Source organism: Capra hircus, unplaced genomic scaffold (assembly GCF_001704415.2).
Source record: "Capra hircus breed San Clemente unplaced genomic scaffold, ASM170441v1, whole genome shotgun sequence".
Classification (NCBI taxonomy): Eukaryota; Metazoa; Chordata; class Mammalia; order Artiodactyla; family Bovidae; genus Capra; species Capra hircus.
In genome coordinates this window covers 439,109-511,197 of record NW_017190158.1, presented here as the reverse complement: position 1 = coordinate 511,197, position 72,089 = coordinate 439,109, and positions in this window count along the sequence as shown.

Sequence of the window (72,089 nt, the reverse complement as noted above, 5' to 3'; positions counted from 1 at the left end):
TTAATTTATTTATTTTTATGTGCACTTTGTCTTCCTTGTTGTGCATGAGCTTTTCTCTAGTCACAGTATGAGGAGTTCTCATCGTGGTGGCTTCTCATATTGCAGAGAAAAGGCTATAGGGGATGCAGGTTTCATTTTGGGCTCAATAGCTGTGGTGCATGCACTGAGTTGTGCCTTGGCATATGAAGTCTTCACAGATCAGGGATCAAACCCTTGTCTACTGCATTGGCAGTGGGATTCTGAGCCACTGGACCACCAGAGGTGTCCTTATCCATTTTTAAAATTTCTTTATTTTATTTTATTTTTTTAATATTGAGCTACATGAGCTGTTTCTCTATTTTGAAGATTAATCTTTGTTACTTTGTTTGCAAATAATTTCTCTCATTCTGAGGGTTTTATTTTTTTTTAATTTTGTCTATCCGTTCAGTTCAGTTCAGTCACTCACTCATGTCTGACTCTTTGTGCCCCATAAACCAGAGCATGCCAGGCTTTTCTGTCCATCACGAACTTCTGGAGTCCACCCAAATCCATGTCCATTGAGTCAGTGATGCCATCCAACCATCTCATCCTCTGTCATCCCCTTCTCCTCCTGCCCTCAATCTTTCCCAGCATTAGGGTCTTTTCAAGTGAGTCAGCTCTTTGCATCAGGTGGCCAAAGGTTGCTTATTTATTTTTTTGCAAAACTTTGAAGTTTAATTATGTCCCATTTGTTTGTTTTTATATTCATTCCTCTATTAGACAGCTCTAAAAAGATCTGTGACTTATGTCAGAATATTTTTCCTGTTTTCCTCTAAGAGATTTATAGTGTCTGGTCTTACGTTAGATCTTTGATCCACTCTGAGTTTATTTTTGTGTATGATGTCAGGTAGTTTTCTAATTTCATTCTTTGGCATGCAGCTGTCCAGTTTTCCTGGCACCATTTATTGCATAGACACTTTTTTCTCTATTGTATATTCTATCTTCCTTTGTTATAGATTAGATGACCATAGGTGTATAGATTTTATATTTGGGCTTTTCTTGTATCTTTTATCTATATTTATGGTTTCATGCCAATATCATTCTGTGTTGATTACTGTAGCTTTTTAGTGTAGTCTGACATCATAGAGCCTGATTCCTTCAGCTCTGTTTTTATTTCTCAGAATCGCTTTGACTAATTGGTGTCTTTTAGGTTTCTATACAAATTGTTAAAAAAAAAAAAGAAGAAGAAGAAGAAGAAGTTCTATCTCTGTGAAAAATTCTATTGGTAGTTTTACAAGAATTGCATTGAATCTATGGACTGCTTTGGATAGTAATTTTCACAATATTGATTCTTCCCATCCAACAACATAGTATATCTCTTCATCTGTTTGGGTCATTGTGCTATTTCATTATTGTTTTCTAGTACAAGATTTTGCCTTCTTAGGTGGGTTTATTCTTTAGTTCAACGCAGTTCAGTTGCTCAGTCATCTACTATTTTTTGCGACCCCATGGAACGCAACATACCAGGCCTACCTGTCCATCACCAACTCCCAGAGTTTACCCAAACTCGTGTCCATTGAGATGGTGATACCATCCTACCATCTCATCCTCTGTCCTCCTCTTCTTCTGCCTTTAATAATTCTTGGCATCAAGGTCTTTTCAAACCAGTCAGTGCCTCACATTAGGTGGTCAAAGTACTGGACTTTCAGCCTCAACATCAGTCCTTCCAATGAACACTCTGGACTGATCTCCTTTAGGATGGACTTGTTGGATCTCTTTGAAGTCTGAGGGACTCTCAAGTGTTCCAACACCACAGTTGAAAAGCATCAGTTATTTGGTGCTCAGCTTTCTTTAGAGTGCAACTCTCATAGCCATACATGACTACTGGGAAAACCATAGCCTTGACTAGGCAGACCATTGTTGGCAAACTACTGTCTCTGCTTTTTAATCTGCTATCTCGATTGGTCATAATTTTCAGTCCATGGAGTAAGCATCTTTAATTTCATGGCTGCACTCATCATCTGCAGTGATTTTGGAGCCTCATAAAATAAAGTCTGTCACAGTTTCCCCATTTATTTGCCATGATGTGACAGAACAGGATGTTATCTTAGTTTTTTTAATGCTGAGTTTTGAGTCAACATTTACACTCTCCTCTTTCACTTTCATCAGGAGGCTTTTTAGTTCTTCTTTACTTTCTGCCATAAGGGTGGTGTCATCTGCATATCTGAGGTAATTGATATTTCTCTTGGCAAACTTGATTTCAGCCTATGCTGAAATCCAGCCCAGCATTTCTCATGATGTACTTTGCATATAATTAAAATAAGCAGGGTGACAATCTACAGCCCTGACCTACTCTTTTTCCTACTTGGAACCAGTCTATTGCTCCATGTTCAGTTCTAACTGATGCTTCCTGGGCTGCATACAGGTTTCTCAAGGCAGGTCAGGTTTTCTGGTATTCCTATCTTTTTCAGATTTTTCCCAGTTTATTGTGATCCACACAGTCAAAAGCTTTGGCATAGTTAATAACGGAGAAATACATGTTTTTCCAGAAATGTTTTTCTGGAACTCTCTTGTTTTTTCGATGATCCAGCAGATGTTGACAATTGATCTGTTGCTCCTCTGCCTTTTCTAAATTCAGCTTTAATATCTTGAAGTTGATGGTTCCATACTGTTGAAGCCTGGCTTGGAGAATTTTAAGAAGTACTTTAATAGTGTGTGAGATGAGTACAATTGTGCGATAGTTTGAGCATCCTTTGGCATTGGCTTTCCTTAGGATTTAAATGAAAACCGACCTATTCCAGTCATGTGGCAACTGCTAAGTTTTCCAAATTTGCTGGCATGTTGAGTGCAGCACTTTCACTTTCAGTCAAAGTGCTGAACTTTTCACATCATTTTTAGGATTTGATACAGCTCACCTGAAAATACATCACCTCCAATAGATTTTTTTCACAGTGATGCTTCCTAAGGCCCAGTTGACTTCATAATTCAGGATGTCTGGCTATAGGTGAGTAGTCACACCATCATGCTTATCTGGGTCATGAAGATCATTTTTTTGTACAATTCTTCTGGGTGTTCTTGCCAACTCTTTTTCATATCTTCTGCTTTTCTTAGATCCATACAATGTCTGTCCTTTACTGAGCCCATCTTTGCATGAACTATTACTTTGCTGTCTCTCATTTTCTTGAAGAGGTCTCCACTCATTCCCATTTTATTGTTTTCCTCTATTTCTCTGCTCTGATCACCTAGGAAGGCTGCAGTCCATGGTATCTCTAAGAATCGGACACAACTGAGTGACTTCACTTTGAATTTTCACTTTCATGCATTGAAGAAGGAAATGACACCCCACTCCAATGTTCTTGCCTGGAGAATCCCAGGGACGGGGTAGCCTGGTGGGCTGCCATCTATGTGGTTACACAGAGTCGCAAACGACTGAAGCAGCTTAGCACCAGCAGCATGTTCCCTGTGTCCCCACTTTCTAGAAAATTACAATCATAAACAGGTATTGAATTTAGTCAAAATTTTTTCTGCATCTATTGAGGTGACCAGATCGTTTTTATTTATGAATTTGTTAAAACTATGTGTCACATTGATAAATTTGGAAGTACTGAAGAATCCTTGCATCCCTTTGACTAACCCCACTTTATCATGGTGTATGATATTTTTAATGTATTGTTGGATTATGTTTACTCGTATTTTTTTGAGGATTTTTATGTCTTATGTTCATCAGCAGGAGTGATCTGTAACTTTCTTTTTTTGTGATATTTGTCTCGTTTTGGTATCAGGGTGATGGTGGCCTCCTCAAATGAGTTTGGGAGTATTCCTCTCTTTGCAGCTTCTTGGAAGAGTTTGAGAAGGATATATGTTAACTGTTCTCTAAATGTTTGATAGACATATCTGTGAAGCCATCTGGTCATGGACGTTTTTTGTTGAAGAATTTTTGAAATTATATTTGTTTTTGACTGTGCTGTGTCTTTTTGCTGCTTGAGCTTAACCTTTGTTGGGTTAGTGGTGGCCACTCCTGACTTCTGATGACATGACTTTTCTTGTTCCATAATGTAGGCTCTAGACACATAGACTTCAGTAGTTGCAGCTATCAGGCTCTATAGCAAGGGTTCTCTGTCATTATAGGCTATTCTAAGATCTTGAATATAATTCAATTCTGTGATATAGAGAAAATATTTGTTGTTTCTACTATATACGGTAGTGAGTGTCTATTAATCCCACAGTCTCGATTTATGTCTCCCTCACCTTCCTCTTGGTACTAATGTTTGTTTTCTACATCAGTGACTATTTCTGTTTTATAAATAAAAATAGTTGTATTTTTTTTTAGTTTATGTTTTATTTCTACTATTTTTATTGTACATATAAATGATACACGATACTCAGCTTTCTCTGTTTCACTTAATATAATCATCTCTGCTACTGCTAAGGCACTTCAGTCGTATCTGACTCTGTGCGACCCCATAGACGGCAGCCCATCAGGCTCCCCCGTTCCTGGGATTCTTCAGGCAAGAACACTGGAGTGGGTTACCATTTCCTTCTCCAATGCATAAAAGTGAAAAGTGAAAGTGAAGTTGCTCAGTCGTGTCTGATGATTAGCAACCCCATAGACCGCAGGATCCCAGACTCCTCCGTCCATGGGATTTTCCAGGCAAGAGTACTGGTGTGGGGTGCAGGTCCATTCATACTGAAAAAAAATAGCATTATTTCATTATTTTTTTATAGCTAATATCCCATTGTATGTATAACACATCTTTCTTTATCCATTCACCTATCTTTGGACAATTATGGATTTTCGCATGTCTTTGCTACTATACATTGTGCTAGTATAAACTCTGTTGTGCTTATCTCTTTTCTAATGGGAGTTTTCATCCTGCTTGGATATATGCCCAGTAGTGGGATTGCTGGATCATATGGTAACTGTATTTTTAGGGCTTTTTGTTTCATTTGTTTGTTTGTTTGTTTGTTTGTTTTCCAAAAACTGCATACTGGGAAGGGAAATGAAACGAAGGTTCAAAACTCAGGGGATATGTGTATACCTATGGCTGATTCATGTTAAGTTTTGACAGAAAACAAGAAAATTCTGTAAACCAATTATCCCTCAATAAAAAATAAATAAATTAAAAAAGAACTGTATACTGTTTTCAATAGTGGCTCCATCAGTTTCTTGACATTCATGTCTACGATGTTGTTAATCTTCCTGCAGTGCATAGTTTTTCAAAATCTGTTCTTTTCTGAAATACTCTTAGGAGTGGAACTGCCACATCATATGGTCAGTCTCTCATCATAACAAGGGCCTTTTGTAGTGTTGTTTATAATGGCTCCTACCAAATATAATCCGCTAGTACCGTAAAAGAATCCTGTTTAAAAATGTTACTATACCATGTCTTCTCTGTACAATATTTCACAGATTTTCACTGCTGCTGCTATTGCTGCTAAGTTGTTTCAGTCGTGTCCGACTCTGTGCGACCCCACAGACGGCAGTCCACCAGGCTCCCCCATCCCTGGAATTCTCCAGGCAAGAACATTGGAGTGGGTTCCCATTTGCGTCTCCAATGCATGAAAGTGAAAAGTGAAAGTGAAGTCACTCTGTCATGTCCGACTCTTTGGGAATCCATGGACTACAGCCTACCAGGCTCCTCCGTCCATGGGATTTTCCAAGCAAGAGTACTGGAGTGGGTTGCCATTGCCTTCTCATTAGCATAGTTTTTGTATCTCTAATAATACACTTGGCTTACCAGGTGCCACAGTGATAAAGAATGCATCTCCAAAGGCAGGAGTCAAAGGAGATGAAAGCTGGGAAGATCCCCTTGAGGAACAAATGGAAACTCACTCCAGAATTCTTGCCTGAAAAATTCCATTGACAGGGGAGCTTGATGGGATACAGTCTCTGAGATTACAAAGAGTTGAACACAAAAAAGTTCAGAGTAACTCACTATAATGAGCATATTTCAAATGCTTTTAAAGAAATACTGTTAACTGTATTTACCTGTTGATATCTTCTTCCAAATATGGTGCATTATTTGATATTTTTCATTCATAAGAGATGGCTAGCAATTTTTGAAGGCTAGGTATCTCTTAAAGCCCAGCAACCTTGGGAATATTCAGTACTTCTGGTTAGATTTTTATAGCACTATGAGCTGTATTTAACTGTCTATATTTTCTTCCTGCGAGTGTCTTGGCTTTTCTTTTTTTGGATGAATGGCCCCAGAAATGTTCAAGGGTAGGTGTCATTACAAGTCCAGTGGCCTTGTGAATATTACACGTCCAATAGCGGTAGTTTTCAGTCTGAAGTTGCAGGGCTTCCCCCCACCTCCCCCCCCCCTCATTTTAAGTTGGTGGCAGCCACCTGAGAGCTTTCCTCAGGCATGGTTGTACACTGGGGTAGAACAAGCCAGGGGATGCTACCAAACCTGGTGTCTCCTCACTGTTGGATTTTTTAAGTAAATGTTCCTGTTCTCTCTAAGTTGAAGACAAGGATGAGCTGGTTTTATGTGCACAGATTCTGGTTTTATGGCACTGAGAGTACTGTGCTTGGTCTCAGCTACACATCATTAGAATGTGTTTCGTCTACCCCTCTTGCTGAAGTAGGTGTAAGTGATCTGTATCCCTTCCATTCACCAGAGTCCTCTTCTACCCATAAATTTCTTACCAGGTTGGATGTCCACATCACCTTTGTGCGGGTGCTCACTGCTGTGGGTTTTTGAATCCCACCTCTCCTTTACATCCCATGATGTTTCTTGAACTGACCCTTCTTCACTCGGTCTGATGACCTGTACATTTGTCTTTATCTCTGAAGATGACCTACATTCATACATCAATCTCTTATTTACAATTAACTGTAGACCTCTATCACATTTCTTTATCCATTCCTCTGTCCATGTTCACTATCTTCACTTTCATTTCTTTAATACTGTGAATGGTGCCATGGGACCTAGTTTGAGGTGTGTGGTGTTCGGAATCTGTTCATTTCTGAAATATTCCAGGAAATGATCTGATTTTTCATACTGTCTTTACATTTTTATTTAATTTTTTCTCATGGGAGTGCACTTTTTAATCATGCATATAGTGCCTCTTACCACGTCCATTCACCAGTACCCTAAAGCATCCACTGTACTCATGTTACTGTAGCACTGATGCCATGTCCAACTTTTGACAGTGGCCTTTTCCCATGCTCAGGCAGAAGGGATAATGTCCTCACAGCTTAAATGTTTGTACGTCTTAGAATTCACCTAATGGGCAAATTGTCATGTTCTCTTTTAAAGAAACATGGAATTTTGCTAACCTGTTCATATTCTCTTCCTGTTAGTTTTCCCTGTGTTTAATTTAGTTTTTTTGCCCCTCTGTGAGCCCTGGAAATATGTTAAGTGTAGGCATAGGTTAGAGCTCAGCAACCTTGTTAACAGTGTGTCTATCAGCAAGCATTTTCAGGTTGCTGTTAGAAAAACATGACCACAAGGAGGCAGCGTTTCTTCGTTCCCTCCTCTTGTTGCTATGGTAACAGCAGCCTGGAAGGTTTTCCTAGGCCTGGTTGTAAATAAGAGTTTAAGGACATATAGGAAGTAAGCAAAACTTTTGTCTCTTTGGTCTTTGAGGTTTTTCATTAAGTGAGACGTTGTTTCCTATAAACACTACTTTCATTTCTGTTGTTGCAGGGAGTTTCTTCCTCCCTTGCACAGTTACCTGGAGGTATGCACCTGTGCTTACTGTCACAGCTATGTTTTCAGAATCTGTTGAGCACATATCTATTGATACAGTAGGTTCTTGTGGGATATGAAGTATACTTAAACTGTTATTAAAGTATGATTTTTAAGGCATATTAAATAACAAGCTCAAATAATGGGGACTACCCTCACTACCATTGTGAAGGCTATGGAAGTGATGGCTCTGAGGCATATAAGTGTTTCTTCATTGATGGGCATGGTTAGAGAACTGGCTACTGAAGTGCAATTCTAGACTCTGGGAGTCATACAGCTAGGACCAGTGTGTGCTGAGCCAGTGTCACCATGTGGATTTTCAGTGGTCAATATCTTGCTGATACATAAACCTCAAGACAACTAGACAAGTTTTGAAAAAGGTTTTACTAAGTTACACAGTGTATCATAGCTGGAAAGAAGGAAGGAACTTCAGCAAAACGTCATTCAAAATGTGTGTTAGCTCCTGAGACAGTATTTCTGCAGCAAGATTCTTCCCTTTCAAACAGTAATATTTCTGCTAGTCATGTTTCTTGAAAGAGAAATGACTTTAGAGATTATTTGATTTTATAAACTTTCAATGTGGAAACCATCACTCACAGGTGTTTAATAAAATAATTTTAAGCGGGATCTACCTACACTTATTAATATTCTAGGTATTTTGGACAACAAGGAGACCAAATCAGTCCATTCTAAAGGAAGTCAAATGTGAGTATTCAATGGGAGAACCAGGATTGAAGCTCCAATACTGTGGCCACCTGATATGAAAAGCCAACTCACTGGAAAATACCTTGATGATGGAAAATATTATAAGCAGGAGGGGAAGGTGATGACAGAGGATGAGATGCTTGGACAGCATTACCAGCTCAATGGACATGAGTTTGAGCAAGCTCAGGGAGATGGTTATGGACAGGGAACCTGACATGCCATAGTCCATGTGGTTGCAAAGAGTCAGACACAACTCAGTGACTGAACAATAAGGTAGGTTTTTAGCTAGTGATATTCACTTTAGTAATAAGTGAACCTGCCAGTGAAACAAGTAATCAATTTTTGGTAATTATTTTGAAACTGAGATCCATGAATAGATTTCAAGAACTCTGAACCTATTTTTGTGTGTGTACAGGAATTATTCTGAGGAGCATTTCCATTGGGTTAATAACCACTGGTTAAAAAAAGGTAAATAGATGTGGAGTAAATAAACTCTAATCTCAACATGAAACATTTGATAAGTGTAGTTTTTATTGCATTGATATATCGTTTGCTATTTACTGGTTCAAGAAACTAGACTTGTAGAATAACTTTGTAGAATTAATTAACTGAAGAGTTGATGTAAACATTATGTTGTGATTGTCTAGAGTTTCAGTGCTTTTTAAAAACTCTGAAAATAATGCTAACTTATGTGTATCAGAAGACTCATGCCCCTCTGGCTCCATGCCCAGGATGGCACTATTTGGTTATAAAAGCAACAATGAATGAAATTGAATACAACACTCTGAAAACATAGAAACTCGCAAGCTACTGTCAAACATTTATGGGATTATTAAGGACATTTGAACATTGACTAGGTATTTGGATGCATTAGAACATTATTGTTAACCACACTGCTATTATTGTAAAAGGGAAAGTTATCTTTAGAAAAAAGAGTCCTTATATTTTAAAAATATGTACTGAGGTATTTATGGATAAAATAATTCAAGGCTGAGGTAGGTGAGAGTCAGGAGAGAGAGGAAAGAGGCTTCAATCCCTCTGAAAATTTCCCTGATAGAAGCATGGGAATATTCCTGAGTTGATACACCAGAGCTGATACTGGAAAAAAAAAAGGGGGGGGGGTAAACGGAGATTGGGGAAACAGTTTAAGAACATCATTAAACATGAAAAGTGACATAGGGCATTCTCCCTTGTTGTCACTAGAAATCCTAAAATCAGAAGGGAGAAATGAAATTTTGACTTTTTCTGTAGGAGCTAAATTTTAGTGTAACCAAGTAGCCATGGTCCAGGAGGGAAATTAGCTTGCAAAAGCATCCCAGCTAATAAATATAGTAAAAATATTCATGCCAGAAACTCACCTCTTGCAATCTTTAGTACAATAATCGAGTGAAACACAGACCATCAGGAGAAGAAATGGTTAGATGGAAATGAGATGAAAAATAGAAAAGGGAGAACAATTTCCCCTAGTGATTGACCCATGAATCTTAGCATCTGAACAAGCAGCAGTTACTGTCAGCTGCCACTTTTAGAATATTCTCCCTCAAAATGCTGAAGCCACATCTCAGCCTTGGCAGGTCACACAATTCAAAAAAGATAATTGACTTATTTCAAGTCAAAATCATTCTCTTAAAGGGTAGAGGGCATCCACTTAGGGAGGGCTTTAGATTCATACCTAAGAGCAGTGTTGAGTGCCTTGTGTGTGGGGGGGGCGGGGGGGGGCGGAGGTATGGAATTATTTTTGAGACATTTAAAATTTCTAAGTATTTGATATTAAGGAATTCTCAATATTTTCTTACAAACATGGTTATCTGAGGAAACATCCATCTATTAGTCCTATTGGAGTAATATTGATGAGTATGAAACATCAGGAGGGATGAAAGGACTCGACGTTTGGGATTTGCTTTAAAATCTTTTGGAAAATGAAAAAAGAGATTGAAAGAGAGGAAAAAAAGAGAGAAAGTAGGGCAGAATCTTGGTAAGGTAAGTGTCGAGTCTGGGAGTGGGTCTTGGATTCCTTTTGCACTTCTACATGGAAACATCTTGGAGAATTTTATATGCTAGAGAGTTGTAATCACGATAACACAGCATATAACATTCGTTGTTTTTAACAGAAGTTTAGGAGGGGAGATTTGATAATCTCAGAGACTTCTTTCTATACATGACATTTCAAGTATTATTTATTTGACAATATTCGCATGAAGATCCAGTGAGACGATCTGGCAGGGTACGATTTTTCATGCAATTTATTCAATCAAGTAGTCAATGCATTAAATTCAGACCAAAGGTAAAAGCTACTTACTTCCCCAAACTACATTTGCCCTGGTCTTACACACTTGTACACTAACTGCCACTGTACAGAGTCCTTGCACATAGTTGTAAAAGCATCCTGGTCATACTCCTGCATAAACTCTTGGTAATGTGGGGTTTTGAAAGTCAATACAGTGAGGAATTATAGATTTCTGTATGTGTGTGATGGATTTGTGTCTTGAAGGTGGAATTGTCAGAAAAGGAAACCAACCCACCTAAAAACATCGTGCAGGCAGCGACAGATATACAAGGATGACACCACCGAGCGGCTGCACATCTGGCTTGGTGGACATATTAAAAGGTGGTGGGAAGGCAACTCCCTCTTCATGTATCACTGCATAGTAATTCCAGATGGCAGTGATAGTGACACAAATACTGGCTGCCATGTTGAGAATTCCTGAAATAATAAACAGATTGAAGGTGTTGTCCTTACATGGAAGTCTCTGGTACAAGTTCTGAAGCACAGAAGTAAAGGAGACTTTGCCCCAATACCATAGAAATCTGACAAGCAGGAGAAGGTTTTGCACAAAGCAGATATTAGAGCATGGTTAGAATCAAGGTAGCAGTAATGGTGACACTCCATAGCACTGTTGACTGAATTGGTTTATTGGAATACACAGACTCTCCACATTCCCACGGAGGCCAGGATCCAGGTGAAGAGCAAGGTGTCATTGATATTTTACACTCACCACTCCAGCAGGCCCATGGATATGGTGCTGAAGATCCAGTTGATGGTGATTGCAGTGAACCTGCCAGTTGTCATTTGGTGTCTTTAGGGATCAACAACAGGGTGACCTCGTTCTCACAGGAACTGCCAACGAATACAGGGCATCATGAGAGTATGACCCTCATACGTTGAACAGCCCCCCATTGTTATAGATGAAGGGAAGTAAGGGGGAAGTGTTGTACTTGAAAGAAGTGCTATCTTTGAGAATGGAGACACTGGCAGCTCCACTTGTGGGAGTTCTGATCCAGCACACTTTGCCAAGAGCCATCAGGTAGCATTTACTGAAAGCCTTCAAAGGCACAAATCTTCAAAAACATAGTTCCCACTGCTGGGCATTTGTTCAAGGATGTAACGAAACTAGATGGAAACCTTTCATCACCAAGATGGTTGATACAACCATGTTTGTAATATTGACAAATGGGAAATGAGAGAGCTCTCTCCAACAAGAGAGCTTGATTTAATAATGGATGTTAGCTTCATAAAAGGAAACCATGTGCCAGCATTCAGAATAGAACTGGACTGGTATTAGCTATGATATCTTGTGTGCTTGCCTCTGTTCACATTTTATCTATGTTGTAGATTGTGTGAGTACTGGGCAGCTTTGACTCCTAGAGCAGTATTCACTTGTAGGGGTGCACCATAGTTTGTTGACTCACTCTTCAGTGTTTGGACACGAGCATTGGGTCTGAGTTTAGACTATTATGAATTACACTGCTATAAACTCTTCTCTCCAAAACCTGGGGTGAGAGTATGTTCTCATTTACCTCACGTAGATAGCTAGGACTTGGATTTAGTGGGTCATACAGCAAATGCATGTTTCACTTCTTAGAAAGTCCTAAACTGTTTTCCCGAAGGGCTATACCATTTTACATCTGCAACAGCCATGTATAGAGGCTCCAGTTTCTATCTTGTCCAACACTTCGGTACATTAAGATATTTGGATTACATTCATTCTAGTTGCTCTTAAAAGAAAATGTGACCAACCTGAGAAGGAAGATACTCACAATATATTAAGCTCTAAGAAAATATTAGGAAACAGTATGTGTAATATAACCAGGGATGTGACTAGAACTAGAAGTCTAGATGCTCAGTGAGCAAGAGACATTTTGAACTGGGTTAGAGTGGCTACATAGTTTTGAAGGCTATCTGTATTGTGAAAAATCAGATACACATTAATAGGAAAGAGCACGTAACAATATAAGTGGAGAGCTCAATGATTTATCAAGCGGTCCATACCCACACTCAGTGAAGAAATACATACATTATCACCACTTTCTTATCTCTCTTTATATTTCCTCATTTCAGAATGCATCCCCCTGAACATTCTGTCTGATTTTCAAGGGAGAAATCATGCAATAGGCTACTTTAATTCACTATGTATATGACATCAGATAGTTTATTTTAATGACGTCTGGCTGTCCAACAGGGATGAACATAATTTGTTAAAAAAAAAAAACAATTAACATACCTGAAGTAATGGAGGATTAATTCTGGCAGAAAAATACACTTATATCCAGTGGGCAGTAAAGCGACTCATTCACTATAAGCCTCTGCAGCTGTGAAAGTGTAAGATTATTTAGCAGCAGGGAAAAAACATTCCACCCTAAGAAAATGTTTTGAGCAGTGGTCCCCAGCATTCGTGGCACCTGGGATGGTTTCATGAGGGCAATGATCCAAATGCATTACATTTACTGTTCAGTATTATTTCTACTACTATGACATCAGCTTCACCTCAGATCATCAGGAATTAGATTTCTTGAAGAATTTCCCGCAGTTTGGACAGATCCTGGTGTGCTGCAGTCCATGGAATGCAAGAGACTTGGACACAGCTGGGTGACTGAACTGAACTTAACACAGCTAAAGGCATTGGAGTAATCAGTAAAGCAGAAATAAATGTTTCTCTGGAATTCCCTTGCTTTTTCTATGATCCCACGGATGTTGGCAATTTGATCTTTGGTTCTTCTAGCATTTATAAATCCAGCCTGAATATCTGGAAGTTCTAGGTTCACATAGTGTTGAAGCCTCACTTGGAAAATTTTGAACGTTACTTTGCTACCGTATGAGATGAGTGCATTTGGGCAGTAGTTTGAGCATTCTTAAGAATTTCCCTTCTTTGGGATTAGAACAAAAACTTGCCACAGGACTGGAAAAGGTTAGTCTTCAATGGAATATTCAGTTCAGTTCAGTTCAGTCGTTCAGTCGTGTCCGACTCTTTGCCACCCCATTAATTGCAGCACACCAGCCCTCTCTGTCCATCACCAATTCCCGGAGCTCACTCAGACTCATGTCCATTGAGTCAGTGATACCATCCAACCATCTCATTCTCTGTGATCCCCTTCTCTTCCTGCCCCCAATCCCTACCAGCATCAGAGTCTTTTCCAGGGAGTCAACTCTTCACATGAGGTGGCCAAAGTACTGGAGTTTCAGCTTTAGCATCATTCCTTCCAAAGAAGTCCCAGGGCTGATCTCCTTCAGAATGGACTGGTTGGATCTCTGCAGTCCAAGGGACTCTCAAGAGTCTTCTACAACACTACAGTTCAAAAGCCTCAATTATTTGGTTCTCAGCCTTCTTCACAGTCCAACTCTTTACTCAGTCATAAAAAGAAACACATGTGATTCAGATCTGATGAGGTTGGTGAATCTAGAATCTATTACAGAGTGAAGTTAGCCAGAAAGCAAAAGATACATATTGTATGCTGCGGCTGCTAAGTCACTTCAGTCGTGTCCGACTCTGTGCGACCCCACAGATGGCAGCCCACCAGGCTCCCCCATCTCTGGGATTCTCCAGGTAATAACACTGGAGTGGGTTGCCATTTACTTCTCCAATGCATGAAAGTGAAAAGGGAAAGTGAAGTCGCTCAGTCGTGTCCGACTCTTAGTGACCCCGTGGACTGCAGCCTACCAAGCTCCTCCCGTGGGATTTTCTAGGCAAGAGTACTATACTAATGCATATATACATAATCTAGAGAGATGGTACCAAATAATTTATTTGCAGGGCTGTAAGTGAAAAACAGACATAGAGAACAGAATAACGGACATAGGGAAAGGGACGGAATGGATGAGATGTATGGAGAGAATAACAAGAAAACTTGCATTACCATATGTAAAATAGAGAACCAACAGTAATTTATGCTATGTCTAAGGAAACTCAAACAGGGTCTGTGTATCAACCTAAGGGGGTGGGATGGTCAAGAAGATGCGAGGGAGGTTCAAGAGGGAGTCCTGTTGATGTTTGACAGAAAATGAAAAAAATATGTAAAGTCATTACATTAAAATTATTTACATTTTATTTAAAAGCCATTAAATTTAAAATTTTAAAATTATTATTAAATTTAAAAAAAGACCAAAAAGAAATAAATTTAACAAAGAAAAAATAGTTGAAATGACTCAAATTTCCATCAGCTAGTGATCAAATAAACAAAGCATGCAATGCAATATTTTTTGGCCAGCAAATGAATGGAGTTCTACTACATGCTATAAAATGCTATAGCTGAGAAATAATTGTTAATTAAAAGAAACCAGGCACAAAAGTCTGTATGTTGCATTATTCCATTCATGTAAATGAATATGTCCCAGATTAGGCAATTCTCTAAAGACAGAAAATAGAGTAGTGGATGCCAGAGCCCAGACGAAAGGTGAAATGGAAAATATGTGGTAACTGAACAGTGTTTCCCATTGGAGTGATGAAAATATTCTAGAGTGAACCAGCAGTATGGTTATGCAACTTATAAAGAATTACAAAGAGATTCACTTTAATTGGTAAACTCATGGTGAATGAATGACATGTTAATAAATTAATTAAAAAATTTTATAAAACTACAAAACTTATCTTCTATGTCCAAGAAAATCATCCTTCAACTATAGAGGAGAAGTAGATATCCCCATATGAATAAAATATTGGGGAATTCATTCTCAGCAGATATCTGGTCTGTAAGAAATGTTAAAAGTTGTTTTTTACACAGAATAGGATGATATTAAAGATAAATTATGAGTTAAGAAAGAAAGTGTCATAAATATAAATAAAAGAAGGCAAAATAAAATAAAAGCTTTTTTTCTTCTTATTATTTGGTAAAATATAAATACTTGCTTGGGCTTCTCCATCTTTGCTTTTCACTGATTATGAATCTTAGTAATTAAAGTGGGTTTCTTGGGCATATGATACATTTTGGCTTAGCGTTAAAGCATCCACCTGCAATGCATGAGCCATAGCAGAAACGAGTTCCATTGATGGGTCAGGAAGATCCCCTGGAGGAGAGCTTGGTAACTCATTCCAGTATTCTTGCCTGGAGAATCCCCATTAACAGAGGAGCCTGAGGGGCCAATAGTCCATGGGATGGCAAAGAGTTGGACACGACTGAGCAACTAAACCACAAATGACACATATTCCTAACAGAACTCTTAAGATACCTGAAATAGATGAGAATATCCTCATTCTAAACAAAGTGAAACAAAAATGCCCAGATAGTCGAGGTGAATTTAATAAACCGAAACCATAGAGCTGAAATATAAAAAAATTTAGGCAATAAAAGTCTCCCGACAGTAGTGTAAACAGTGTGTTCAACACAGGGGAGAGGAGTAATTTCTCACAAATACTTAATAGAACAAATTTCTAGTTACATTCATAAATTAAAGGAAAAAATAAAGTCCAGAAAATAAACATACTATAAAATATATTCATCATTTATATCTAATTATGACTGTAAACTGTGGTGTTGGAGAAGACTCTTGAGAGTCCTTGGACTGCAAGGAGAAACAACCAGTCCATTCTAAAGGAGATCAGCCCTGGGTGTTCTTTGGAAGGAATGATGCTAAAGCTGAAACTCCAGTACTTTGGCCACCTCATGCAAATTGTTGACTCATAGGAAAAGACTCTGATGCTGGGAGGGATTGAAGCCGGGGGAGAAGGGGATGACAGAGGATGAGATGGCTGGATGGCATCACCGACTTGATGGATGTGAGTTTGTGTGAACTCCAGGAGTTGATGATGGACAGAAAGTCCTGGCATGCTGCAATTCATGGGGTGGCAAAGAGTCAGACACAACTGAGCGATGGAACTGAACTGATGACTGTAAACGTGCAAGGTGATTTTTAAGAAAAAAATATCTGCAGAAGTTGCAGTTTCAGTTCAGTCCAGTTGCTCAGTTTTCTCCAATTATTTGTGATACCATGAATTGCAGCCCGCCAGGCCTCCCTGTCCATCACCAAGTCCCAGAGTTTACTCAAACTCATGTCCATCGAGTCAGTGATGCCATACAACCATCTCATCCTCTGTTGTCCCCTTCTCTTCCTGCCCCCAATCCCTCCCAGCATCAGAGTCTTTTCCAATGTGTAACTCATCACATGAGGTAGCCAAAGTATTGGAGTTTCGACTTCAACATCAGTCCTTGAATGAAAACCCACGACTGATCCCCTTTAGGATGGACTGGTTAGATCTCCTTTTAGTCCAAGGGACTCTCAAGACTCTTCTCCAACACCACAATTCAAAAGCATCAGTTCTTCAGGGCTCAGCTTCCTTTACAGTCCAACTGTCACAACCATACATGACCGCTGGAAAAACCATAGCCTTGACTAGATGGACATTTATTGGCAAAATACTATCTCTGCTTTTCAATATGCTATCTAGGTTGGTACATTTTAAGCTGTCCCGTTTAAGCCAATTTTATATTCTTTGGTCCATAACTTCAAAATAGCTGACAAGAATAAATTTCACTTTAAAACATTTTTCAAATTCAGAAGATGTTTTATGTTCTAATACAAGATTTTTTACTTTTCAAGATAATAAAAGATTGCACCTTTTATGAATACTTTGTTCCACTGATTTAGACATAAAACCACATTGTGTGTCTTTACGTTAACAATCTTTGTGGTATTGCTGGGACTGCAGGTTTTACTGGTATTCGGGAACTGCAGACTGTGCAAGAAGAGGTAACAAGGCTTTACAAACCATTGAGCATACTCTGTTTAATGGAGTAGTGGCAACCATGGCAGCCTGTGTTGGCAATAACTGTTTAACAGGGGCTTATCTTAATTAACTCCCTCATAGAAGGCAATAAATTTTTAAAGATAAGTACTAAAATTGTGGCCCTATAAAATTTTATGTATATATGTAAACACCTATGAACACATAGGTGTGTGTATATATACATATATGTATATAAAACAGTTAACCTTGTGAATAACATATGAAAGATTAAAGCCTGATTTAAATGACAACAAACTTTTAATAGCTGAAACCAGAAAATTTTGGTTTTGCAGAGGAAAAGTGTTTAACTATTGACATTAATTTAGAATATCAGAGTTTGGAGATAAATAAAAACAGAACCAGCTTTTACTTGATTTTATTCTTGTAATAAAATTATTCATGGGCAATGCTCCCCAATATTGCCTGCACTGGATGTGGGCCTCTACCCCTACTCTGCCTGTGTAAGGCCACTGCTCCATTCTAAACTCCTTCATTAAAAAGAGAATAATCAATATTGGCTTTGTGACCTCCAAAATCTTTATTGTTTTCCTTCCTTTCTTCTCTCCTTCCTCCCCTTTCTTTCTTTCCTTTTCTTTCTTATTACACAATTGCTAAAATTTGCTTTCCATTCAAAGTTATTACAAAATACTGCCTCTATTCCCCATGTTGTACAATACATCCTTGAATTCATCTTACACATGATACTTTATGTCTCCCACTCCTCCACCTCTTTATTGCTTCTCCCCCTCTCCAATGGTAACCAGTAGATTTTTCTTTATATCTGTGAGACTCCATTTTTGTTAAACTCTCTACTTTGTGGTATTTTTGAATTATATAAGTGATATCATACAGTATTTGTCTTTTTCTTTCTGAGTTAATTTACACGGTATTGTGGACGTGAGTCTGAGTGAACTTCGGGAGTTTATAATGGACAGGGAGGCCTGGTGTGCTGCGATTCATGGGGTCGCAAAAAGCTGGACACAACTGAGCGACTGAAATGAACTGAACTGTTACCTTCCATATTGCTGCAAATGGCAATATTTCTTTCTTTCTATAGCTGAGTATGCCTGTAAAACCCCACGGATGGAGGAGCCTGGTAGGCTGCAATCTATGGGGTCACTAAGAGTCAGGCATGACTTCACTTTCACTTTTAACTATCATGCATTGGAGAAGGAAATGGCAACCCACTCCAGTATTCTTGCCTGGAGAATCTCAGGGACAGAAGAGCCTAGTAGGCTGCCATCTATCAGGTCGCCCAGAGTTGGACACGACTGAAGTGACTTAGCAGCAGCAGCAGCATTTCAAAGATCTTCTTGGTGGCTCAGCAGCACAGAATCTGCAGTTAATCAGGAGATGTAGGTTCAATCCTTAGGTAAGAAAGATCCCTTGGAAAAGGAAATTGCAGCACACTGGAGTATTCTTGCCTGGATAATTCCATGGGCAGAGGAGCCTGGAGGGGTAGAGTCCATGAGACATGACTTAGTGACTGAACAGCAGTGAGTGCCCATAGTACATATATACCACAACTTTATCCAATTATATATCTATCATCTAATGGACATCTACATTGCTTCTGCATCTTGGTGAATGGTCTACTTCAAGGAACATTGGGACACTGTGTATTTTTAATTAATATTATGGGATATATATAATCTCCAAGAAAAACATTGGTAAGTCTTGTGTTGTTGTATTTCTAGGTTTCTGAGAAATCTCTGTACTACAAACTGCCATTATTTCACTCCTAAGGACTACCTTTTAGAAAGAAAAATTGAGCTTTGAGGTTGCTGACATCATAACTTGAAGTGTAATTAACACTACCATGAGGTAGGTGACCCAGAGGCAACTACTTTCTGTGCCTTTTTAGTAAATGGCACTGAGCCCCACACATGACATGGCTCCCCAGCTATCTTCCCAACTCTGCACTCACACACAGAAACACAAGTTCTGGAGGTGGTCCTAAGATGGTGAAGAACTAGGATGGGGAGACCAATTTCTCCCCCAAAAATTCATCAAAAGGACATTTGAATGCTGAGTAAATTACACAAACCAACTTCTAAATGCCGGCAGAGGACATTAGGCACCCAGAAAAGAGGCCCATTGTCTTCAAAAGGAGGTAGGAAAACAGTTCTTATGGGCAACAGATAATGAATTTTCTTTTTAAAAGGACTTTTCTCATTATCTCATGTTTCCTAAAACAAATAAAAATGTATTCTATTCCAAGGTAAAAAAAAAAAACAAAAAAATCAGTAAAGTAAAATAAAAGATAAAAAGAGAGTCAAAAGAGGTAGGGATGGAGCTCTGTCCCGGAAAGGGAATCTTAAAAAAGAGAGAAGTTTCCAAACACCAGGGAACACTCTCACTTCTGAGTCTGTGGCAAGCCTTGGAGTCACAGAGGGAAACATAACCAGGAGGAAAAATAAATAAACAATTAAAAGCCACAGATTTTGTGTCCAATGGTAACTCCCCCAGCGAAGAAGCAACTCAGACGCCTGCATCCAACACTAGTAAGCAGGGACTGGGCAAGGAGGCACGGGCTGCATTGCTTAGCGTAAGGACCGGGTCTGAATGCCCTGAGGGCAATCTGTGGGAACTAGCTTGGGATAGCAAACCAGACTGTGGGATAGCTACCACTTAAAAAGTGCAAACCTAAGACACTGACAGGCCTGCTCACAGAACAAAGAACTGAATAGAGCTAGTCAGCTGCAGACCAGCCCATCCCCCTCTGGTGACAGGCAGGCAAGGACAGCCAGAACCAGAAGGCATTGAGAGGCATTGCAGCACCAGAGAGGCATTATCTACCAAACTGAAAGCAGGCTTTATTGCTAATCAAGACTTCTTGGGATTCTGTATGGTCAACATATGCCTGAGAAGGTGTCCCAATTGTGCACCCAGAAAACCAAGCAGCAGGTCCAGGGAAGTGATAAGTCACAGTGACCATGCTCTCCAAACACCTGGTCACCTGATCTCCTCGGACCTGGGAAGGGAACAAAATGCAGGCTCAACCAAGTCTGCATCTCTGAGAACTACCTGAGTACCTGAACCTGAGCAGCTTAGACCTGGGAAGTGCATACAACCAAGGGCTGGACTCAGAGAGGTCCTGGTAGAGCAACTAGAGCCTAAGCAATATAGCCAGGGAACGCAAACACGTTGTAAGCAGGGGTGAAGCCAATGTGGATAAGATACTGTGAGTACATGCCAGTGTTATTTGTTTGCAGCGTTCCTCCCTCCCTTCCCACAGCATGACTGAATAAGTGAATCAAGAAAAAGTGTCCACCCCCCCACCACCTTGTGTCAGGGCAGAAATTAGACACTGAAGAGACCAGCAAACAGAAGAAGCTAAAACAGAGGGAACCTCCTTGTAAGTGACAAGTGCAATAGATTAAAACCCTGAAGTTAGTACCAATTACATAGGAAGGGGCGTATAGATCTTGAGAAATATAAGCCAGATTAAGGAACTATTTGAAAATGAATTTACCCCACACTGCCCAAAACAACACCAAGTATATTGTTACTATTCTTATTATCAAGCCTTATTTTTTTAATTGTCTTCTATTACTACATTAATTTTCATTTTTATAACCTACTATTACTTTTCAAGAAAAGAGAGACCCCATTTTTTATTGCAAACATCATATATATGTATTTTATAATTTTTGTACTTTTTTTGCTTTAATATTGTATTCTTGAAAATCCAAATTCTAGATTTTTAATCTTTGTTTTTTTTTTATTTGTTATTAATTTTGTACCTTAAAAACTCAATCTTCAGTATCCATTTTTACTTGGCAGCAAGATTACTGACTTGACTTTTCTGTCCCCGTTTGGATTCTCATTTTTCTCCACGAGGTAGCCTCTGTCTCCTCCCTCCCCCTGCTCTTCTATACCTGACTCTATGAATCTCTTTGTGTGTTCCAGACGGTGGAGAACACGTAGGGAACTGATTACTGGCTGGATCTGTCTCTCCTTTTGACTCCCCATTTAATCCTCCTGGCCACCTTGGTCTCCTTCCTCCCTCTTCTCATTTCTGTGTAACTCGTGAACATCTCTGAGTGGTCCCAACTGTGGAGCACACAGAAGGAAGTGATTACCAGCTAGCTTGCTCTCTCCTCTTGATTCCATATCATCTCATCCTGGTCACCTCTATCTTCTTCCTCCCTCTTCTCTGCTCCATGTAACTCTGTGAACCTCTCTTGGTGTCCCTCACTGTGGAGAAACTTTTCATCTTTAACTTAGATGTTTTATCAATGGTGCTGTATAGATAGAGAAGTATTGAGGCTACTGTAAAAATAAGACTGAAAACCAGAAGCAGGAGGCTTAAGTCCAAATCCTGAGAACACCAGAGAACTCCTGACTCCAGGGAACATTAATTGACAGGAGCCCATGAAACGCCTCCATACCTACACTGAAACCAAGCACCACCCAAGTGCCAACCAGTTCCAGAGCAAGACATACCATACAAATTCTCCAGCAACACAGGAACATAGTCCTGATCTTCAATATACAGGCTGCCCAAAGTCACTCTGAAGGGTGAATGCGGCCACAATAGGGAAAGCAGAGATGTGCCTGAGGGCGGGGCTCTCTGCTTTGTGGGCTTAACAGGATGTTCTGCCAAGGAATCTGGACACAGCCTTGAGTTCAATGGCTCCTTGCCAACAAGGGAACATTCCCTTCCTGTGATAAGAAGGAAGAAGGGGCCCTGAATAATTTCTGCGGTAAGCAGAAATTTCACTCCCTTTTGCTGTATGATAACATTTATGCTCATGCACTGTACTAAGAAGGCTTGGTCATAAAGTCTGGAATTCTGCCCAGAGGGGATGTATATAAATAAACTGTGAGCTCGCTGGCACATGCAGTTTTTGTCCCTCTGGCCAGAGTGTATGTCTCTTGTGTGCATCTTGTATGTCTTGTATGTTCTGTATCATTTCACTCGTAGTAACCAACATCTGGTGCCCAATGGATGGGGCTTGAGTGAAACTGAAAGAGGTAAGAAACCCCTTGGGTTTTTAAATCCATAGCAGGGGAACTTTCAGGAAATCATGGGGAATTCCTCACCCTAGCAGAAGGAAAGTTTAAGAAAAATTGCTAGGTGAATTCATGTACATAATCATGGGAATTCCTCACCCTAGCAGAAGGGAACTTTCAAAAGTTCATGGTTCAAAAAACCATGGGGAAATCCTGCTAGGAAGAAATAAATGTTCATTACTGACACAATAGGTGAATTTATGTATAAAATCATGTTATGGACTTTATGTAATTGCTATAACGCAGGCTTTGACTTTGCTATCTACTAATAATGAGACTAAATCTAATGCTTCAATAAAGGAAGAAACAATGAGGATATGCCAAACTTTGGTGGGGGTTCTGCATTGTCTGAAGGTAAGGATACAAGTAAGCCTCCTTCTGGAAATGGTGAAACATCTGATAGTTCAGAATCAGATTCAGAGTCTTCTTCGGTTTCATCAGAGGAGGTAAAGGGATTAAAGAAATGACCCATCTATTCCAGGAATGGTGAAAATCCCGTACTGAGGAGAAGAAATCTGTACCTTCTGCTCCTCCTTATGCTTCTCTTTTCCCCACTGCAGTTGGTCGGCCCCATGTGGACAGGGAACATTGTCGGTTCTCCTTTCCTTTGCCTATGCTTCATGATGATGACTCGCCTGCTCCTCCTAGTGGTTTTATTGATCCTCCACAAGTATTTCCCATCCAGAGACAGCAAGATGACCACGTGATAAATATTCAATGCACTCTTTGGAACGTAATTTTTTAAAAGATCGTAAAGCTGCAGTAGTGCAATACGGTCCTCAATCTCCCTTTATTTTAGCTATGCTAGGTTAATTGGGGAAAAGGCAACTTAGGGGAAAGATTAAATTTCAGAGATATTATTACAAACTTTAGCATTTAAGAATGCAAATACTGAATTCAAACGTATATTAAGGACTTTTCCTCCCTGTCCTCCTGCTGTCCCCAGCCAGAAAAATGATTTTTCCTTAAAGTGTTTCTTCTTAAATTCTTAGCCCGTGTCACCCTTAAAGTACAGAGTTACATTCTTATGGAGCAAAGATTCAGCAGGTTACAGCAAAGAAAGAACTTATTAACTCAAAGTCTAATGTTGCCAGTGCTAAGGCTATTACTTGCTTCTTCTACGTCCTGACTATATGCCCTCCCAGGAACACAATGGATAAGGGATACAAGAACTTGGCAGCAAGCATTGCAAAGGCTCAACAATGTTGCCAGAGTCTGGATAAAGCTGCCATGTAAGCTAGAATGCTAACTGAGAGTTTGAAACACTCCTTTCATGCCCAGGAGATTTATCAACTAGAACCCTGTTAACTCTTTTGGTCTGGGACAGCCCCTTAAAATGTCAGAAGAGCTTCATCTCTTTTTGGCTCTTCCTAATGAACGAACAGGAGGATTTAGAAATACTGGGGGACATATATTTTGGGAAATGCTTATCAAAGATTCTCACCCTGTTCTCTCCTTGATTATACAAGGAAAAAACTTTGAGGAACTATTAGACACAGGGACAAGTGTTTCAGCTATTTCTTCTCAACAATGGCCCCAAGATTGGAAAAAAAGAAAAAAGCCCTCTAATGTTGACAGGACTGGGCTCTATTGCAGATGTCTAGAAGAGTACCCATCCCTTACAATGCCAATTTCATAATGGAAGGTCAATATTTGTTACCTTTTGTATTGTAAATATACCTATTAATATTTGGGGAAGAGATCTTCTCTCTGTTGGCTTCTGTAACCATTCCCCCCCAAAAAAACTAGTAGCCACTGCTCAAATTCCTCAAACCCTCCCATTAAATTGGTTAACTAATACTCCAAAATGGGTTGAGCAGTGGCCATTACCACAAATAAAGCTCGAGGCATTAGAATAATTAGCAAAAGAGATGTTAACTGATTTACAAGAAATTAATAAGTATATTGAACCTATGGGAGCATTGCAATTGGGACTCCCCTCTCCAGCTCTTATTCCTCAGAATTGGTCCTTAATGGTGCTAGATCTTAAGGACTGCCTTTTTTTTTTCTTAACCATTCTCCTACAATTGCAAAATAAAGATAAATTTTACACTTCCTGTTCTTAATCATGCTCAACCTGTTAAGCATTATCAATGGACAGTCTTACTACAGGGAATGACAAATAGTCCTACTTTATGTAAAGAATTCATACCTCACTGTTTACAATTCCTTCATCAAAAATACCCCAATTATATTCTATATCATTATATGGATGATCTCCTGTTAGCAGCTCCTAGTATTGCTGAACATGATGAATTCTTTCTAAAAGTACAGGAGGCTTTAAAACTATACAATTTGCAAATAGCCCAAGAAAAAAATTCAAAAAGACTTTCCTATTTCATATTTAGGAACGATATTGGAACAACATAGAATAAGGCCACAAAAGTTGCAAATCAGAAGGGACCACCTCCAAACTTTAAATGATTTTCAAAAGTTATTGGGAGATATCAATTGGCTATGCCCGGTACTTGGGATTCCTACTTATCAATTACATTTGTTTTCTACTTTAGAGGGAGATACAACTCTGGATAGCCCCCAAACTTTAACCCCATTGGCTTTACAGGAACTTCAATTTGTTGAGCAATGACTAAATGATGGCTTATTTAGCGTCTCAACCTATTTCTTTTATAATATTTCATACCCCTTATTCCCTGCCTGGTGTAATAACTGCAAAGCAAGATAACAAATGAGTAATAACAGCACCAGCCTTTTCAGAATGTAATGCGGTGGCCCATTGTAAACTTGTATACGTATCTATAGTATAGAAAAAGGACGAACAGAATGGGTTTTCTTACCTAACAGTTTTTCCAAAATATTGACCGTATATATGGATAAATTAGCCTTTCTTATACAGAAAGGTCACCATTGTATTTTACAATTGTCAGGATATGAACCATACCAGATTGTTACTCAATTAACAACTGCTCAAATATCTCGATGTTTACAATTTAATGAAAACTGGCAAATTTCCCTTGCTTCATTTCCTGGTTCATTTTCTAATCATTATCCGTCATCTAAATTGATTGATTTTCTCCGGACTAACTTTATGATATCTCAATCCCCAATTTCAAACGTTCCAATTAAGGGACCCACTATTTTTACAGATGCAAATAAAAATACTACAATTGATGCCTTGCTTTATCCTATAGAAGCAGCAAAACAAGAACATGTCTTACAGCATGTCAATTCCAAAGGGTTACGAAAATCTCATGTTATTACTCGAAAACAAGCTCAAAATATTGTTTGTTCTTGTTCCATATGTGCACCCTTTGCTTTACCATTTACCTCACCAGGTGTCAAGTAAGAGGACTACAAGCAAATTAGATATGACAAATGGATGTAATTTACATTTCTTCTTTTGGACAACAAAAATATGTGCATCATACTATAGATACGTATACAAGTTTACAATGGGCCACCACATTACATTCTGAAAAGGCTGGTGCTGTTATTACTCATTTGTTATCTTGCTTTGCAGTTATGGGATTACCAATTGAATTGAAAACTGATAATGCACCTGCCTGCCAATCCACAAAATTAGCTCACTTTTTATCCCAATACCATATAACTCATACTCTTGGTATCCCTTATAATAGTCAAGGGAAAACTATCATTGAAAGAGCTAATCGTACCTTGAATGAATATTTTGAAAAAAAATTAAAAAAGGGGGAATAGGAGAGATTTATGAAACCTAAAGACATTTTGAATAAAACCTAACTTACTCTAAATTTGTTGAATATTTGGAGTAAGGGAAATCTATCAGCAGCAGAGTTGCATTTTCAAAGGAAAAAAGAAGACAAGAAGATCTTGAATACGCCCATTTGGTACAAAGATAAAGAGAAAGGCTAGATCCCAACATCATTAATATATCTGGGATGAGTGTATGCTTTCATTTCTGTTAATAATTACAGGTTTTGGACCCCAGCGAGATTAATTAAAATCAACAAAGGCTGATTCCTTTGTTCAAAAATTTGAAGAGCTTACTATGCAGAGGACCTTTACTTTTCATACAAGGGGAGCAATACCTCCTATGAGGGGTCAAATGAAAAAGTTGACCCAGGAAGCAGAAAAAAACGTTAATGAAAGCAGGACAACCTCTAAATCCTACCAATCTTTTGCTTGCCCTGATTGCACTAGTAACATGTCAGGTAATCGGTGTATCGGCAAGTAATCATACATAATGGGCATATATACCTAATCCTCCATTAGTAAGAGCAGTTTCCTGGGGGGAACCAGAAGTGCAGGTATGCACTAATGAGACTGCCTTCTTTCCCCCGCCAGCTTGCAGGGGAATAGAACAACTATCTCATCATAAACAACAATCTAATATTAGTAATTTGACCATTGCAGTGGAAGGTATTCCTTTGTGCATAGGAGGGCACCCCTTTTATCTGTCCACCAAGGAATGTTCTCATCATTCCTATAATACATGGGGGGTAAAATACAATGATTATCATTTTGCTACTTTTACTCTGCTTGTTTCCAGCAGGGGCTTTAACACCTCGACAGAACCGATAGACATTCATAATGGAATATATATGTCACTATGTCCTGTTAACATTTTTGCTCCTTCTCTAGAATCTTTGAAATGGGAAGGTTGCTGAGGTCATTGACCCTTTAAAGTCATGAATTATTCTGGGTCTATCATTGTAGATTGGAGTCCAGATTATGGGCAATTTTTAGAAAAATGGTCAAATAAATCTCTTAAGTGGCATCATGAAAATAGCACTTTGATGGGCAATTGTAATGAGACAATTAAATGGCAGCAATTTGCATTTGTCCCTCCTCAATTACAATTGCAGGGATATCCACACATTCAAGGGGATATTTGAAAACTATGGGCAGTTTCTGGTAATCTTACTGTTTGATCAGGAAAGTATACTATGGATAGTGGCGACTCTTCGGGTCCATTTCATGTTAATTTACATGCTAATAGATCTTATTCCACAATGGCATGTGTAAAATATCCTTTTGCATTGTTATATGGGAATTGGACTTGGAATGATACTATGGGGTCTGTGTCATGTGATTATTGTAATCTAACTCAATGTGTAAATCAATCTTGGTGGAAAAAATTTGAAAGACCAGCCTATAACTCTAATTTTTCATTAGTAATTATTAAACCTCAGACAAAATCATGGTTGCCTATAAATCTAACTAGGCCATGGTCAGATCTTTTGCTGTCTCTCATCTAGTAACCGCTGTACAGTCTTTGCTACATCTATCTCAACACATGCTTGGTATGGTCGTTGCTTTGATTCTAGCAATTGCATCAGTAACTGCAAAAGTGGTGATAGCAGCCCTAGCAATACACCAAGGGATTCAAACAGCTGATTTTGTTCGAGACTGGCATAAAGACTCTCATTTGTTATGGCAACAGCGAAATTTGGATGCACAACTTGCTACCGACATGCTCAATCTTCAACACACCATTTCCTGGCTTGGAGATCAATTAGCTGTTTTATCTACATGAAGTATGTTGATATGTGATTGGAATTCTTCTCAGTTTTGTATAACACCTGTACCATTTAACATAAACCCTTCAAGAAATTAACCGAGACATATAAATAAAAAGAGTTCTAGGTGCCCATCATCTAGAAAGATTCCGCCTAGCCCCCAAGAGGTGGCTGGATAGCCAACGATGGGTAAGACCCTCAGAGGAGGGCCACCTAAGACAGGCACAACCATGAGAGGGGCTAGCGAGGCTGGAGGTTGACCGCCTACAGCTTTATGCTTTGCTCTATAAAACATCAATACAACTGTCTTGAGGGCCTGAATAAAATAAAGAAAGGGGGAGATGAAGGGTTAATGCAGCCACAATAGGGAAAGCTGAGATGTGCCTGCAGGTGGGGCTCTCTGCTTTGTGTGCTTAACAAGATATTCTGCCAAGGAACCTGGACACAGCCTTGAGTTCAACGGCTCCTTGCCAACAAGGTAACATTCCCTTCCTGCGATAAGAAGGAAGAAGGGGCCCTGAATAATTTCTGCGGTAAGCAGAAATTTCACTCCCTTTTGCAGTACGATAACATTTATGCACATGCGCTGTACTAAGAAGGCTTGGTCATAAAATCTGGAATTCTACCCAGAGGGGATGTATATAAATAAACCGCTAGCTTGCTGACACGTGCAGTTCTTCTCCCTCTGGCCAGAGTGTATGTCTCTTGCGTGCATCTTGTATGTCTTGTATGCTCTGTATCATTTCACTCATAGTAACCGACACACTCCAAATCCAGACATCTCATAACTCATTACTGGACACTTCATTGCACTCCAGAGGGAAGAAATCCAGCTACACCCACCAGAATACTGACACAAGCTTCACTAACTAGGATAACTTGACAAGCCACCCTTCCAACCCCACCCACAGCCAGGAAACTCCACCGTAAAGAGAACTCCACAAACTGCAAAAATAAAGAAAGGCCACCCCAAACACAGTAATATAAACAAAATGAAGAGACAGAGGAATACCCAGCAGGTAAAGGAACAGGAGAAATGCCCACCAAACCAAACAAGAGGAAGAGATAGGGAATCTACCTGATAATGAATTCCAAATAGAGATAGTGAAAATGATCCAAAATCTTGAAATCAAAATGGAACCACAGATAAATAGCCTGGAGACAAGGATTGGGAAGATGCAAGAAAGGTTTAAAAAGGACATAGAAGAAATAAAAAGAGTCAATATATAATGAATAATCCAATAAATGATATCAAAAATCTCTGGAGGGAACAAATAGAATAATGGACGCAAAAGATAGGATTAATGAGGTAGAAGATAGAATGGTAGAAATAAATGAATCAGAGAGGGAAAAATAAAAACAAATTAAAAGAAGTGAAGACAATCTCAGAGACCTATGGGACAATGTTAAATTCCCCAACATTCGAATCATAGGAGCCCAAGAAGAAGATAAAAATAAAGACCATGAGAAAATACTTTAAGAGATAATAGTTGAAAACTTCCCTAAAATGGGGAAGGAAATAATCACCCTAGTCCAAGAAACCCAGAGAGTCTAAAACAAGATAAACCCAAGGTGAAACACCTCGACACATATTAATCAAATTAACAAAGGTCAAACATAAAGAACAAATATTAAATTCACCAGCGGTGCGGGGGAATAACATACAAGGGGATTCCCATAAGGATAACAGCTTGTCTTTCATTAGAAATTCTTCATGCCAGGAGGGAATGGCAGGACATACTTAAAGTGATGAAAGAAAATCACCTACATCCAGATTACTGCACCCAGCAAAGTTCTCATTCAAATATTAAGGAGAAATCAAAAACTTTACAGACAAGCAAAAGCTGAGAGAATTCAGCATCACCAAACCAGCTCTACAAGAAATGCTAAAGGATTTTCTCTGGACAGGAAAAACAAAAAGGGGGTATAAACTCGAATAAAGTACAAAACAATAAAGTAAATGGAAATGGGATCATACATATTAATAATTACCTTAAATGTAAATGGGTTGAATGCCTTACCGAAAGATGAAGACTGGGTGAATGGATGCCCAAACATGAAACCTATATATGTTGTCTACAAGAGGCCCACTTCAAAACAAGGGACACATACAGACTGAAAATGAGGGCTGCAAAAGATATTCCACACAAATAGAGACAAAAAGAAAGCAAGAATAGCAATACTCATGTCAGATAGAATAGACTTTAAAACAAAGGCTGTGAAAAAAGACAAAGACACTACATAATGATCAAAAGATCAATCCAAGAAGAAGATGTAACAATTATAAATATATATGCAGCCAACATAGGAGCATTATAATATGTAAGACAAATGTTAACAAGTATGAAATAGGAAATTAACAATAACACAATAATAGTGGGTGATTTTAATACACCGCTCACATCTATGAGTATATCAACTAAACAGAAAATTAACAAGGAGATGCAGACTTGAAATGATACAACAAACCAGTTAGACTTAATTTATATCTATAGAACATTTCAACCCAAAACGATGAATTTCACCTTTTCTGAAGTGCACACGGAACCTTCTCCAGGATTCCACATCCTGGGCCATAAATCCAGCATTGGTAAATTAAAAGAAAGAAAGAGAGAGAGAAAGAAAGAAAGAAAGAAAGAAAGAAAGAAAGAAAGAAAGAAAGAAAGAAAGAAAGAAGGAAGGAAGGAAAGAAGGAAAGAAGGAAAGAAAGAAAGAAAGTAGTAATCCCAAGCATCTTTTCTGACCACAGTGTAGTAAGATTAGGTCTCAATAACAGGAGAAAACGATTAAAAATTCCAAAATGTGAAGGCTGAAAAATACGCTGCTGAATAACCAACAAATCAAAGAATAAATAAAAAATAAATAAATAAATGCATAGAATCTAATGAAAATCAAAACACAGAACCTCATACATGTAGGACACAACAAAAGCAGTGCTAAGGCGAAGGTTCAGAGCAATACAGGCATACATCACAAAATAAGAAAAGGTTTAAATAAATAACCCAACTCTACACATAAAGAAACTAGAAAAGGAATAAATGAACAACCCCAGGGTTAGTAGAAGGAAAGAAATCTTAAAAATTAGGGCAGAACTAAATGAAAATGAAACAAAAGAGACCACAGCAAAAATCAACAAGGCCAAAACCTTGTTCTTTAAGAGGATAAATAAAATAGACAAGCCATTAGCCAGACTAATCAAGAAAAAAAGGGAGAAGAATGAAATCAATAAAGTTAGAAATAAAAAGAATTTCCCTGGTGGCTCTAAATGCAGAGTTCCAAAGAATTGCAAGAAGAGACAAGAAAGCCTTCTTCAGCGATCAACGCAAAGAAATAGAGGAAAACAACAGAATGGGAAAGACTGGAGATCTCTTCAAGAAAATTAGAGATACCAAGGGAATATTTCATGGAAAGATGTGCTCGATAAAGGACAGAAATGGTATGGATCTAACAGAAGCAGAAAATATTAAGAGGTGGCAAGAATAAATAGAAGAACTGTACAAAAAAGATCTTCACGACCCAGATAATCATGATGATGTGATCACTAATCTAGAGCCAGACATCTTGGAATGTGAAGTCAAGTGGGCCTTAGATAGCATCACTATGAAGGTGAAGGTGATGGAATTTCAGTTGAGCTGTTTCAAATCCTGAAAGATGATGCTGTGAAAGTGCTGCACTCAATATGCCAGCACATTTGGAAAACTCAGCAGTGGCCACAGGACTGGAAAAGGTCAGTTTTCATTCCAATTCCAAAGAAAGGCAATGCAAAAGAATTCTCAAACTACGGCACAGTTGTACTCATCTCACATGCTAGTAAAGTAATGCTCAAAATTCTCCAAACCAGACTTCAGCAATACGTGAACTGTTAACTCCCTGATGCTCAAGCTGGTTTTAGAAAAGGCAGAGGAACTGGAGGTCAAATTGCCAACATCTGCTGGATCATCGAAAAAGCAAGAGAGTTCCAGAAAAATATCTATTTCTGCTTTATTGACTATGCCAAAGCCTTTGACTGTGTGCATCACAATAAACTGTGGAAAATTCTGAAAGAGATGGGAATATCAGACCACCTAACCTGCTTCTTGAGAAATCTGTATGTAGCTCAGGAAGCAACAGTTAGAACTGGACATGGAAAAACAGACTGATTCTAAATAGGAAAAGGAGTATGTCAAGGCTGTATATTGTCACCCTGCTTATTTAACTTATATGCAGAGTACATCATGAGAAACGCTGGACTGGAAGAAACACTAGCTGAAATCAAGATTTCCAGGAGAAATATCAATCACCTCAGATATGCAGATGACACCACCCTTATGGCAGAAAGTGAAGAGGAACTAAAAAGCCTCTTGATGAAAGTGAAAGAGGAGAGTGAAAAGGTTGACTTAAAGCTCAGCATTTGAAAACAAAGATCATGGCATCCAGTCCCATCACTTCATGGGAAATAGATGGGGAAACAGAAGAAACAGTGTCAGACTTTATTTTTGGGGGCTCCAAAATCACTGCAGATGGTGACTGTAGCCATGAAATTAAAAGATGCTTACTTCTTGGAAGAAAAGTTATGACCAACATAGATGGTATATTCAAAAGCAGAGACATTACTTTGCCAACTAAGGTCCATCTAGTCAAGGTTTTGGTTTTTCCAGTGGTCATGTATGGATGTGAGAGTTGAACTGTGAAGAAGGCTGAGAGCCAAAAAATTGATTCGTTTGAACTGTGATGTTGGAGAAAACTCTTGAGGGTCCCTTGGACTGCAAGGAGATCCAACCAGTCCACTCTGAAGGAGATCAGTCCTGGGATTTCTTTGGAAGGAATGATGCTAAAGCTGAAGCTCCAGTACTTTGGACACCTCATGCGAAGAGCTGACTCATTGGAAAAGACTCTGACGCGGGGAGAGTTTGGGGGCAGGAAGAGAAGGGGACGACCCAGGATGAGATGGCTGGATGGCATCATGGACTCAATGGACATGAGTCTGAGTGAACTCCAGGAGACGGTGATGGACAGGGAGGCCTGGCGTGCTGTGATTCATGGGGTCGCAAAGAGTCACACACGACTGAGCATCTGAACTGAACTGAACTGGTGGCTCAAATGAAGATGGAGAGATCACAACAGACAACACAGAAATACAAAGGTTCATAAGAGACTACTCTCAGCAATTATATGCTTGCCGGGGTCCAGCCCCGGTGGATCCAGGGTGATTCGAAGGTGGGGATGGAGTCGGCGTCTTTGGAAAAATACATGTTTAATCACAGATAGAGAGAGATTAGAACCGGATAGTGCAGTAGGAAGATTAGTGGAGAAAAGGAGGCTGAATAACTTGGATTACGTGGAATAGCATCCATGGTCCAGATGGGAATTCAGCCAGAAAAACCGGGAGCAAGAAAGAAGCGACATGGGGGAATCAGTCTTTCCGGAAACTGATCCGATTTCTTTATCTTTGGGTTTGCTTATATACCTCTTGTTACACATAGGGATGAATACAGAGTCACGTGGGAGTTGACAGTCCTGACCTTTATCAAAATCAGGTGCTTCACATAAATGTATAAAAAAGGTCTTAGGGATATTACATCATCTTCTGGCCATGAGTGAGACCTGCTGACATTTTATGATCCTTTCTTTCTGATAACCAAAAAACTTATTTTTTCCAAGGATGTTTTTTCTTAAACCAAGCACCGCCCTCCAAGTAAAGTTACATTCCTACAGGGTGAGGGTGTAGTGAATTACAATCAAGAAAGGAATTTATTTAACCCAAGGTTAACATGATTAATCTTAAAGGTTAATACTTATTTCTCCTATATGCTTAAAGGTTAATACTTATTTTTCATATATGTTATATTCATTATAAGGGTAGGGGACATGGAGATTTAGCAGCAAACATCAGCCCAACAAATGAAAATTCTTTCACCAATGCTCCCCTTAAGATCTATTTAGTCTTAAGATATGATAAAGTTACATTCTTACATAGCAAGGACACAGTGATTTATAACAAAGTACAGTGATCTATTGCAAAAGAGAAAATCCATTAACTCAAAAAGTCTAGTATCACTAACATCAAAAACTACTATATTTCCTTTGCTATATTCCAAATACATTGATTAGTATATTCCCAAGTGTCCAAGGATATGGAGACCTGGTGGCAATCATTGACTCAACAAGAAGAAAAAGCCCTATGCTAATTAAGACTCTCAAAATACTCCAAAACTCTCTGGGCTGTTTATGGTTAAGAGGTAGTAAACAATCATGTGCCTAGTGGCAGCAGTATGGATAATCCTGTCACACAAGCTAGTCTGTCAGCAGAGAGGTTTGACCTGAGACATCCTTGTCCCACCCAGAGCAGGGAATTAGCAGCAATTATTGGCACAACAAATGAAAAACCCTTCACCAATGTAATTCCTAACCAACCCATCATACTAATAATTTCTAACTCCCTAAAATAATTTGCCTTTAGTACATCTAAAACATCTCATGCCTCTCAGATTTGGAGGCTGTAAACAATCACAGGTGGCCGAACAAACCTATACAGGTGGGCTAGATAACCTTCAGAGGAGTCCGTAAGCTGAAACACTCTTGTCACGCCCAGGAATTTTTATTGCCTTGGAGCTGCACGTTTACTCCTTCTCCAAGAGAAACGGTTATGGGGGAGAGCCCCCCGTGAAGTCAGAGGTGTAGGTGAGAGCATAAAACAGACTCTGGCTTTGGGATTAGATGCTCGGAACAGGGGGTTTCCTGAGGCTTGATCACGCCTTTGCATATGCCAAGCCTCCTTCCTCATGACCTTTGCCATGGGTGGAATTCCTCATGCTGGCCCCCGGCGTGCTAATAAAATGGACAATGTGGAAGAAATGGACAAATTCTTAGAAAAGTACAACTTTCTAAAACGACCAGGAAGAAATAGAAAATCTTAACAGACCCAACACAAGCATGGAAATTAAAATGGTAATCAGAAATCGTCCAGCAAACAAAACCCCAGGAACAGATGGTTTCACAGCTGAGTAGCACCAAAAATTTTCAGAAGAGCTAACACTTATCTTAATCAAATTCATCCCTAAATTTTCAGAGGAAGATAAACTTCCAAACTCATTCTATGAGACCATCACTGTAATACCACAAACTAGCAAAGATGCCACAGGAAAAGAAAAGTAGTGGCCAATATCAGTGATGAACATAGAGGCCAAAGTCCTTAGCAAAATCCAAGCAATCAGAATCTAACAAACATTAAAAGGATCATGCATCATTACCAAGTTTATCCCAGGGATGCAAGGATTATTCAACATCTGCAAATCTATCAATGTAATGCACCATATTGATAAATTGAAAGATAAAAGCCATATGATCATCTCAATAGATGCAGACAAAGCCTTTGACAAAACTCAACATCCATTTATGATACACGCTCTCCAGAACACAAGAATAGAAGGAAATTACCTCAATATTATTAAGCTATATATGACAAACGCACAGCAAACATGATCCTCAATGATGAAAATTTGAAAACATTTCCCCTAAAGTCAGGAACAAGAAAAGGTTGCCCACTCTTGCCACTACTATTCAACATAGTTTTGGAAATTTGGGGCAAAGCAGAGCAGAAAAATAAAGGAATCCAAACTGGAAAAGAAAAAATAAAACTCTCAGTGTTTGCACAAGACATGATCCTCTACATAGAAAATCCTAAAGACCACCAGAAAATTACTGGAGCTAATTAATGAATATAGTAAAGTTGTAGGTAAAGAATCAACACACATAGTGAAAGCATTTCCCCTAAAGTCAGGAACAAGACAAGGGTGTCCATTTTCACCGCTACTATTCAACATAGTTCTGGAAGTTTTCGCCACAGCAATCAGAGCAGAAAAAGAAATAAAAGGAATCCAAATTGGAAAAGAAGGAGTAAAACTCTCACTGTTTGCAGATGACATGATCCTCTACATGGAAAACCCTAAAGACTCCACCAGAAAATTACTAGAGCTCATCAATGAATATAGTAAAGTTTCAGGATATAAAATCAACACACAGAAATCCCTTGCATTCCTATATACTGATAGTGAGAAAGTAGAAAAAGAAATTAAGGAAACAATTCCATTCACCATTGCAACGAAAAGAATAAAATACTTAGGAATATATCTACCTAAAGAAACTAAAGACCTATATATAGAAAACTATAAAACACTGATGAAAGAAATCAGAGAGGACACTAATAGAAGGAGAAATATACCATGTTCATGGATTGGAAGAATCAATATAGTGAAAATGAGGATGCTACCCAAAGCAATTTACAAATTCAATGCAATCTCTATCAAGCTACCAGCCATATTTTTCACAGAACTAGAACAAATAATTTCGTAATTTGTATGGAAATACAAAAAACCTCGAATTGCCAAAGCAATCTTGAGAAATAAGAATGGAACTGGAGGAATCAACTTGCCTGACTTCAGGCTCTACTACAAAGCCACAGTCATCAAGACAGTATGGTACTGGCACAAAGACAGACATATAGATCAATGGAACAAAATAGAAAGCCCAGAGATAAATCCACACATATGGACACCTTATCTTTGATAAAGGAGGCAAGAATATACAATGGAGTAAAGACAATCTCTTTAACAAGTGGTGCTGGGAAACCACTTGTAAAAGAATGAAACTAGATCACTTTCTAACACCCCACACAAAAATAAACTCAAAATGGATTAAAGATCTAAATGTAAGGCCAGAAACTATAAAACTCCTAGAGGAGAACATAGGCAAAACACTCTCTGACATAAATCACAGCAGGATCCTCTATGATCTACCTCCCAGAATTCTGGAAATAAAAGCAAAAATAAACAAATGGGATCTAATTAAAATTAAAAGCTTCTGCACAACAAAGGAAAATATAAGCAAGGTGAAAAGACAGCCTTCTGAATGGGAGAAAATAATAGCAAATGAAGCAACTGACAAACAACTAATCTCAAAAATATACAAGCAACTTATGCAGCTCAAGTCCAGAAAAATAAACGACCCAATCAAAAAATGGGCCAAAGAACTAAATAGACATTTCTCCAAAGAAGGCATACGGATGGCTAACAAACACATGAAGAGATGCTCAACATCACTCATTATTAGAGAAATGCAAATCAAAACCACAATGAGGTACCACTTCACACCAGTCAGAATGGCTGCGATCCAAAAATCTGCAAGCAATAAATGCTGGAGAGGGTGTGGAGAAAAGGGAACCCTCCTACACTGTTGGTGGTAATGCAAACTAGTACAGCTACTATGGAGAACAGTGTAGAGATTCCTTAAAAAACTGCAAATAGAACTGCCGTATGACCCAGCAATCCCACTGCTGGGCATACACACCGAGGAAACCAGAATTGAAAGAGACACATGTACCCCAATGTTCATCGCAGCACTGTTTATAATAGCCAGGACATGGAAACAACCTAGATGTCCATCAGCAGATGAATGGATAAGCAACTTGTGGTACATATACACAATGGAGTATTACTCAGCCATTAAAAAGAATTCATTTGAATCAGTTCTGATGAGATGGATGAAACTGGAGTCGATTATACAGAGTGAAGTAAGCCAGAAAGAAAAACACCAATGCAGTATACTAACACATATATATGGAATTTAGGAAGATGGCAATGACGACCCTGTATGCAAGAGAGGAAAAAAGACACAGAGGTGTATAATGGACTTTTGGACTCAGAGGGAGAGGGAGAGGGAGAGGGTGGGACGATTTGAGAGAATGTCATTGTAACATGTATACTATCATGTAAGAATTGAATCGCCAGTCTATGTCTGACGCAGGATACAGCATGCTTGGGGCTGGTGCATGGGGATGACCCAGAGAGATGTTGTGGGGAGGGAGGTGGGAGGGGGGTTCATGTTTGGGAACGCATGTAAGAATTAAAGATTTTAAAATTAAAAAAAAATACAAAAATAAAACTAAAAAAATAAATAAATCTGATTGCAGAGGTCAGTATAAAATATAGGTTGCATTTAAACAAGTGCTGTGTATGTACTAAATAGATGTCAGTTTTTGCATTGTTAAGAGAATTTATATGTGCTTTTCTTGGGAGGAGGGGTACTTTTTTGCAAGAGGAGGAAATCTGTGCTCATATACTGTCAAATAGCTTTCAAATAATTTTTACTTTAAGTAAAACTTAAATAGTTGGCATATAAAAAAATAAAAAAAAAGAATCAACACACAGAAATCCCTTACATTCCTATACATGAATAATGAGAAAATATAAAGAGAAATTAAGGAAACAAATCCATTTACCATTGCAATGAAAATAATAAAATACTTAGGAATATATCTACCTAAATAAACTAAAGACCTACATATAGAATACTACAAAACACTGGAGAAAGGAATCAAAGACTGTTCTATAGATCTGTATCTCCTGCTGTCAAGAATACAGGTTGATCGTTATCTCCTTTCTAAATTTCATATATATGCTTTAGTATATTGCACTGCTTTTTTTCTTTCTGGCTTACTTCACTCTGTATAATCAGCTCCACTTTCATCCACCTCATTCATTCATCCATATTTGAACTGATTCAAATGTATTCTTTTTAATTGTTGAATAATACTCCATTGTGTATATGTACCACAGCTTTCTTATCCATTTGTCAGCTGATGGACAACTAGGTTGCTTTCATGTCCTGGCTATTAGAAACAATGCTGCGATGAACATTGGGGTACACGTGTCTCTTCTAATCTGGTTTTAGTTTCCTTTGTGTGTATGGCCAGCAGTGGGATTGCTGGGTCATATGACAGTTCTATTTACAGTTTTGTTAAGGAATCTCTACACTGTTCTCCATAGTGGCTGTACTAGTTTGAATTCCCACCAACAGTGTAAGAGGGTTTCCTTTCCTTCGCATCCCCTCCAGCATTTATTGCTTCTAGACGATAGCAGCCATTCTGACTGGTGTGAAATGACAGCAAGAGATACAGATGTATAGAACAGTCTTTTGAACTCTGTGGGAGAGGGAAAGAGTGGGATGATTTGGGAGAATGGTTTTGAAACATACATAATATCATATAAGAAAAGAATCGTCAGTCCAGGTTTGTTGCATGACACAGGATGCTCAGGCATGTTGCACTGGGATGACCCAGAGGGATGGTATGGGTTGGGAGGTGGAAGAGGGGCTCAGAATGGGGAACAGTGTACACCCGTGACAGATTCATGTTGACGTATGGCAAAAGCAATACAATATTGTAAAGTAATTAGACTCCAATTAAAATAAGGAAATTTATATTTTAAAAAAAGAAACATCCCATTTGTTTATTTATTTCATCAGTGTTTTATAGTTTTCTATATATAGGTCTTTAGTTTCTTTAGGTAGATATACTCCTAAGCATTTTATTCTTTTCGTTGTAATGGTGAATGGAATTGTTTCCTTAATTTCTTTTTCTATTTTCTCATTATTCGTGTATAGGTATGCAAGGGATTTCTGTGTGTTGATTTTATATCCTGCAACTTTACTATATTCATTGATGAGCTCTAGTAATTTTCTGGTGGAGTCTTTAGGGTTTTCCATGTAGAGGATCATGTCATCTGCAAACAGTGAGAGTTTAAAAGCTTCTGCACAACAAAGGAAAATATAAGCAGGGTGAAAAGACAGCCTCCTGAATGGGAGAAAATAATAGCAAATGAAGCAACTGACAAACAACTAATCTCAAAAATATACAAGCAACTTATGCAGCTCAAGTCCAGAAAAATAAATGACCCAATCAAAAAATGGGCCAAAGAACTAAATAGACATTTCTCCAAAGAAGACATACGGATGGCTAACAAACACATGAAAAGATGCTTAACATCACTCATTATTAGAGAAATGCAAATCAAAACCACAATGAGGTACCACTTCACACCAGTCAGAATGGCTGCGATCCAAAAATCTGCAAGCAATAAATGCTGGAGAGGGTGTGGAGAAAAGGGAACCCTCCTACACTGTGGGTGGGAATGCAAACTAGTACAGCCACTATGGAGAACAGTGTGGAGATTCCTTAAAAAACTGCAAATAGAACTACCGTATGACCCAGCAATCCCACTGCTGGGCATACACACTGAGGAAACCAGAATTGAAAGAGACACATGTACCCCAATGTTCATCGCAGCACTGTTTATAATAGTCAGGACAGGGAAACAACCTAGATGTCCATCAGCAGATGAATGGATAAGCAACTTATGGTACATATACACAACGGAGTATTACTCAGCCATTAAAAAGAATTCATTTGAATCAGTTCTGATGAGATGGATGAAACTGGAGCCGATTATACAGAGTGAAGTAAGCCAGAAAGAAAAACACCAATACAGTATACTAACACATATATATGGAATTTAGGAAGATGGCAATGACGACCCTTATGCAAGACAGGAAAAAAGACACAGATGTGTATAACGGACATTTGGACTCAGAGGGAGAGGGAGAGGGTGGGATGATTTGGGAGAATGGGAATCTAACATGTATACTATCATGTAAGAATTGAATCGCCAGTCCATGTCTGACGTAGGGTGCAGCATGCTTGGGGCTGTTGCATGGGGATGACCCAGAGAGATGTTGTGGGGAGGGAGGTGGGAGGGGGGTTCATGTTTGGGAAAGCATGTAAGAAAGATTTTAAAATTTAAAAATAAATAAATAAATAAATAAATAAATAAATAAATAAATAAATAAATAAATAATGAAAAAAATAAAAAAAGAAACATCAAGTCCTCTTCCTCTTCTCGCATGGGAAGTGTATCTTTGGGGCTCAATCTGGAACCAATTCTTCCCACTACTCCCTGGCTAACTGGACCTTCTGGTCCCATCTCCAACTCCACAGGACCCATTTCCCTCCCTCTTCACTCACTTATGCCTTCCCTGCCCTCTCTTACCTCCACTGTCTTCCAGAGAGCTCACAGACAGATAATTCCACACCAGGTTGAATTAATTTAATTTTCATTATTAATATATGCTGCTGTTAGTATAAGATTCAATGTTTGTTCTGCTGGCCATTACTCACCAGTGAGAATCTGGAAGATTTCTGACGTCTCTAGCCATGTTCTGAAGTCGCTGGCTGTCCTCTAGTCTACCTGGAATGGCAGTGGTCTCCACGACCTCTGGGACCTCCTCTGGTTCATTGATTCGGCTGTTCATTCTCCTTGGAATACATCTACAGAGATTTTAGACTCTGATTTCTTCAGTTTCTTTGAGATGGGAAATTTCTAAGGAGGTTCCTTGGTCAACTTTGCTTGAATGTGTTTATTCATCCTCACAGTTACCCTGGCCACCTGGAGAAAACAAGAGATGGAACACAGAATGGCATTTGTTTGGGAAAAGGGTGAAATGGATGGGAACAAAGACTTCAGTTGGGGTGTGGACAGAGAAGGTATATGTGCCAGGGAAGGACAGGGGAGGGTGTCTTATGGATTCAATATGAAAGTGGAATTTCCATGGGTTCAGGTCACCTTGACACTTCCTTTGGACCTCAGTTGAAAGGTCTTCCTCTTTTCCTCTTGGGTATCTGGAGTCGGGTATTATGTAATGGCACAAGAGCCTTGTGGTTTCCCTGTCAAGTTAGTTATTTTGAAGACACACAGGGGTCTGCTCCACAGCCGCGGGCACCCCTTTGTATATCCATCCCCAGGGAGTCACATGCTTATACTTTATGAGGTCAGCAAGTCAATTACCTAGGTAATGGTGGCCTTAGGTGAGCCTTGACATAAAAAAGTCCCATCCTGATACTTCTAGGGGAGGATGGGGGAGAAAATCTGATGCTTTAAAGTGGGAGAAATGTGGTATGTTTAATGCCCGTAAAGAGCCCTGCAAACTCACCTGCCATCTTCATCTCTCTAAGTCTACCCTGGTGGGTCACACATTAGGGAGAGTGTGTCTGCTCCAACCTTGTGTCATAGACACAGTTTTCAGGATTTCATTCTCTTCTCTCTCAACTTTCACCATTACCCAGTTCTTAATACCTTGCCTAAAATCCCTCCATGGTAATTAGACTGTATTGAAAAACCAAGAGAGTTCCAGAAAAAAAATAAAATCAAATTCTGCTTTATTGACTATGCCAAAGCCATTGACTGTGTGGATCACATTAAATTTTGGTAAATTCTGAAAGAGATGGCAATAGTAGACCACCTGACCTGCCTTTTGAGAAACCTGAATGCAGGTCAGGAAGCAAGACTTAGAACAGGGCATGGAACAACAGATTGGTTCCAAATAGGAAAGGGAGTATGTCAAGGTTGTATATTGTCACTCTGATTATTTTACTTATATGCAGAGTACATCATGAGAAACGCTGGGCTGGAAGAAGCACAAGCTGTAATTAACATTGCTGAGAGAAATTAATAACCTCAGATATGCAGATGACACCACCATTATGGAAGAAAGTGAAAAAGAACTAAAGAGCCTCTTGATGAAAGTGAAAGAGGAGAATGAAAAGGTTGGCTTAAATCTCAACATTTAGAAAACTAAGATCATGGCATCTGTTCCCATCACTTCATGGCAAATAGTTGGAGAAACTGTGGAAACCAGCTAAGTTTATTTTTCTGGGCTCCAAAATCATTGCAGGTGGTTATTGCAACCATGAAATCAAAAAAACACTTACTCCTTGGAAGGAAAGTTATGAACAACATAGACAACATATTAAATAGTGGCAACATTACTTTGTCCAAAAAGGTCCATCTAGTCATGGCTACCGTTTTGCCAGGAGTAATGTATGGATGTGAGAGTTGGAGTCTAAAGAAAGCTGAATGCAGAAGAATTGATGCTTTTGAATTGTGGCATTGGAGAAGACATTTGAAAGTACCTTGGGCCACAAGGAGATGCAGCCTGTCCATACTAAGGGAGATGGAAGGACTGATGTTGAAGCTGAAACTCAAATATTTTGGCCACCTGATGCAAAGAGCTGACTCATATGAAAAGACCCTGATTCTGGGAAAGATTGAGGGCAGGAAGAGAAAGGTCGACAGAGGATGAGATGGTTGGATGGCATCACCAACTCAATGGAAATGAGTTTGGGTTAACTCTGGGAGTTGTTGATGGACAAGGAGGCCTGGCGTGCTGTGGGTCATGGGGTTGTAAACAATCAGACATGACTAAGCAACTGAACTGACTGAAGAATGCACCATTGTTTAAACATTTGAAAATCAGTGAGTGTGATTCAACTTACTAAAAAACTGTGGTTTTCCCAGTGGTCATGTATGGATCTAAGAGTTGGACTGTAAAGAAAGCTGAGAACCAAAGAACTGATGCTTTTGAACTGTGGTGTTGGAGAAGACTCTTGAGAGTCCATTGGACTGAAAGGAGATCCAACCAGTCAATTTTGAAGGAGATCAGCCCTGGGATTTCTTTGGAGGGAATGATGCTGAAGCTAAAACTCCAGCACTTAAGCCACCTCATGCAAAGAGTTGACTCATTGGAAAAGACTCTGATGCTGGGAGGGATTGGGAGCAGGAGGAGAAGGAGACGGCAAAGGATGAGATGGCTGGATGGCATCACTGACTCGATGAACATGAGTCTGAGTGAACTCCAGGAGATGGTGATGGACAGGGAAGCCTGGCATGCTGAGATTCATAGGGTCACAAATAGTCAGACACTACTGAGTGACTGAACTGAACTGAATTGATCTGAAATAACTAAAACTGAAACTCAATTGGGTCATCTCTATAAATGCTGAAAAATAGTTTGGTAAAATCTATTATCTATCCCTGTGTTGGGAAGATCCTCTGGAGGAAGGTATGACAGCCCACTTCAGTATTTCTGTCTGGAGAATCCCCAAGGCAAGAAGAACCTGCTGGGCTTATATTACATTGGGTCACAGAGGTCTGGACACAACTGACTGACTGGGTCCCTTCTGTATAAATACTCTTAGCAAACTAGAAATAGAAAACTTCCTCAACCTGATGATAGTATACACTGTATAACTAATATCACACTTCATGGTAGAACAGTGTTTTACGTCTAAGATCAGAATCACCAAAAACGTGCCCACTCTCAATGTATTTAATTTCTGTCCATGAAGTCAAATTTGAAAATGATTGAGAAATTGTTCAGTTTGGCAAAAAGCATTAAACTGTTTTTATTTTTTTTAATTTATTTTAATTTTAATTTTTACTTTATTTTACTTTACAATACTGTATTGGTTTTGCCATACATTGACATGAATCCACCACGGGTGTAAATGAGTTCCCAAACATGAAACCCCCCTCCCATATTCTTCCCCATAACATCTCTCTCGGTCATCCCCATGCACCAGCCCTAAGCATGCTGTATCCTGCGTCAGACATAGATTGGCGATTCGATTCTTACATGACAGTATACATGTTACAATGCCATTCTCCCAAATCATCCCACCCTCTCCCTCTCCATCTGAGTCCAAAAGTCCTGTATACACATGTGTCTTTTTCGCTGTCTTGCATACAGGGTCGTCATTGCCATCTTTCTAAATTCCATATGTATGTGTTAGTATACTGTATTGGTGTTTTTCTTTCTGGCTTACTTCACTCTGTATAATCGGCTCCAGTTTCATCCATCTCATCAGAACTGATTCAAATGAATTCTTTTTAATGGCTGAGTAATACTCCATTGTGTATATGTACCACAAGTTGCTTATCCATTCATCTGCTGATGGACATCTAGGTTGTTTCCATGTCCTGGCTATCATAAACAGTGCTGCGATGAACATTGGGGTACATGTGTCTCTTTCAATTCTGGTTTCCTCAGTGTGTATGCCCAGCAGTGGGATTGCTGGGTCATAAGGCAGTTCTATTTGCAGTTTTTTAAGGAATCTCCACACTGTTCTCCATAGTGGCTGTACTAGTTTGCATTCCCACCCACAGTGTAGGAGGGTTCCCTTTTCTCCACACCCTCTCCAGCATTTATTGCTTGCAGATTTTTGGATCGCAGCCATTCTGACTGGTGTGAAGTGGTACCTCATTGTGGTTTTGATTTGCATTTCTCTAATAATGAGTGATGTTGAGCATCTTTTCATGTGTTTGTTAGCCATCTGTATGTCTTCTTTGGAGAAATGTCTATTTAGTTCTTTAGCCCCTTTTTTTTGATTGGGTCGTTTATTTTTCTGGACTTGAGCTGCATAAGTTGCTTGTATATTTTTGAGATTAGTTGTTTGTCAGTTGCTTCATTTGCTATTATTTTCTCCCATTCAGGAGGCTGTCTTTTCACCTTGCTTATATTTTCCTTTGTTGTGCAGAAGCTTTTAATTTTAATTAGATCCCGTTTGTTCATTTTTGCTTTTATTTCCAGAATTCTGGGAGGTGGATCATAGAGGATCCTGCTGTGATTTATGTCTGAGAGAGTTTTGCCTATGTTCTCCTCTAGGGGTTTTATAGTTTCTGGTCTTACATTTAGATCTTTAAACCATTTTGAGTTTATTTTTTGTGTGGGGTGTTAGAAAGTGATCTAGTTTCATTCTTTTACAAGTGGTTGACCAGTTTTCCCAGCACCACTTGTTAAAGAGATTGTCTTTACTCCATTGTATATTCTTGCCTCCTTTGTCAAAGATAAGATTTATCTCTGGGCTTTCTATTTTGTTCCATTGATCTATATGTCTGTCTTTGTGCCAGTACCATACTGTCTTGATGACTGTGGCTTTGTAGTAGAGCCTGGAGTCAGGCAAGTTGATTTCTTCAGTTTCATTCTTCTTTCTCAAGATTGCTTTGGCTCTTCGAAGTTTTTTGTATTTCCATAAAAATCTTGAGACTATTTATTCTAGTTCTGTGAAAAATGTGGCTGGTAGCTTGATAGGGATAGCATTGAATTTGTAAATTGCTTTGGGTAGTATTCTCATTTTCACTATATTGATTCTTCCAATCCATGAACATGGTCTATTTCTCCATTAGTGTCCTCTTTGATTTCTTTCATCAGTGTTTTATAGTTTTCTATATATAGGTCTTTAGTTTTTTTAGGTAGATATATTCCTAAGTATTTTATTCTTTTCGTTGCAATGGTGAATGGAATTGTTTCCTTAATTTCTTTTTCTACTTTCTCGTTATTAGTGTATAGGAATTCAAGGGATTTCTGAGTGTTGATTTTATCTCCTGAAACTTTACTATATTCATTGATTAGCTCTAGTAATTTTCTGGTGGAGTCTTTAGGGTTTTCTATGTAGAGGATCATGTCATCTGCAAACAGTGAGAGTTTTGCTTCTTCTTTTCCAATTTGGTTTCCTTATATTTCTTTTTCTGCTCTCATTGCTGTGGCCAAAACTTCCAGAACTATGTTGAATAGTAGCGGTGAAAGTGGGCACCCTTGTCTTGTTCCTGACTTTAGGGGAAATGCTTTCAATTTTTCACCATTGAGGATAATGTTTGCTGTGGGTATGTCATATATAGCTTTTATTGTGTTGAGGTATGTTCCTTCTATTCCTGCTTTCTGGAGAGTTTTTATCATAAATGGATGTTGAATTTTTTCACAGGCCTTCTCTGCATCTATTGAGATAATCATATGGCTTTTATTTTTCAATTAGTTAATGTGGTGAATTATATTGATTGATTTGCAGATATTGAAGAACCCTTGCATCCATGGGATAAAGTCCACTTGATCATGGTGTATGATCTTTTTAATGAGTTGTTGGATTCTGATTGCTAGAATTTTGTTGCATCTATATTCATCAGTGATATTGGCCTGTAGCTTTTTTTTTTTTTTTTTTTTTTTTGTGGCATCTTTGTCAGGTTTTGGTATTAGCGTGATGGTGGCCTCATAGAATGAGTTTGGAAGTTTACCTTCCTCTGCAATTTTCTGGAAGAGTTTGAGTAGGATAGGAGTTAGCTCTTCTCTAAATTTTTGATAGAATTCAGCTGTGAAGCCGTCTGGACCTGGGCTTTTGTTTGCTGGAAGATTTCTGATTACAGTTTCAATTTCCGTGCTTGTGATGGGTCTGTTAAGATTTTCTATTTCTTCCTGGTTCAGTTTTGGAAAATTGTACTTTTCTAAGAATTTGTCCATTTCTTCCACGTTGTCCATTTTATTGGCATACAACTGCTGATAGTAGTCTCTTATGATGCTTTGTATTTCTGTGTTGTCTGTTGTGACCTCTCCATTTTCATTTCTAATTTTATTGATTTGATTTTTCTCTCTTTGCTTCTTGATGAGTCTGGCTAATAGTTTGTCAATTTTATTTATTCTTTCAAAGAACCAGCTTTTGGCCTTGTTGATTTTTGCTAAGGTCTCTTTTGTTTCTTTTGCATTTATTTCTGCCCTAATTTTAAAGATTTCTTTCCTTCTACTAACTCTGGGGTTCTCCTGTTCTTCCTTTTCTATTTGCTTTAGTTGTAGAGTTAGGTTATTTATTTGACTTTTTTCTTGTTTCTTGAGGTATGCCTGTATTGCTATGAATTTTCCTCCTATCACTGCTTTTATAGTGTCCCACAGGTTTTGGTTGTGGTGTTTTCATTTTCATTAGTTTCTATGCATATTTTGATTTCTGTTTTGATTTCTTCTGTGATTTCTTGGTTATTCAGAAGTGTGTTGTTCAACCTCCATATGTTGGAATTTTTAATAGTTTTTCTTCTGTAATTGAGACCTAATCTTAATGCATCATGGTCAGAAAAGATGCTTGGAATGATTTCGATTTTTTTGAATTTATCTAGTTTAGATTTATGGCCCAGGATGTGATCTATCCTCGAGAAGGTTCCATAAGCACTTGAAAAAAGGGAGAAATTCATTGTTTTGGGGTGAAATGTCCTATAGATATCAATTAGGTCTAACTGATCTACTGTATCATTTAAAGTTTGCACTTCTTTGTTGATTTTCTGTTTGGTTGTTCTGTCCATAGGTGTGAATGGGGTAGTAAAGTCTCCCACTATTATTGTGCTATTATTGATTTCCCCTTTCATACTTGTTAGCATTTGTCTTACATATTGCGGTGCTCCTATATTGGGTGCATAAATATTTATAATTGTTATATCTTCTTCTTGTGTTGATCCTTTGATCATTATGTAGTGGCCTTCTTTGTCTCTTTTCACAGCCTTTGTTTTGAAGTCTATTTTATCGAATATGAGTATTGCCACTCCTGCTTTCTTTTGGTCCCTATTTGCGTGGTATATCTTTTTCCAGCCCTACACTTTCAGTCTGTATGTGTCCCTTGTTTTGAGGTGGGTCTCTTGTAAGTAGCATATAGAGGGGTCTTGTTTTTGTATCCATTCAGCCAGTCTTTACCTTTTGGTTGGGGCATTCAACCCATTTACGTTTAAGGTAATTATTGATAAGTATGATCCCATTACCATTTACTTTATTGTTTTTGGGTCGGGTTTATACACCCTTTTTGTGTTTCCTGTCTAGAGAATGTCCTTTAGAATTTGTTGAAGAACTGGTTTAGTGTTGTTGAATTCTCTCAGCTTTTGCTTGTCTGTAAAGCTTTTGATTTCTCCTTCGTATTTGAATGAGATCCTTGCTGGGTACAGTAATCTGGGCTGTAGGTTATTTTCTTTCCTCACTTTAAGTATGTCTTTCCATTCCCTCCTGGCCTGAAGAGTTTCTATTGAAAGATCAGCTGTTATCGTTATGGGAATCCCCTTGTGTGTTATTTGTTGGTTTTACCTTGCTGCTTTTAATATTTGTTCTTTGTGTTTAATCTTTGTTAATTTGATTAATATGTGTCTTGGGGTGTTTCACCTTGGGTTTATCCTATTTGGAACTCTCTGTGTTTCTTGGACTTGGGTGATTACTTCCTTCCCCATTTTAGGGAAGTTTTCAACTATTATCTCCTCAAGGATTTTCTCATGGTCTTTCTTTTTGTCTTCTTCTTCTCTGACTCCTATAATTCGAATGTTGGAGCATTTCATATTGTCCTGGAGGTCTCTGAGATTGTCCTCACTTCTTTTAATTTGTTTTTCTTTTTTCATCTCTGATTCATTTATTTCTGCCATTCTATCTTCTATTTCACTAATCCTATCTTCTGCCTCCGTTATTCTACTATTTGTTGCCTCCAGAGTGTTTCTGATCTCATTTATTGTGTTATTCATTATATATTGATCCTTTTTTATTTCTTCTAGGTCCTTGTCAAACCTTTCTTGCATCTTCTCAATCCTTGTCTCTAGGCTATTTATCTGTAATTCCATTTTGATTTCAAGATTTTGGATTACTTTCAAAAAATGGGTTATGAGACGTCAAATGTTTTGGAATAACTTTGAGCTGCCTGTATATTGAAGCTCAGGGCTGTGTTCCTGTGTTGCTGGAGAATTTGCGTGGTATGTCTTGTTCTGGAACTTGTTGGTCCTAGGGTGGAGCTTGGTTTCAGTGTAGGTACGGAGACATTTGATAAGCTCCTATTGCTTAATGTTCCCTGAATTCAAGAGTTCTCTAATGTTTTCAGGCTTTGGACTTAAGCCTCCTGCTTTTGGTTTTCAGTTTTATTTTTACATTAGCCTCTAGACTTCTCCATCTATACAGCACCAGTGATAAAACATCTAGGTTAAAGATGAAAAGTTTCTCCACATTGAGGGGCACTCAGAGATGTTCACTTAGTTACAAGGAGAAGAGAAGAGGGAGGGGGTAGTTAGAGGTGACTGGAATGAGATGCGGTGAGATCAAAAGAGGAGAGAGCACGCTAGCCAGTAGTCACTTCCTCTGTGCTATCTATAGTCTGGACTGCTCAGAGGTATTTGCGGAGTTATACAGGGAAGAGGAGAGGGAAGAAGGAGACAGAGGTGACCAGGAGGATAAGAGAGAGGACTGAGAAGGAGAGAGACAAATCCTGCCAGTAACCAGTTCCTTAGGTGTTCTCCACCGTCTAGAACACACAGAGATTCACAGAGTTGGATAGAGAAGAGATGGGGAAGAAAAGAGACAGAGGCCACCTGGTGGAGAAAAAGGAGAGCGCAAAGGAGGAGATAGTGGTCAAGCCAGTAATCTCGCTCTCAGGTAAAATTGGGTAGAGAAGTTTAGGTTTTCAAATGGACAAAATTGACAACAAAAACCAAAGAGCAAAGATTAAAAATCTAGAGTAGAGGTTGGATTTTCAAAAATACAATATTAAAGAAAAGAAGCAGAAGGAAAAAGGAAGAAAGGAAAAAAGAGGAAAAAGAAAAGAGAGAGGGGAAAAAAAAAAAGAACTACAGGAATTATTAAAAAAAAAAAAAAAAGAAACACCAACAACCACTCAAAGACTATATATGGTGTTTGCCTTAAAAAAAAAAAAAAGTCTTTTTTTTTTAATACTAATAGTAGGTTATAGAAATAAAAATTAGAGGAGAAATAGAAGACAACAATATACAAAAAAGTTAGAAAAAAAAGAATAAAAAAGGGAATGATTTTAAAAATAGCAAAAATATATCTGGCCCTTCTCTGATGTTGTGGGCAGTGTAGGGTCACTTCCAAGGCGGTTCCCTCTGTTTAACTTCTTCTGTTTTCTGGTGTTTTAGGCTCACTAGTTCAGTCATGCTGTGGGGAGGGGGGATGCTGCAAACAAATAGCACTGTCGTGTGCACACAGTGTCTCAGCCCCACTTGGCCTGTCCCTTCTCGCAGCGCACAAACTGCTTTGGCTCTACGATGCTCAGCCGGGAACCGTCTGAGGCCGGCCCTAGGCTGCGTGCACCTGCCCGGTCTGAGCCGCTCAGGTTCGGTGCTCAGGTAGCCCTCAGAGGCACAGATTCGGTTGGGACAGCGTTTTGTGCCCTTCCCATGTCTGAGTATCTCAGGAGTTTGGTGAGCGCGATCGCTGCGACTTGTCACCTTTTCTGCCTCTGCTGCTCAGTTTTCTGGGTGGACCACTGGCGCCCCTCGTGAGGCAGATGGTGACTGTCCAGCACCCCCAGAAGTCTACCAAAGAAGCCTGTTTGCAGTGTGGTAAGTAAAGTCTCTCTGGGTCTGCAATTTCCCCTTTCCAGTCCTTACGGCTCTGGCTGCCTGTCCCCGGTGGGGGATGGTCTGCAGCCGGCTTTTTCCGTTCCGTCCTTTGTTCTGTGCTCAGTCCTGGTGGTGTCTTATGTTCGAGCTTTTCATTCGGTAGCTATCCCACAGTCTGGTTTGCTAGCCCAAGTTAGATCGTTCTGGTTGCATGTGGGGCCGTCCTGCTTGATTCTTACAAAGCACTGCAGCCCGCACCTCCCACGCTTCCCTACCCTGCCCCCACTTGCTTGTGGCGGATGCAGGCGTCTGTGCTGCTTTTCCACTGGGGGAGTTACTGTTGGGCTTGTAATCTGTTGGTTTTAATTATTTATTTATTTTTCCCTTTCTGTTATGTTGCCCTCTGTGTTTCCAAGGCTCACCACAGACTTGGCAGGGAGAGTGTTTCCTGGTGTTTGGAAACTTCTCTTCTTAAAATTCCCTTCCTGGGACTGGCTTCCCTTCCCAGGACAGAGCTCCCTCCAGACCTCCTTTGTCTCCTTTTTCATCTTTTATATTTTTTCCTACCTGTTTTTGAAGACAATGGTCTGCTTTTCTGGTTGCCTGATGTTCTCTGCCAGCCTACAGAAGTTGTTTTGTGGAGTTTGCTCAGCGTTGACATGTTCTTTTGAGGAATTTGTGAGGGAGAAAGTGGTCTTCCCATCCTATTCCTCTGCCATCTTTTACCCTGCCCCTAAACTGTTTTTAATTTTTGGGACAATTTATCTAGAACATCTAATAAAATCTATAGCAACATGCAAATTAAAAAAAAAACAAAACTAAGAATAAATTTTATTCTTAATCACTGAAATAAATGTTCAGTGTTGCAAGATATACACATGGTATATAAAATTAATTAATAGCTTTTATACATAGCATGAAAGACAATTGAAAGTTAAAATTAAAAATAATGACACTGACATCGGAGTATTAAAAACTTAAGCATTTGACAAAATATATGAATGGCACCAATGAATGAAATGGACAAAATATTTGAACATGAAATTCACCAAATAAAAATATACAGATGGCAACTAAGTGTGCAGGGCACATCAAAATGATGGCTCAAATGAAAAAACAAACAAGAACACGTGTGATGAGGGTATTAAGCTATTTGAACTTTAATGCACTGCTTATGTAAATACAAAAATGGTACAGCCATGGTGGAAAACAGCTTGGAAGTTCCATAAAAAATAAACATTGGGTTACCATATGACCCAGCAATCTCTTTCCTAGTTACCAACAAGTATGAAACAATAAATATGTTTACCCAAAGATGTGCACATCAGTGTTCATAGCAGTCTTTTTTCTAATAGTCAAACAGTTGAGATGAACAAGATGGAGGAGGAGTAGGTCAATGTGGAGTACATCTCTCTCCACAGATACATCAGGAATACACTTTCAGACACAGAAGTGCTTGCAAAACACCTGCCTATAGCTAAAAGGACTACTTGACCAGCAGAAAAGAATACATAGACCCACAAAACTCGGTAGAGTGAAGGAACTATGTGGAAAAACAGGAGTGTTAGTAGGACTGGCCATGCCCTTGGCTTGTGGGGGAACTGACGTGTCTGGTCCTCACATCATGGTAATTATCTGGATCAGAGGAGAAGCATGTAATGCTGAGAATGAAACAGTTGATCTATGACAGCCTAAATTGAATGAGAATCAGACAGATCTTGCTGTAGCCATACACACCCCAGAGAGAAACATAGATTCCCTAGAAAGAACAGCAGCTGGGAGATGCAGTTTGGGGGTTGTGGAGCAATCCCAGGGTGAGGGCTGCTGTTGACTGTGGAGAGATGAACTGATGGGATTTGAGGCAGGAGATGGGGATGGGAATGCCTGTAGAGGAATGCCAGGCACTATGAAATCAAGGCAATACTGCTGAGTCAATCATAGTGAGTGGAGCCATCACTATAGTCTCTCTATCCCCACTCACCAGCATGCACAGCTGAACAGAAGCTGGACCATTAAGCACCTGGCTCACCAAACTACAGAGTAGGACCCAATGCAGGGTGCCCCTCAAGTACCTGACATGAGTGTAGGACTCCAGGCAGGGGGCCCTGTGTATGCCTGATGTGATGAACCACAGAGAAAGACCCCAGGAAAGGCAGCCCTCCAAGTTTCCGAAAGTTCAGAGCCATGGAGATAGACTGGCCAAAGAGGCCTCCTGATTGCCAGCTAAAAGAGGCTGGGAAGAAGACTCTGATGGGGCCATAACAACTGTGGCCGAGGCAGTCCAAGTCCCTGCACACGTGGTGATGCCAGGGTGCCTGTAAGCCAAAAAGCTATGCCACCTTCATGTTCAACTCTCACCAGGGCAGAGCTACCAGACATAACTAAACTCTTCTGTATACGTGGGCAGGGTCATTTCAGTAGTGTCCAACTCTATGCAGCCCTGTAGACTATGGTCTTCAGGCCTCTCTGTCAGGGTGGGGGGCTCTGCAGGCAAGAATACTGGAGTGTATTGGCTGGTACAGGTTGGCATACCCTTCTAGAACACTATATTCCCTGCTGCCCTAACTGAAAACTCCCTGAGTACCTGGTGCTGCCAGAACCGCTGTGACCCAAGCAGCTGCACCTCCACTTCTGGCCCTCACAGGGGCAAACCAAGTCCTTCAGGGAAGCCTCAGAAGCAAAATCCAGTGGATGAGTCACATGCAGTGGTAGACATAAAACCACAGTTGAACTCCAGGGGTCCAGAATATGGTCCATGGGAGAAGGGAATGGCAAACCACTTCAGTATTCTTGCGTTGAGAACCCCATGAATAGTATGAAAAGGCAAAACAGTATGACACAGATAGATGAACTCTCCAGGTTAGTAGGTTCCCCATATACTACTGGAGATCAATGGAGAAATAACTCCATAAAGAATGGTGGGATGGAGCCAAAGCAAAAGCAATCCCCATTGTGGATGGGACAGGTGATAGAAGCAAGGTTTAATGCTATAAAAAGCAATATTGCATAGCAACCTGGAATGTAAGGTCATGAATCTAGGCAAATTGGAAGTAGTCAAACGAGATGGCAAGAGTGAACATCCACATTCTAGGAATCAGTGAACTAAGATGGACTGGAATGGGTGACGTTAACTCAGATGACTATTATATCTACTACTGTGGGCTGCAATCCCTTCGAAGAAATGGAGTAGCCATTATAGTAAAAAAAAAAAAAAAAAGTCCAAAATGCAGTACTTGGATACAATCTCAAAAACTACAGAATGATCTCTGTTCACTTCCAATGCAAAGCATTCAAAATCTCGGTAAGACAAGTGTATACCCCTACCAGTAACACTTAAGAAGCTGAAGTTCAACCGTTCTATGAAGACCTACAAAACCTTCTAGAACTAACACTCCAAAAAGATGTATTTTTCATTATAGGGGACTGGAATGCAAAAACAGGAAGTCAAGAAATACCTGGAGTAACATGAAAATTTGGCCTTGGAGTACAGAATGAAGAAGGGCAAAGGCTAACAGAATTCTGCCACAAGAACGTGCTGGTCACAAAAAAAAACCCACTTCCAACAACGCAAGAGAAGACTCTACACATGGACATCACCATATGGTTAACACTGAAATCAGGTTGTTTATATGCTCTGTAGCCAAAGATGGAGAAGCTGTAAACAGCCAGCAAAGACAAGACTGGGAGTGGACTGCGGCTAAGATCATGAACTTCTTATTGCCAAATTCAGACTTAAATAGAAGAAAGTTGGGAAAACCACGAAACCATTCAGGTATGATCTAACTCCAGCCCCTTTTGACTATACTGTGGAAGTGAGAAATAGATTTAAGGGACTATATCTGATAGAGTGCCCAATTAACTATGGACAGAGGTTTGTGACATTGTGCAGGAGATAGGGAGCAAGACCATCCCCAAGAAAAAGAAATGCAAAAATGAAAAATTGCTGTCTGAAGAGGTCTTACAAATAGCTGTGGAAAGAAGAGAGATGAAAAGCAAAGGAGGAAAGGAAAGATATACCCATTTGAATGCACTGTTCCAAAGAATAGCAAAGAGAGATGAGAAAGCCTTCCTCAGCTATCCATACAAAGAAACAGAGGAAAATAATAAAATGGGAAAGACTAGTGATCTTCCTTCAAGAAACTTCGAGATACCAAGGGAACATTTCAAGCAAACATGAACATGAAGTCGCTCAGTCGTGTCTTGAGACCCCATAGGCACCACACTCCTCTCTCCATAGGATTTTCTAGACAGGGGTACTGGAGTGGGTTGTCATTTCCTTCTCCAGGGATTTCATGCAAAGATGGGCTCAATACAGGACAGAAGTGGTATGGACCTAACAGAAATAGAAGATACTAAGAAGAGGTGGCAAGAATACACAGAAGAACTGAACAAAAAATCTTCATGATCCAGATAATCATGAAGGTGTGATCACTCACAATCACCTAGAGCCAGACATCTTGCAATGTCAAGTCAGGTGGGCTTTAAGAAACATCACTATGAACAAAGCTAGTGGAAGTGATGAAATTCTAGTTAAGCTATTTCAAATCCTAAAAGTTGGTGCTGTGAAAGTGCTTCACTCAATATGTCAGCTAATTTGGAAAACTCAGCAGTGGCCACATGACTGGGAAAGGTCCATTTTCATTCCATTCACCAAGAAAGGCAATGCCAAAGAATACTTAAACTATTGCACAACTGCACTCATCTCACACACTAGTAAATAATGCTTAAAACTCTCCAAGCCAGGCTTTAGCAATATATGAACCTGAACTTCCAGTTCTTTTAGCTGGTTTTAGAAAAGGCAGAGGAAACAGAGATTAAATTGCCAATATACGCTGGATCACTGAAAAAACGAGAATTTCCTAAAACAAACAAGCAAAAAACCCAACCCATTTCTGCTTATTAGCTATGCCAAAACCATTGACTGTGTGGATCACATTAAACTTGGAAGATTCTGAAAGAATTGGGAATACCAGACCACTACACCTGCCTCTTGAAAAACCTGTATGCAGGTCAGGAAGTAACATTTAGAACTGGACATTAAACCACAGACTTGTTCCAAATAAGAAAAGGAGTACATTAAGGCTGTATAATATCATCCTGTTTATTTAACTTATACGCAGAATACATCATGAGAAGCGCCAGGCTGGAGGAACACAAGCTGGAGTCAAGATTGCTGGGAGAAATATCAGAAACCTCAGATATGCAGATGACACTACCCTTATGGGGGAAAGTGAAGAAGAACTAAAGAGCCTCTTTATGAACGAGAAAGAGGTGAGTGAAAACGTTGCCTTAAAGCTCAACATTCAGCAAAGTAAGATCTTGGCATCCAGTCTCATCACTTTATGGCAAATAGATGTGGAAACAGTGTCAGACTTTATTTTTCTGGGCTCCAGGATCATGGTGGATGGTGATTGCAGCCATGAAATTAATGACAGTTGCTCCTTGGAAGGATAGTCATGGCCAGTCTTAAAAGCATATTAAAAAGTAGAGACATTACTTTGCCAACAAAGGTCAAACTAGTCAAGGCTTTGATTCTTCCAGTAGTTATGTATGGATGTGAAAGCTGGACTCCAAGAATGCTCAGCGCTGGAGAATTGATATTTTTGACCTGTGGAGTTGGAGAAGCCTCTTGAGAGTCCCTTGGACTGCAAGGAGATCCAAGCAGTTCATCCTAAAGATCAATTCTGGGTATTCATTGGAGGAACTTATTTTTAAGCTGAAACTCCAATACCTTGGCCACCTGATCCGGGAGCTGACTCATTTGAAATGACCCTGATTCTGGGAAAGACTGATGGCTGAAGGAGAAGAGGAGGACAGATGAGTTGGTTGGATGGAATCACCGACAAAATGCACATGGGTTTTTTTTGGACTCCAGGAGTCAGTGATGGACAGGGAGGCCTAAGTGTGCTGCAGTTCATGGGGTCACAAACAGTCGCACAGGACTGAGCGACTGAACTGAACTGCATCGCAGGGGCAGTGTAGCAAAAGAAGAAAACCCAAGTCCTTCTTATGAGCTGTACAAGCTACAGATTAAATTCCCAAAATAAACTAGGCATTCCATATATTTATAGATGGAATATATTAAAAAGTATTGAGAGCTCCTGCAAAAGAAAATGCATTAGTTCTCACAGCTGTTAACATGGGAGGCAAGAACACATAGGAGTAGGATCAAATTAGAATCTGAGCTGCCCCCAAATCAGAGATCAGCACAGTTTTGGATGGCATCATAGGGTGATGAGGTCTACTGTGACTTCCAACAAGCGAAAGGAATCTGATAGCAGTGACTCAAGCAATACACATATTATTCTTCTATTTTGCCTTGCTCTGTATATTCTTTGGGATATTTTTCTTTTCTTTCCCACTCCTCTGCCCCTTTGTAATTGTCAATTTTATTGGCTCTATGAAATCTAATTAATTGAGCTTTTTTTTTTTCCTCAGTTACAGTTTTTGCTGTTATAAACCTCTGTCTCTACATTGCAATTTTGCAGTTCTGTAGCGTTTTCCTTTTTTTCTTTTTTAATTTTCATTTTTTAAACCTATTACAATTTTTCTACATGTATTCCTTTGCTTACCTGCTGTTCTTTTCCCATCACAGTTAAATTTTAATGTATATAAAACTTCTTTACCTGCCTCTATTTAACTTTGCATATCTATTTTTCCTGTCATTTCCTCTCGATATATTTGCTAGTTTTATTTTCATTGCCTTCTTTTCCAGTTGACACCTTGCTCTAGTTTTGTTTTCCAGTTGTGCTTTAGTTAGTTTTGTTCTGGTAGATATAATTTTTTGTTTCATTTTTTTCACCAGGTCCATCTATGGCACTTAAATTGTGTTGAACTATTTTGATTCTGCTTATGGGTGTATATACATATGTGCCTATTCAGTCACAATTATTTTTGTTATAAACCTCTACCTCTTCGTTGGTCTTTTGCTGTTCTTCAGAGTTTTCCTTTTTATTTTCTTTCTGCATATATTCAGTTGTTTGTCTTTCCAGTATACTTGTCCTTTTGCAGTTAATCTTTAATGCATATGTCTTAATTGTCTATAGCTATTTAACTTTGCATACCTATTCTTTAATTCTTTTCTTTCTTTCCTTTTCTCTCAGCATTTTAGTGGTTTTATTTTCGCTGTTTTACTCACTGTTTGGCACTTTGCATTACTTTTGTTTTCCAGCTTGTGCTTTAGTTAGTTTTGTTCTTAATTTGTTAATATAATTTTTGGTTTCCTTTGTCCACAAGGTCAATCTATTGTTACTTTATTTTTGTTGGACTCTTTTGATGTTTCATATGCGTGTTAAACATTTATATTCCCATAAATGGGGGTATATGTGTATATTCCAGTATTGTAATTGTTATTTGCCTGACATTGTAACTGCCATTTGTTTGGGGTTCATCTTTGGTTTATCTTTTTTGTATATTTTTTAAAATATAATTGAATGCCATAATAAAAAACTGTGGTATCTCTATTCCTGACCATAGATCCAGCACTGAGATTGTGGAGTGGGAGCAATGAATCCCAGACCCTAGACAACCAGAGAACTTCTAACATAAGGGAGTATCAATTAGTGAGAACTCACACAGAGGAAACCACTTGAATGCATGTCCTGGCATCACCCAACCATCAGTTGCACCCAGTATAGGACACCTTATTCAAACAAACAAGACAAAAATACAAACCCAATCATCAGCAGGGAGGATTACCACCTTACTCAGCCTTGAAAATCAGAAGAAAAAGCAAAAAGCTCAGCACAAATCTCACCCAATGCAAACATTACATAAACTGCTGGTCCAACCTTGCTGCTGCTGCTAAGTTGCTTCAGTAGTGTCTGACTCTGTGTGACCCCATAGATGGCAGCCCACCAGGCTCCCTGTCCCTGGGATTATCCAGGCAAGAAAACTGGAGCGGGTTGCCATTTCCTTCTCCAATGCATGAAAGTGAAAAGTGAAAGTGAAGTCAAACAAGACTGACTCTTAGCGACCCCATGGACTGCAGCCTACCAGGCTCCTCTGACCATGTAATTTTCCAGTCAAGAGTACTGGAGTGGGGTGTCATTGCCTTCTCCAAAAGAATAAGCATACAGGGACAAGGAAGACAGTTACTGAAATTAAACATACTCTAGAAGGAATCAATAGTGGAATATCTGAAGCAGAAGTACAGATAAGTGAATTGGAAGGCAAAATGGTGGAAACAACTGCTGAAAAACAGATTAAAGTAAAAAGAATGACAAGCACTGAGGACAGTCTCAGAGAGCTCTTGGACAATATATAATGCACCAATATTTGAATTATTCAGGTTCCATAAGAAGAGAGAAAATGAAAGGGTATTAGAAAAATTTTGATTAGATTATAGATGAAAATTTCCCCAACATGGAAAAGGAAATATTCAGTCAAATCCAAGAGGTGCAAAGGGTTCCTTATGGGAAAAAGCCAAGATAAAACAAGCCAAGACAGATTCTACTGAAACTAACACGTATTAAACACAAAGAAATAATTTTTAAAGCAGCAAGGGAGAAGCAACCAGTACCATACAAGGGAAACTGTATATGTTTAACATCTTTTCTATCAGCAGAAACTCTGCAGGCCAGAAGGGAATGACAGGATATATTTAAAACACTGAAAAGGAAAAATCTACATCCAAGACTACTGTACCTGGCAAGGATCTCCTTTAAAATTGATGGAGGAATCGAAAGCTTTTCTGACTAGCAAAAGATAAGAGAATTAACGATCACAAAACCAGCTTTACAACAAATGTTAAAGGGATTTAAATAGTCAAGAAATGTTAGAGAAGAAAAAAGATCTACAAAATCAATGCCAGTCAATTAAGAAAATGGCAATAGGAACAGATTTATCAATAATTACTTAAAATGCAGATATGTTAAATGATCCAACCAAAAGACACAGACTGGCTGAATGGGTACAAAAACAAGATGCAGTAGGCTGCCCCCAGATGGCAGAGGAATAGAACGGGGTAACTATTTGATCCCCCACAAATTCATCAAAAGATCATTTAAATGCTGAGCAACTTCCATAAAACATTTCCTGGATGCTGGCAATGGACACTGGACATCCAGAAAGGCATCCAATTGTTTTTGAAAAAGCAAAGGACAGAATGAATACCAAAGAAGAGCTAGGCAGCTTCCTAAAGGTCCCTACCCCTGGCTGAGGCAGAGAAGCAGGTGTGCAACAGTCAGAGCCAGAAAGGCAAGGGGCAATGTATGATCCAGAGACCAGCATCCTCCTCCAAACTATGAGCAGGCTACCAGTTGCTAATGACGTCTTCCTGGAATCCTGGATGGTTGACATCTGCCAAGAGAGTCACAGTCTGAGATCAGCTGCCAAGAAGAGACACATGATACACCATAGATGGTGTACTCAAAGTACACCTGGGACTGAATGGCCTGAACAGGGTAGGTGATTATGATGTACCACTTGCCTGGAACAGTGTGGTCTCCAAGCACTTGGTCATCTGAGCTGCTCAGACCTGGGAAAGGCACAAAATGCAAGCCCAGCCAAATATGTGCCTTTGCAGAGCACTCAACAACCTGAACCTGAGATGGTTAGACCTTGGAGGTGCATGAAATGCAGAGCCCTCTTTGGACAGTACCCCTGAAGAGCAACCTGGAGCCTGAGAAGTGTAGACCTAAAAAGCACACACCACTGTGTTCTGGGACAAAACAAGTGTGGTCCATTCACTGTATCCACTCCCTAAACACAAACACCAGTAATATCTGTTTCCTGTGTACCTCACCCCACATACAACTGAACAAGTAAGCCTAAATATAATGACTGCGTTTGCCCCCTTTTGTCAGGTTGGAAATTAAACACTGATGAGACTTGCAAACCAAAGAAGCCAAAAGAGACAAAGAAAAGGGAACCACTCTGGGAGTGACAGGTACAGATGATTAAAACCCTGTAGTTACCAATGACTATGAACTTCGTGATGTTCAAGCTGGCTTTAGAAAAGGCAGAGGAACCAGAGGTCAAATTGCCAACATCTGCTGGATCATCGAAAAAGCAAGAGAGTTCCAGAAAAACATATACTTCTGCTTTATTGATTATGCTAAAGCCTTTGACTGGGTGGATACAATAATCTGTGGAAAATTCTGGAAACGATGGGAATACCAGACCACCTGCCCTGTATCTTGAGAAACCTATATGCAGGTCAGGAAGCAACAGTTAGAACTGGACATGGAACAACAGACTGGTTCCAAATAGGAAAAGGAGTACGTCAAGACTGTATATTGTCACTCTGCTTACTTAACTTATATGCAGAGCACATCATGAAAAATGCTGAACTGTAAGAAGCACAAGCTGGAATCAAGATTGCCGGGAGAAATATCAATAACCTCAGATATGCAGATGACACCACCCTTATGGCAGAAAGTGTAGAGGAACTAAAAAGCCTCTTGAGGAAAGTGAAAGTGGAAAGTGAAAAATTTAGTTTAAACCTCAACACTCAGAAACCGAAAATCATGGCATCCAGTCCCATCACTTCATGGGAAATAGACGGATAAACAGTGGAAACAGTGTCAGACTTTATCTTTCTGTGCTCCAAAATCACTGCAGATGATAATTGCAGCCATGAAATTAAAAGACGCTTATTCCTTGGAAGAAAAGTTATGACTAACCTAGATAGCATATTCAAAAGCAGAGACATTACTTTGCTGACTAAGGTCCATCTATCTAGTCAAAGCTATGGTTTTTCCTGCGGTCGTGTATGAATGTGAGAGTTGGACTTTGAAGATGGCTGAGCACCGAATAACTGATGCTTTTGAACTGTGGTGTTGGACAAGTCTCTTGAGAATCCCTTGGACTGCGAGGAGATCCAACCAGTCCTTTCTGAAGGAGATCAGTCCTGGGATTTCTTTTGAAGGAATGATGCTAAAGCTGAAACTCCAGTACTTTGGCCAGTTCATGCAAAGTTTTGACTCATTGGGAAAGATTCTGATGCTGGGAGAGATGAGGGGCAGGAGGAAAAGGGAACAAGAGAGGATGAGATGGCTGGATGCCATCACTGACTTGATGGACATGAGTCTATGTGAACTTCGAGAGTTGGTGATGGACAGGGAAGCCTGGCCTGCTGCGATCCATGGGGTCTCCGAGTTGGACACAGCTGAGCGACTGAACTTAACTGAAGCATTGGAAATGGCCTGTAGACATTGAGATGTACTGAAAGCTCAAACAAGGAACTATCTGAAAGTGAACTAATCCCACACTGCCCACAAGAGCTCCAAAGAAATTCCTAGATGTATTTTTACTATTATCAATGTTTCAGTTTTGTAACTTCTTTATTACTCCTTTAATTTTCCTTTTTATAACCTACTATTACCTTGCAAAAAGACCTAATTTTTAAAAGAAATTTCATATATATTTTATATTTGTTATAATTTGGTTTTTAAAAATTTTTAATATTGTATTTTGAAGCTTCTAGGATCATAATAAACTGTCAAAAATTCTGAAAGAGATGGGAATACAAGACCACCTGACCTGCCTCTTGAGAAATCTGTATGAAAGTAAGGAAGCAACAGTTAGAACTGGATGGAACAACAGACTGGTTCCAAATAGGAACAGGAGTACATCAAGGCTGTATATTGTCACCCTGCTTATTTAATTTCTATGTAGAGTACATCATGAAAAGTGCTGGGCTGGAAGAAGCACAAGCTGGAATCAAGATTGCCAGGAGAAATATCAATAACCTTATATATGCAGATGACACCACCCTTATGGCAGAAAGTGAAGAGGAGCTAAAAAGCCTCCTGATGAAAGTGAAAGAGGGGAGTGAAAAGGTTGGTTTAAAGCTCAAGATTCAGAAAACAAAGATCATGGCATCTAGTCCCATCACTTCACGGAAATAGATAGGGAAACAGTGGAAACCATGTCAGAGTTTATTTTGGGGTGAGGGGCGCTCCAAAATCACTGCAGATGGTGACTGCAACCATGAAATTAAAAGATCTTTACTCCTTGGAAGGAAAGTTATGACCAACCTAGATAGCATATTCAAAAGCAGAGACATCACTTTGCCAACAAAAATCCATCTAGTCAAGGCTATGATTTTTCCAGTAGTTACTTATGGATGTGAGAGTTGGACTGTGAAGAGAGCTGAGTGATGAAGAATTGATGCTTTTGAACTGTGGTGTTGGAAAACACTCTTGAGAATCCCTTGGACTGCAAGGATATCCAGCCAGTCCATTATGAAGATCATTGCTGGGTGTTCTTTGGAAGGAATGATGCTAAAGCTGAAGCTCCAATACTTTGGCCACCTCATACGAAGAGTTGATTCATTGGAAATGTCTCTGATGCTGGTAGGGATTGGGGACAGGAGGGGAAGGGGATGACAGAGGATGAGATGGCTGGATGGCATCACCGACTCGATGGACTTTTGTGTTTGAGTGAACTCTGGGAGCTGGTGATGGACAAGGAGGCCTGGCGTGCTGCAATTCATGGTGTTGCAAACAATTGGATATGACTGAGTGACTGAACTGAACTGAACTGAATATACATGTTTCAATGCTATTTTCTCAAATCATCCCACTCTTGCCTTCTCCCACAGATTCCACAATTCTGCTATTTATGTGTTTCTGTGTTTCTTTTGCTGTGTCACATATAAGGTCATCATTACCATCTTTCTAAATTCCATATGTATTCTTTAATATACTCTAATGATGTTTTTCTTTCTTCCATATTTTAATTTTTTCATATGTACTTGACTAGTGGAAAAACATACATTTGACTAGGCAGCCCTTTGTTGCTGAGTAGTCTTTCTGCTTTTTAACATGTTGTCTAGCTTGGTCTTAAGTTTCCTTCCAAGGAGGTTACATCTTTTAATTTGATAGCTGAAGGAACCATCCGCAGTGACTTTGAAGCCCAGAAAATCAGGTTTCTTACTGTTTCCATTGTTTTCCCTACTATTTGCCATGAAGTGATGGGATTGAAGGCCATTGTTCATTTTTTGAATGTGGAAGTTTAAACAGTTTTTTCAGTCTTTCACTTTTCTCAAGAGTCTCTTTAGTTCCTCTTCACTTTCTTCATAGAAATGGTGGTGTCGTCTGTGTATCTCAGTTCAGTTCAGTTCAGTTCAGTTCAGTCACTCAGTAGTGTCCGACTCTTTGCGACCCCATGAATCACAGCACGCCAGGCCTGCTTGTCCATCACCAACTCCCGGAGTCCACTCAGAATCACGTCCATCGAGTCCGTGATGCCATCCAGCCATCTCATCCCCAGTCGTCCCCTTCCCCTCCTGCCCCCAATCCCTACCAGCATCAGAGCATTTTCCAATGAGTCAACGCTTCGCATGAGGTGGCCAAAGTACTGGAGTTTCCGCTTTAGCATAATTCCCTCCAAAGAAATCCCAGGACTGATCTCCTTAAGAATGGACTGGTTGGATCTCCCGTAGTCCAAGGGACTCTCAAGAGTCTTCTCCAACACCACAGTTCAAAAGCATCAATTCTTTGGCACTCAGCCTTCTTCACAGTCCAACTCTCACACCCATACATGACCACTGGAAAAACCATAGCCTTGACTAGATGGACCTTAGTCAGCAAAGTAATGTCTCTGCTTCTGAATATGCTATCTAGCTTGGTCATAACTTTTCTTCCAAGGAGTAAGCATCTTTTAATTTCATGGCTGCAGTCACCATCTGCAGTGATTTGGAGCCCCCCCTCCAAAATAAAAAATAAAAAATCTGACACCGTTTCCACTGTTTCTCCTTCTATTTCCCATGAAGTGATAGGACCGAATGCCATGATCTTGTTTCTGAATGTTGAGCTTGAGCCAACTTTTTCACTTTCCACTTTTACTTTCATCAAGAGGCTTTTAGTTCCTTTTCACTTTCTGCCATAAGGGTGGTGTGCATATCTGAGGTTATTGATATTTCTCCTGGCAACCTTGATTCCAGCTTGTGTTTCTTCCAGTCAAGTGTTTCTCTGCATATAAGTTAAATAAGCAGGGTGACAATACACAGCCTTGCCATACTCCTTTTCCTATTTGGAACCAGTCTGTTGTTCCATGTCCAGTTCTGGCTGTTGCTTCCTGGCCTGCATACAGATTTCTGAAGAGGCAGGTCAGGTGGTCTGGTATTCCCATCTCTATCAGTATTTTCCACAGTTAATTGTGATGCACACAGTCAAAGGCTTTGGCATAGTCAGTAAAGCAGAAACAGATGTTTTTCTGGAACTCTCTTGCTTTTTTGATGATCCAGCAGATGTTGACAATTTGATCTCTGGTTCCACTGCCTTTTCTAAAACCAGCTTGAACAGACAGAGAACAGAATAATGGACATGGGGAAAGGTTGAGATATATGGAAAGAGTAATATGGAAACTTACATTACCATATGTAAAACATATAGACATGTGTAATTTGCTGCATGCCTCAGGGCAGTAGTCATGTATAGATGTAAGAGTTGGACTGTGAGAAAGGCTGAAAGCTGAAAAATTGATGATTTTGAACTGTGATGTTGGAGAAGATTCTTAAGAGACCCTTGGACTGCAAGGAGATCCAATCAGTCCATTCTGAAGGAGATCAGTCCTAGATGTTCTTTGGAAGGAATGATGCTACAGCTGAACCTCCAGTACTTTGGCCACCTCATGCGAAGAGTTGACTCACTGGAAAATATTTTGATGCTGGGAGAGATTGGGGGCAGGAGCAGAAGGGGACGACCGAGGATGAGATGTCTGGACGGAATCACTGATTCAATGGACGCGAGTCTGAGTGAACTCTGGGAGTTGGTGATGCACAAAGAGGCCTGGAGTTCTGTGATTCATGCGGTTCCAAAAAGTTGGACACGACTGAGCCACTGAACTGAACTGAACTGAATTTGCTGTATGTCTCAGGAAACTCAAACATGGGCTCTTTGTAAATCTAGAGGGGGTGGGATGGACAGGGAGATTTAAGGGTGTTACAAGACTGAGGAGATATAAGTATACCTTTGGCTGATTCATGTTGATGTTTGACTGAAAGCAACAAAATCTTCTAAAGTTATTACATTAAAATTTTATTTTCATTGTATTTAAGCCATTAAATTAAAAAAATACTCAAAATTATTAAAGTAAAAACAAAGAAAGCTTTAAAAGAAATGCATATATGAAATGACTCAAATATCCATTAACTGGTGATTGATGGACATGAGATTGAGCAGGGTCCAGGGACTGGTGATGAACACGGTCACAGAGTCAGACATGAGTGCAGAACTGAAATGAATTCACTGACATACGTATGAAATCCTAAGACAGACTCAGATGGACATACTATCCCAAGAGTAGTGTACTACACACGTTTTCATATTATATTCAGGAAAGTAACCACAGATGAATACCTCTATGTATTGTTAAAAGGATACAAGTATCTGTACAGCTATAACAAAAAGGGCATTTGAGTCAACATGCATGAACCAAGAGAAGATCAGACTAACTGAAGTGAGTGAGGTACACAGAGAAAGACAAACAGCAAATGATATCACTTAAATGTGCAATATAAGATATGACAGAAATGAATACATGTATGAAACGGAAACACACTGATGGACATAAGAGAACAGACTTGTGGCTTCCAAGACTGAGAGAGCAGGGGGAGCAATGGAGTAGGAGGTTGGGGTTAAGAGATATAAACTAGACTATTTGGAATTGATTGACAAGTTCCTGCCCACTAAGGATACCAGAATTGAAATGACATGTTTACTCCAATGTTCATCACAGCACTGTTAATGATAGCTAGGACATGGAAGTAACTTAGACATCCTTTGGCAGACGAATAAGAATAAGATGAATAAGAAAGCAGTGGTACATAAACACAATGGAATATTACTCAGCTATTGAAAAATAATGCATTTGAATCAGTTCTAATAAGGTGGATGAAACTAGAGCCTATTACACACAGTGAAGTATTTCAGAAGGAAAAAACACCAATATATCATGCACATATATGGAAATTAGAAAGATGATAATGATGACCATATACTCAATGCAGCATATATGGTCACAGATACGCTGTGACCATAGTGTATAAAAGAGACACAGATATAAAGAGACTTTTGGACTCTGTGGGAAAAGCCCAAAATGAGATGATTTGAGACACTAGCACTGAAACGTGTATATTACCATATGTGAAAAAAATCACTAGTCCAACTTTGATTCATGAAACAGGACACTCAAAGCCAGTGCACTGGGAAAACTCTGAGGGAGGGGATACGGAGGGTAGTGGGAGGTGGGTTCAGAATGAAAAAGAAATGTAAACCCAAGATTGATTCAAGTCAATGTATGGCAAAAACCACAAGAATATTGTAAAGTAATTAGTCTCCAATTGAAATTAATTTTAAAGAAAAAGACCCATATACATGATGTCTACAAGAAACCCACTTTGGACCTAAAGACACATGTAGCCTGGAAGTGAGAAGATGGCAAAATGTATTCCATGGAAATGGGAAGCAAAATAAAGATGGAGTAGAAATCCTCATATCAAACAAAATAGGCCTTAATTTAAAAAAGATTGCAAGATATAAGGAGGCGCACTACATAATGATCAAGGGATCAAGCAAAGACAAACATATAGCAATTGCAAATATCTATTTTTTTTTTTTACCATGTCAAAGTCTTTGATTGTGTGGATGACAATAAACTGTGGAAAATTCTGAAAGAGATGGGACTACCAGGCCATCTGACCTGCCTCTTGAGAAACCTATATGCAGGTAAGGAAGCAACAGTTAGAACTCAACATGGAACAACAGATGGATTTCTGGAAAAGGATCATGTCAAGGCTGTACATTGTCACCCCACTCAGTTAACTTCTATGCAGAGTACATCATGAGAAACACTGGGCTGGAAGGAGCACAAGCTGGAATCAAGATTACCAGGATAAAGTACAATAACCTCAGGTATGCAGATGACAATACCCTTATGGCAGAAAGTGAAGAGGAACTAAAAAGCCTCTTGATGAAAGTGAAAGAGGATAGTGAAAGTGTTGGCTTAAAGCTCAACATTCAGAGAACGAAGATCATGGCATCTGGTCCCATCATTTCATGCCAAATAGATGGGGAAACATGGAAACAGTGTCAGACTTTATTTTTTGGAGCTCCAAATCACTGCAGATAGTGATTGCAGCCATGAAAATAAAAGACACTTACTCCTTGAAAGCATCTGCCAACTTAGATAGCATATTCATAACCAGATACATCATTTTCAACAAAAGTTTGTCTAGTCAAGGCTATGTTTTTTCCAGTAGTCATGCTTGGATGTAAGAGTTGGACTATGAAGAAAGCTTAGTGCTGAAAAATTGATGCTTTTGAACTGTGGTGTTGGAGAAGACTCTTGAGAGTCCCTTGGACTCCATGGAGATCCAACAAATCCATTCTAAAAGAGAGTCCTGAGTGTACTTTGGAAGGAATGATGCTAAAGCTGAAACTCCAGTACTTTGGCCATCTCATTCGAAGAGCTGACTCATTGAAAAAGTCTCTGATTCTGGGAGGGATTGAGGGCAGAAGGTGAAGGGAATGATAGAGGATGAGATGATTGGATGGTATCACCGACTCGATGGGCATTAGTTTGAGTAAGCTCCGGGAGTTGATGATGGACAGGGAGTCTTGGCATGCTGCGATTCATGGGGTCACAAAAAGTCGGACGAGACTGAGCGACTGAACTGACTGATGCCCCCAAAATTGGAACATCTCAACATATAAGACAAACACTAACAGATATAAAAATAGAAATTGACAGTAACAAAATCATAGTAGACATTAACACACACTCACACAAATGGACAAATCATCAAAACGGAAAATTAGTAAGGAAACACATTTCTAAAATTATACATGAGATGGGATGGATCTCATTGACATCTTCAAGACATGCCATCCAAATGCATAAGAATATACCTTATTCTCAAGTGCACATGGGACATTCTCCAGGATAAACCACATCTTGGGTCACAAATAAAACTTCAGTAAAATCAGCAAAATTCAAATCATATAAATCATCTTCTCTGACCACAATACTACAAGACTAGATATCAATTAGAAGAAAAAAATTGTAAGATACATAAACATATGGAGATTAAACAAGTTTCTGAGAACAAACAGTTAACTGAAGAAATGAAAAGGGAATAAAAAAATCTATAAACAAATGACAATGAAATCGTGAAACCCAAAACCTATGGAATGCAGCAAAAACAATTCTATGAGGAAAGTTTATAGCAATGAATTCCTAACTCAAGCGACAAGAAAAGCATCGAATAGACAACCTCAATTTACACCGAAAATAACTGATAAATAATGAAAATATTAGCAAAAACAATAGTAGAAGGAAAGAGATAATAAAGATCTAAGGAGAAATAAATGAAAGAGAAATGAAAGAAACAATAGTAAAAAAATTAATAAAGCTAAAACCTGCTTCTTTGAGAAGATAAACAAAACTTACAAAACATTAGCTAGACTCATCAAGAAAAAAAGTGAAGTATCAAATCAATAAACTTCTAATGAAAAAGGAGAGGTTATAACAGCCAATGCAGAAATACAAAGGATTACAAGATACTATTATGAACAATACTATGTAAATAAAGTTGATAACCTGGAATAAATGGACAGAGTCTTAGAAAAGCTCATTCTTCCAAGACTGAGCATGGGACAGAAATTATGAAGAAACCAATTATAAGCTCCAAATTTAAGCTGTAATCAAAAATTCGCAAAGGCCTAAAGCCCAGGGACAGATGGCTTCACAGGTGAATTGCATCCAACATTTAGAGAAGTGTAAATGAATATTCAAAAAAAATGTAGAGGAAGGAACACTTCAAAACTCATTCTACAAGGCTACCATCACCCTGATACCAACACCAGACAAACACAACACCAAGAAAGAAAAATGCAGGCCAATATCACTGATGTAAATAGATGCAAACAAAATCCTCATGAAAATTTTTTCAAACAGAATTCGACAATCATTAAAAAGCTCATACAACATGATCAATTTGGGCTTATTACAGGAATGCAAGGATTCTTCAATATTCACTAGGCAATCAATATGACAACCTAAATAGATGCAGAAAAAGACATTAAATTTAAAAATTTTATAGCATTAAATTAAAAATAAAGGTTAAGAAGAAATAAAGGAAAAAAGTATAAATGACTCAAATGTCCTTCAACTAGTGATTGAATGAATAGAATATGCAATGCAAAAGTTAATTGGCTGTCAAATTAATGGAATTCTTATACAAGCAATAACATGTTAGAGCTCCAAAATGTTTATGTTAATTAAAACAATCCAGGAACCAAAGACTGCACATTGCATTATTCCGTTCATGTGAATGCATATGTCCCAGTTTAGGTAAATCTCTAAAGACCAAAGTAGAAGGAGGAATGCCAGGGCCCAGATGAAGAGGCAAATGGAAAATATCTGCCAGCTGGAGAGTGTTTCCCATTGGAGTGAAGAAAATATTCTAGAAGATGCAGTGGATATCATTATTCAATCTATGAAGAAATTATAACAATAAATTACACAGTTTGCCTGGTAAATTCATTGTACTTGAACAACATGTTAATAAATAAAATGTTTTTAAGACTATTGAAATTAACTTCTATATCCAGAAATATTATCCTTCAAAAATAAAGGAAAAGGAGATATTCTGATATGAACAAAAAATTGGGAAATTTATTTTCAGTAGATATCTTGTCTTAAGAAATGTAAAAAGAAATTATTTACAGAGGATATGATGATATTGAAGAGAAACTATAAGTTAAGAAAGAGTGGCATGTTGAAGTTTGATAGAAAATAACAAAATTCTGGAAAGCAATTATCCTCCAGTGAAAAAAATTAATTGAAGAATAAATGAAAGTAAATTGAGATGAAGTTTTTTTCTTATTAATTGGTAAAAGATAAATAATTGTTTGGGCTTCTCCTTCTTAACTTTTCACTGTTTATGAATCCTCATAATTAAAGCCGGTTTCATGTACACAATATCTATTTTGGCTCTGCCATAAAGAATCCACCATAGCAGATTCAAATTCCATCTATGGGCTAGTAAGATCCCCTGCAGGAAAGCATGCAAACCACTCCAGTATTCTTTCCTGGAGAATCTCCATGAACAGAGGAGACTGGTAGACTTACAGTCCATAGAGTGGCAAAGAATTAGACACATCTGAGCAACTAAACAACATGAGAAACATATTCTTAACAGAAACTCTGAAGATACTAGAAATAAATGTGAAAATTCTCTGTCTAAACAAATTGAAAGAGAGAGAGAGAGGGGAAAAAAAAAAAAAACCACCTAAAAGTTAAAGCTGAATATAAAAGATTTCAAGCAATAAAATATCTCCCACCAGTAGTGTAAACAGTTCATTCCACACAAGAGAGAGGAGTAATTTTTAAAACTCATTCAATAGAGCATTCTTGTTACATCCATAAATTAAAGGAAATAAAAATGTCCAGAAAACAAACATAGTAGAAAATCTATTGATGGTGTTATATCTGATTAAGATTGTAAGACTGTAAAACTGTAAAACTGTAAGGGATTTCTTTAGAAAAACACATATGTGAAAGATTCAGTTTAAGCAGCCCCAAAGGAGAGAGTTGGACACCACTGAGTGACTGAACTGAACTGAAGTAGCCCCAGTTGCCGGGGTCCCCAGCCCCGGTGGATCCACGGTGATTCGAAGGTAGGGACAGAGTCGGCATCTTTGAAAAAATATATATTTAATCACAGATATAGAAATATTAGAAATGGATAGTGTAGTAGGAAGATTAGTGGAGAAAAAGAGGCTGAATAACTTGGATTACGTGGGATAGCATCCATGCTCCAGATGGGAATTCAGCCAGGAAAACGGGAGCAAGAAAGAAGTGACATGGGGGAATCAGTCTTTCCAGAAACTGATCCGATTTCTTTATTTTTGGGTTTGCTTATATACCTCTTGTTACACATAGGGATGAATATAGAGTCACGCAGGAGTCAGCGGTTCTAACCTTTATCAAAATCAGGTGCTTCCATCAATGTATAAAAAAGGTATATCATCTTCTGGCCATGAGCGAGACCTGCTGACATTTTATGATCCTTTCTTTCTGATAACCAAAAAACTTATTTCTTCCAAGGGTGTTTTTTTCTTAAACCAGGCACCACCCTCCAAATAAAGTTACATTCCTATAAGGTGAGGGTGTAGTGAGTTACAATCAAGAAAGGAATTTATTTAACCCAAGGTTAACATGATTAGGCTTAAAGGTTAATACTTATTTCTCCTATATGTTAGTTATATTCATTATAAGGTTAGGGAACATGGAGATTTAGCAGCAAACATCAGCCCAACAAATGAAAATTCTTTCACCAATGTTCCCCTTAAGATCTATTTAGTCTTAAGATATGATAAAGTTCCATTTTTACATAACAAGGACACAGTGATTTATAACAAAGCACAGTGATCTATTACAAAAGAGAAAATCCATTAACTCAAAAAGTCTAGTATTGCTAACATCAAAAACTACTGTATTTCCTTTTCCATATTCCAAATGCATTAA